This window comes from Miscanthus floridulus, chromosome 17 (assembly GCF_019320115.1).
Source record: "Miscanthus floridulus cultivar M001 chromosome 17, ASM1932011v1, whole genome shotgun sequence".
Lineage (NCBI taxonomy): Eukaryota > Viridiplantae > Streptophyta > Magnoliopsida > Poales > Poaceae > Miscanthus > Miscanthus floridulus.
Window position 1 is genome coordinate 83053730 of NC_089596.1, and position 72089 is coordinate 83125818.

The 72089-nt window shown below is 43.2% G+C and overlaps 3 protein-coding genes and 1 pseudogene across 4 annotated transcripts; 1 reads left to right on the forward strand and 3 right to left on the reverse strand.

Annotated features, from left to right (window-relative positions):
* Nucleotides 1–10677: 10677 nt before the first annotated feature.
* On the reverse strand, nucleotides 10678–13609 carry LOC136518282 (protein IQ-DOMAIN 3-like). 2 transcript variants are annotated; one of them, XM_066511918.1, is made up of 6 exons: nucleotides 13469–13609; nucleotides 13116–13238; nucleotides 12634–13023; nucleotides 12318–12533; nucleotides 11982–12101; nucleotides 10678–11894 (listed from the first exon to the last, which is right to left on the reverse strand). In XM_066511918.1, exons 2-6 carry the CDS (start codon nucleotides 13203–13205, stop codon nucleotides 10908–10910), a joined length of 1803 nt encoding a protein of 600 aa, XP_066368015.1. In that variant the 5' UTR covers nucleotides 13206–13238; nucleotides 13469–13609; the 3' UTR covers nucleotides 10678–10907. The 2 variants fall into 2 exon arrangements, with proteins under 2 accessions (XP_066368015.1, XP_066368017.1); XM_066511920.1 differs by lacking the exon at nucleotides 13469–13609 and having other exon boundaries at nucleotides 13116–13449.
* A 14191-nt stretch (nucleotides 13610–27800) lies between these two features.
* Nucleotides 27801–33305, forward strand: LOC136516323 (PWWP domain-containing protein 1-like; annotated as a pseudogene).
* A 495-nt stretch (nucleotides 33306–33800) lies between these two features.
* Nucleotides 33801–37122, reverse strand: LOC136516476 (nuclear transcription factor Y subunit B). Its single transcript, XM_066509877.1, has 8 exons — nucleotides 36950–37122; nucleotides 36595–36844; nucleotides 36320–36449; nucleotides 35546–35551; nucleotides 34890–34982; nucleotides 34766–34816; nucleotides 34297–34365; nucleotides 33801–34215 (listed from the first exon to the last, which is right to left on the reverse strand). Exons 2-7 carry the CDS (start codon nucleotides 36828–36830, stop codon nucleotides 34339–34341), a joined length of 543 nt encoding a protein of 180 aa, XP_066365974.1. The 5' UTR covers nucleotides 36831–36844; nucleotides 36950–37122; the 3' UTR covers nucleotides 33801–34215; nucleotides 34297–34338.
* A 4179-nt stretch (nucleotides 37123–41301) lies between these two features.
* On the reverse strand, nucleotides 41302–50395 carry LOC136515013 (E3 ubiquitin-protein ligase UPL4-like). Its single transcript, XM_066508710.1, is given in 18 exon segments — nucleotides 41302–41770; nucleotides 42233–42316; nucleotides 42401–42529; nucleotides 42624–42692; nucleotides 42773–42853; nucleotides 43464–43568; nucleotides 43679–43897; nucleotides 43899–43910; nucleotides 44006–45201; nucleotides 45288–45354; nucleotides 46243–47347; nucleotides 47517–47638; nucleotides 47726–47881; nucleotides 48726–48884; nucleotides 48964–49122; nucleotides 49208–49324; nucleotides 49404–49514; nucleotides 49598–50395. Coding segments are annotated over 18 exon segments (4626 nt in total). The 5' UTR covers nucleotides 50267–50395; the 3' UTR covers nucleotides 41302–41704.
* Nucleotides 50396–72089: the final 21694 nt, after the last annotated feature.

A 72089-nucleotide genomic window follows, 5' to 3' on the forward strand; every position in this document is an offset into this window, starting at 1 on the left:
ACTACCTCAGTATGATGGAGTCACGTGGTGGCCTGCCGTGCCATTATGTGATTTTTTTTTCTTTCTTTTTTCCTTCCTTTCATTTTGTCTTTCTTTCTTTTGTTCATTTGATTCTATTTCATTCTATTCCCTATTTTTTGTTTCTTTTTTATTTATTTTATTTCATGAGATGTTCATATCTTTTACTTTCATTTTTACTTCTCTTTATTTTTAATTTTACTTGAAATAATTATTTTACTATTATTTTTATGTTTAACTCTTTTGTTTTTTATTTCATGAGATGTTGCTACAGTACCTATCAGATGTTTAATCGTTTATTTTGATTTGTTCACGTAATACATATGTGATATTTAATGATGTATTTTTTTTTATTATTATTCACACAACGCCCATAAGATGCTCCATGGACCATGATGTATTGTTTTTGTTCACGTAGGATACTCCATGATGTATTTTTGTTTGTCCATGTATTACCTATGGGATCAATGCTATGTTCTTTTATTTTCTATTTCCCAATATTACGTGGTTTTTTCCTTTTTCCATTTCTTTATTTTTTTCTTATCTTTCATTAATTTTTTATATTTATATTTGTTTTTTATCTATATTTTTGTTATATATTTCATAGCATTTTTATTGAGATTTTTCTTGATGTATTCTAGAGTTTCTCCCTAGTATTCATGTCCATACATGATGTAGTATGTATGTTGCTATGTTCATATAGTATCTATAAGATGTTTATGGTATATATTAGGTTGTTCTAGTAATATTCCTATGGTGTTGTATGTTTTCTTATTATATATTATTTTCTATGCATTTGTTCTATATTATATTTTATTTATCGTTTCACTTATTTACATTTGATTATTATTATCTTTTTCATGAGTATGGCTGGCCGTCGTTGCGTCTGAAGCATCATATATTCATTAGATCTTGCGTCTAGTTTTAGCCTGAGCCTGACAGCGGCCGGCATCCACAAGATGCAGGTAATATTATAGATATGTTCTTTACTTGTCAGCGTGGCTTTTGCAGCGTAGCTGTATCTTCAGCTATTGTGCCTGGGCCGATAACAAGCTCCACTTAACAAGTGCCGACGCCAAGGCCCAATAGATCTGGCAAGCCCAACACTTGTGTCTTCGGCTCGACATGGATTAGTTGAACAGGGCGTTTAGATTGCCGAATCAAAACCATTTTAGATGGGGCGTGGCTAACGTCCGAACGGCGGACGCCCATGCCAGCCCCGCATACAACTACTGACTCATGTGCAAACTGCTACGCCTGCACACCCGCTCTCGCATGCCGCACGCAACTGCGCGCCAACACCCCCGCCCCCAACATGTTGGTGCACGTACACATGCAGCTACGCGTCCCATGCCCAGTGATGCGAATGCAAGTGGAGACCATCCACGCCAGCTTCGCTTGCTGCGAACATGGGGACAGCTATGCCCGCGGGGGACCCCCCTTTTCATGCGTCGCTGCCTACGCATGCTAATGTTACAACATTAAACACTTATGCAATACGTCTGAAAACAGTTGAAACATTACAACACACGCTTGCAACATATGTATACAGCAACTGCAACGTTTACAAACATCTAGATAAAAAACATTGCAACATACAAACTTACAACATACATCTAACATAGAATGAAACACTTTTAATAGACATTTAAAACCTATGTGTATAGCCACTGAAACATATGCAACAACCAGATAAATATTTGCAACATACGTCTGAAACATATGAAACATTTGAAACTACACTTGCAACCTATGTGTATAGCCCAATGAATATATGCAACATCCAGATAAAACATTTACAACATACGTCTAAAACAAATGAAACATTTAAAAATACACTTGCAATATATGTGTATAGCCACTGAAATATATACAACATCCAGATAAAATTATTTGCAACATACATCTAAAACAGATAAAACGTTTAAAACATACACTTGCAAACCTATGTGTATAACCATTAAAACATATGCCACATCCAGATAAAACATTTGCAACATACGTCTGAAACAGATGAAACATACACTTGTAACATACGTGTATAGCCATTGCAATATATACAACATCCAGATGAAACACATGCAACATCTAGATAAAACATACATCTAAAGCGCATAAAACATACAGAGCTCAATCCCATGAAGTGACAAAAAATTTGGGCCAATACTCAGCGCCTATGCTCCTATCATAAATAGGCAAGCGACCTGGCCAGCCTTGCAACTGGCTAAGCTCCTAAGCTAGTCGGCCAAAGCAGCAACGCGGCAGGCACCATGCGTCAGGGGAAGCTTGGCCTAGGTACAGACAACACACAGAGAGAAGATCAACATGGCAAGCAGTAGCAAGCCTAAGGCACTAGGCCGCAGAGGGAAGCGCGGTAGGGAGGCTTGCTGCCCTGGGCACGTCTGCCTAGAGACCTGGCCAACTGATCCAGCCAGCAGCGGACGCAACAGGCTACTAGTCCTCTCTTTCTATGGTCACCCGCAGCGTGGTCCCCATGCGCCACATGCACCCCGAACAAGTGGTTGCACGCGCTCCCAAACGCTGCCTGGCAGAAAGGATGGGTGCGGACCCCGCCTGACTATAAGTGCACCACCCTCTTTTTTTCTTGGGCATAATGCTCATGGGTCAGTCCGTCCGTCCGGATGCTCTCAACCAAGCATTACCGTTTTAGATGAGATGATATATCATGAGTCTATTTTTAATTTTTTTAAAAGAGAATTTTATTTTGGTCTCTGCAAGGGTTTTGCATACAACTAATTTTTATAATAGTTCTAGATTCTTGTTGTTTTTAGCCCACAAAAGCAAAACCAAACAAAGGGATGATTAACTAAATGCTAAGCCTTTTCAACGACGACCATCTATCTTGGTGAATATTTCTAAGACATGTTGCTCTTCTTCTGCAGAGTATTTTAGAAACGGGTCCAATAAGCTGTCCTAAAATAACCTGCAAATAAGAGTATAGTCGTTTTTATAAAAAATCTCATTGTTTCTAAATAGCCAAACAGACCAAAAGATTGCACTTGCCCCACACACAAATCAGAGAACGCAAGTATTAGTCTATTTGCCAACGCGCTAGTAGCGCAGTGGTGAGCGCTCCGGTCATGGAGGCCACCCACCCGTGTTCGAATCCTAGTTGTGGATCGGCCGGGTGTGGCACCGGGGTTTTTCCCTAAATATATGCAGGTCCTGGACACTCACGTGGCGCTACAATGGGACTATGGCGTGCCCATCGTCTACGAGGCTCGCGTGGCTTCGGTGATCTCCAGAAGGACGTTGAGGCGTATAGGTTGTAGCTTCTAGGGGTGTGCATGTGTGGTGCTGTGAGTGTGTTGTGTAGAGTACAAATAATACAACTTGTACACTAGGAGTCCAATCTAAAAAAAAGTATTGGTCTATTTGTATCAACCCATACCCTAAATAAGTCGGTTAAATCTTTTGGTGGTTCGAGATAAAAACCCACTTGGTAGACTCTCCAAACAAACCTAGCCACATGACAATCAAAGAACAAATACTGGATAAATTCACTTAAAAAAGGCTAGATAGGTGTCGGGTTCATAAACCCGGGGTCCCTCACGGACCGGCTTCCCAACAAAGGCTCGGCCCAGCAGACAACATTGCGAACGACGCACGGCTCCTGGGCCGGCCCAAAATACCTAAATGACAGGCCAGAAGGATGATCCAAATCTCTGACCGGAAGGCCTGGCCGAGGAGGAACGACGCCTGCTTCTAACTTTGGCCCGCCTCTCCGATCGAAGCACTCGCTTCCAACTCCGGCACACCTTCGGACATCCTCTACGACCGAAAGGCTTGGGCAAACACCACCTCTGACTCTGACCCTGCACCTCTGACTAGGGATGCGCCGAACCCCTGCTTACAGTTCTTCTCCGACTAGCGCAATCAGAGCCGACTATGGCCAACCGATCGGGGATGCCCGCTCGGTGAGGACTAGGAAACGGATGAAGAGAGTAAGGCAGGGCACTCAAGTCAACCGTAATACCAAGGACCATACCCTATACACATGCAGGACAGTACCGATAGGGCATGTCAGAACGGTACCATGCACCCTTCCTAGCATGTCAGAACTCAAGCAGTGTTGTGGGCGCCGACATTTGCCCTATAGTGTTGTGGGTGCCATCAACTCCCATGCCAAACAAACACGGTAAGGCTCCCCACATGCCTCTGGGCATCAACAGTGTTGTGGGCACCGGCATTTACCCTACCAAGCGAGCACGGTAAAAACCCTTGCATGCCTCTAGGCATCAATAGTATGGCAGGCACCGACGTCTGCCATATCAGAAGAAGACGATGCGACCTCCCACATACATCTGACATAAAACAGTGTTATGGGCGCCTATAATCATCCTGTACCCGATGGCGTGGGCAACAAGACTTAACACACGTACACTCCCTCTGTTTCTCTCTCTTGTAAGGCCATCCCCTTCATCTATAAAAGGGGATGCACTTTCTACCAAAAGGGGAGATCAGTTCACTTACGATCGATTCAAAACACCACAACAGAACCACCAGGTTCATACCTCGAGCACACACTCGAACACTTAGCGCACATAGGAGTTCCCGCCTCTCTCGTCCTTTTGGTCCCGAGTCCGACCGAACTTCTTGCACCCCCATCTTTCTCCTCTTCGTTTGTAACCCCACTGCAAACTTCGAGCACCTAGGCTTAGGAATAAGTCACCGAACGACTTAAACTGGACGTAGGGCACGTTGCCTGAACTAGTATAAACCCTATATCATTGAGTGCTAGGCCACATCCGATCACAATTTATGACAAAACTACAAATATTTATGTGTTGGTCACTTTCTGCACTGACAGTTGGCGCCGTCCGTGGGGAAGACGCTATACATTCACACTTTTGGTAATCGTATGACCCACTTTCCGCCACCTTCGCCATGGTGGACTCAAGCGATATGACTCGTTGGAGTTTCCCGCACTCCCACATGTTGGGATGTGGGTTCCACACCCGTCTATGAGCTGTCCTAGGCCTTTCTCTTTGGAAGCCTAGACTTCGTCGCCGACCGGCTCGGCGTACTACACCTCCACGAGGAGGCACTTGTTTTGGGGCCCATGTAACAGAACCGACCAATTATATGAGATTAAGTAAGAAAATCTTCCGTCGAAGCAGATAATTTAGCGAACTTAAGCCCGTATAACCTGGTAGTCCATGAAACCATGAAGGATTTCAAACCAATCGACATACAAACCAAGATCATACAAGTTTAGCAAGGACCGTCACATGTTACATAAAGTTCACAATGATAGTAGATACATCAGAGTGTAGAATATAAAGTTATTACAAACCAAGTTCAACAGAAATAGCGGAAGTAAATAGTTTTAAAGCCACACACACACTTTTAGTTCAGATACCGTGCCAGTAGGTAGTCATCTCCAACAAAAGCATCAGATAAGAGATACAGAGTGACCAATTGCCCTTGGTCCTAGTTGTCACCCATCGCCGGATATAGACAGTTAATGCAATAGCCGTAGTACATTTGACCATCTACAACAACAATGGGAACAATGCCCTGAGTACGAGAAGGTACTCAGCTAGACTTACCCGTCTTAAACCAAAATAAAGCGACACCAAGGATTATGCAAGGCTTTCTTTAGTGGACTAGCTGACTTGTTTGCAAAAAGCATAAGCTATCCTGAAAACATCATTTTAGATACTTTGCATCATCTTTATTATAACCTATTCATCTAGGTAAGCACCTGTACTATAGCAATCACATGATTAACCATTAACATCCAGTTACCAATTTAGCTTTAGCATGTCCATACCATCCAGATAACCATCATTGTTCCATAATAATTACTACGATGCCGTAGCTCGAGTCAAGTGCTCACTATCCAGGAGCGATGGCGATTCGAATCGATTCCTAACCAGCTGGTGATTTATTCCTCACACAAACCACACCCACCGATCAAGTGAGCTATAGATCACCAATGACACTTTTCAGGTAGCCACGGGACAATCTGGAGCCATAGTACCCAGAGACCGCCCGACTGCCAGGAATCAGGTCACACCTGCCCTTGGACTCACTCTTTGCGCCCCTGTCATACCCCCATCAGCACCAATACACGCACTCGTGTAGATCCTGGCCCGAAATGTGCCACTAGCTTCGCGGTCGAAAGGTACTTTATTCGGCCAGCTAAATGTGAGGCATGCGTTCAACATGACAAGAGGGACGAGCAACGATCGGTCCTTAATCGACACAGACGGAAACTAACAGCACTCCAGAACCCTGTCTGGTTGCCTCCAACTTTTCCGTCTGGTCTCTAGTTTTCCATCACCTATGGTTATAATCTAGGATATCATTCTTTCCATAGCCAATTTCTTCCAGTAACCACCTATAATGTAGGTGATCGAGTATCACCGATCGCTACCAGTCTAAGCAAGGCTAAGCAGTTATTCGATCCTGACCTAACAGGGAAAAGGTAATAAGGTAGGCAAGGATAGTAATAAATGCATCAACGGTTTCAATCAACTCCTACAACTTAATGCAGTAATATATAACTCATATATATATATATAAAGAATTGCTTTTATAAAGTAGGAGACTTATAATGCTCCGGGGCTTGCCTCGTTCGAACGAACTAGGTTGGTGATCCACACACTCCGGCAAGTCCTCTCCTTGCTCCTCTTCCTCTGGCACCTCCGGTGCCTGGACTTCTTGTGGATCGGTCCCGGTCTGCTCTTCCTGAACTGCCACTAGCAACTCCTCCTGCGATCCTGTATGATGCAGATGTATAAGTGCTAATGCAGAGGTGCATCGGAGAGATGACATGTAATGATTATGATGCATGAAATGTATAGGTCATAGCAAAGCTCTTCTACAAGGTAGTCAACATCATCCAAGAACATGTACTACTATCTACTATGACAACCATTGTACTAGCATACCGAATCACCACAGCAAACTAAGATGCTTCAAAGATACACCAAAGCGAACATTATTAGCTAAACTCGCATTAAAGAAGATTGTTTTATTTCATGTTAAATCAGGGCTACCACAACAATCTATATTTCTGGTGCTTATAAAAATCTGAGAAAATTACAGTAGCATAGTACTACTCTAAGTAGACTACCATCAAATTTTCATGTCATTTAGATAAGTAAAATAGCTTACACAAAAATAACAAGCTATGGCACAAATATGAGCATGAAAATACTTTGCACTATGAAAAGTGTCAAACAACAGGTTTAGTATTTTTCCTATGATCTTCATAGCATACAATCACTGTACAAAAATTATCACATGCATGTTTTATGCAACTTTGGCTCTCTAGTAAAATAATAAAAATCAGCCATTAAAGGTACTTGAACTACACCTCAAAATTTTCCTACAGGACATGCATGACTTCTATTTTTACTGCAAAGTACATCACTCAAGAAGACTAACAAAATTAGAACCATATTTTTCTGAGGTATACTTTATTTACTAGACATTTTCTAAGAAATTAGCATTTAATCAATTTAATTAAAGCTACACAGAAAAGTATCACGAATTGGACATGCAATATTTCTAACAGATAGATCTGGTGATAAGAAACATGACCAAAATTTGTTTCATTAGATTTGGACCAAAAATGACCAAGATATGGTCTTTTTCCAAGCTTTAAACTAAATCTGAAAAATCCTTTTTCTTATAAACAAAAATCGGTTGGATCCTAAACTGCTATGTGCACCCAGATCTGCACCCAAGACTACACCAGAGAGACAGACAAGCGGGTCCTAGCGGGTCAACCGGCCCCACTGGTCAGCCGACCGGAGGCAGGGGAGATCGGTTGACCGGCCACCGCTCAACGACGGCGAGCAGTTCGGCGAAGGGGGTGGCACCAACGTGCACAGCACACTGCCTCGCATCGATGGAAGTATAAAATGGACCCCCTAGCTATAGCGGAGGAGGTCGCCGGCGGCAATGGCGGTTGCGGCGGCGCTGCGCGAGGTACGCCGGCCAACTCCGGCCATGGCGGCCCGATCTGAGCTTGGCGTGAGTATCAAGGTGACGTAGGGAAACTGAGGGAAGGGAGAGGAAGGAGGGATAGAGCTCCGATGGTGGTCGGCCACGGCGAGCACAGCCCTGACTCCGGTGGCAATGGCGATCCGCAGCGGAGAAGAAGAAGAAATGGCGCCTACCTTGACTCTCCGGCTCGGTGGCGAGGTGGAAGAGCTCCAGACGACAACAATGGAGTCGCAGACTAGCTGGAGTGAGAAGCGAGGCAATGGCGAGGGTGCACGGGCTCGGCGGAGCAATGGCACGGCGGCGGCTTTTCTCGGTGGCTCCAGCGCGCGCGAGAGAAAGAAATAGAGGGCGAGGACGAGTGGGATGGCAAGCGGGCACGGCCTTCAAGCGTTCGCCAGCGAGCAACGGCGTCAGGCCGGCCACGGCGCATGGCGGCCATGTGGCGGCCAGGAGCTGTCATCTGTCGGCACTGTGCCGAGTTCAAAATTTCAGCATTCAGTTGAAACAACGAGTTGGCTGACAGCATTACTTGATGGCGCTAGATCTCTCAAATCGTGGCGAATCAGTGCAAATCGTATACATGAAAGTTGTAAAGCTATGTTAGGGCTACAACAATGCTTTAGACTTTATCAGCTAATTCTCAAAGAATAACGAGTTGTATCAAGCCAAAGTCGAGTAGATGAAACTGGACTTTGATTTCTGACTTAGAAAATTCTAAGTGTTGAGTCAGCACCACAATCCAACTTGTGGGCCCAAATTGAACATGTTGTGCTCATTTTCATGAGTTGGTCATAAAACAACTTTTGTTCCTTATAAAATTTGCTACAACTTTGCTTTAGGTTGCTCAGACATGCAAACATTCTAAGCTATACTTTTTAAATAGTCAAACCAAAAAGTCCTAGGGTCAAAACAAGTCAAACCATGATTTGGAACCTTAATTAGGCAAAATGATCAACATGAACATTGTTCCTAATGACTTTCTAAGCATAGCTAAGATGTTTAACAATATATTTAGCCATACCACACATTGGTCATACAAGAATCAAGCACTGAATGTACTGAAATGATGAAAAACAATTGAAATGATACTTTTGTTTCATAGTCATGTTTCACATGTTTCAAGTGATATAAGCTCATGAATGGATGAATGATGCTCATGTTCATGGAATGCAAGTGCAATTATGCAAGCATAACACAAGGGGTGTTACATGACCGGACGCTCCGGTCAGGGTGGTCGAATGCTTCGGTCAGTTATACCCATCACTGTGTCAGAGAGAGCCGTTAAGTTCTGACTAGACTCTGACCAGTGTCCGGTCAGCATCAACCGGATGCGTCCAGTCAAGAAAAACACGTTCTGGAACCTTACTGGAGTCGACCAGACACAGGCACCCTAGCGTCCGGTCAGCACCTCCACTCAGCGTCCGATCAGTACCAGACGACTGCAGTTGATTGACCAGACTCTGACCAACGTCCGGTCAGCACACACCGGACGCGTTTGGTCAAGAAAAAGCCTCTCTATAACCTCTCTGGAGTTGACCGGATGCAGGCACCCCAACGTCTGGTGCTCCTCCACTCAGCGTCCAGTCAGTACCAGACAACTGCAGTTCATCAAATGAACTGACCGGACTCACCCTCCAGCGTCCGGTCATAACTAGACTAGCGTCCGATCAATACCTGACGATTGCAGTTGATCAAATGAACTGACCGGACTCACCCTCCAGCGGCCGGTCAGTCATTTGACCCTTCATTCACTTCTAACTCGAAAGCCTATGTGAATGAAGTTGACTCCTATTGATCTTAGGGCTATTCCTGAGCTACCAAGTGCTAGGTTTGGCAAGTGTGCACCACACCTAACCCACTAGACTTACCTAGGTCAAGCTACTAGTCTATACCCCCTTAATAGTACGGCTAAAAGAAAAAAAGGTTCTAAACTACTCTAAGTGTCTCTCCAACACCAAACGACACTTAGAACTAGTCCGTCCTTAACTTTGTCGTCCATCCTTTAAAAATCGAAACGAATTACATCGACGGGGGCATGAAAACCATAATTGCCCAATCAATTTTCATTACCATGACCTAACTTAACTTGTCTCTGCAAAACACACGTTAGTTATAGTAATCTCGTATCGTCATTAATCACCGAAACCCAACTAGAGGCTTAGATGCTTTCACAAACAAAAACCAAGCCAAGCTCAACTAGCCCAATACTGCCCACCAAACAGACCCATATTGCATTGCAGTTAGGGATGAAAACGGTACGGAAATATTCCGAACCGACCGCTTTCGTTTTCTATATTATGATACCGTTTTCTATATTATGATATCATTTCTGAATTTTGCCAAACATAAAAATTTGTCATTTTCAATTGGTTTCGCAACCATTTTCAACCATTTTTTGTACTCTTTAATTGCTAAAATGTAGAAATATCCCGAACCGACCGCTTTCGTTTTCTATATTGTAATACCGTTTTCGACCGTTTCCGACCGTTTTCATCCCTAATTGCAGTAAACAGGCCATACCCACCTAGGCCAAGGAAGCCCAGGCGACTAAACACACCCTACAAGTCGGAAGAGAGATTTACCAAATTGATATATTTAAAGATATTTATACGAGTCGAAGGAAAGATTAATCAAATTGTTATATTTAAAGAGTTGTTTTTACATAACTATTGGAGAGCATTTTTTCCTTTTTTTTGCTATAAAAAAAACTAGAGTTCGTCCGTCCACACTCATAATTCCCATGCACGTGACCATAGTCATCTGATTCACACCGCTTTGCTTATATCGTCACACACACACAAGCACCACCTGACTCAACTAGTCAAAAACACACACACACACAAAACAAAGTGTGGCACACTTGGTTTGTTCCATACTTCCGTCTCCCTCTTCGACTATAGCTTCACTCAGGACAGCGACATCCTGGGACTGGAAAGCTGCGAGTGCCGCCTTACCCTCTCTAGCGCCACCTTGCTCGGCGACGAGGCACTCGGCTTGTCCGCGAACGCCTGGGACAAACGCTTCTTGGCTGAAGACGGCGAGGGAGGCACTTGTAGAGGCGCTAGCGCTGGACCGCTCTCGGGAGCGTCAAACATGTCAGAAGTGGCCAATGCCGCCGACGGGCTCGGGCATCTGACGACCTTGGCCCTCACGGACTTTGTTGGCTGCATGTAGCTGGGGGTCACCGGCGCGCCCTCGTCGTCTCCCATGGACGCGGCTGCGATGGCACTTCCCAGGCTCAGCCTTCTCGGGAGCTCCGCCCGCAGGCTCGTCGTGCGCCGCAGCGGGGCGTCCTTGGCGCCCAGGCGCGGGCTGCTCATCCCGCGGTCCTGGCTGCTCCGCGGGCGACGCTCGAGTTGCATGGTCGTCGCGCCACTCGAAGTGTGGAGCGGGCTGCCGCTTCCGCTGCCCCTGGGGCTCGCCGGCACGGTGCGGCGCGGGCTGTTTACCGAGAGTTCCTGGCTGCTCCGTGGGCGGCGATCTGGCTGTAGGCTCTTGGTGTGCTGGAGGCCGCTCGTAGCGTGGAGTGGGACGCTCCCTGGGCTCGCCAGCATGGTCGTCCTCCCTGAGATCAACGGCGACGACCGTGGCGGGGGTGTCGACGGGGACGATAGCGACGACGACCAGTTCGGTGGGCGGAAGGACTTGCCCTTTGGCGTAGCAGTGGTCGTGGGTATCTGGACCGAGACGGTCACTCGAGGCAGCCGGCTGTTGGCACTCTTCGATGTGACACGGCCAGTGTCCGGCGGTGCCGTGGTCTGGTTCTCCCACGGCCTCGCAGCCGCCATCCAGCGCTCTGTCCAGCTCCAGCCCCAGTTCGGATTGCCTGGGTCCATGAACTTCGGAGCAGGCGCATGCGCAGCTCTCGCAGAAGAGGTATTCCTGTTCCTCCACTGCACAGGGATCAAAGCAGAGACGAAGTTGAGAGGTAGAACATGAAACACAACCTAGAAAAGGCTACCGTGATCGTTGATCAATACCTGTTGAGAAAATGCGTATGACAAGGCCCTTTGCCGCCTTGAAGCGGCTTCCTGCTTCATCTTCAGCACGGCTTCCATCTGCTCCTTAGACTGCAGGCTATGGTCCCAGCCGTTACCAGTCTGTCAACAAATTTAGATTCAAATATCAGAAGATTGCTAGATACATATTGCGTTACTCCTATATAACAGAATTTAGCAATCCAAAGTTTTTTAATCTGACTTCCTAGTGCTAAATCACTAGCAATTTGTGCATAATGTAACATGGAGGTCAAAGTTCACGGATTTGTCATTAGACAATGAACTGAATGGTTGCATTAAATCATGAATGCATCACACCTTTGTTTTGTCAAGGCTCTGTTTAACCTTGGTCTGACTCTTGAGAGCCTTCTTGTCTTCCTCAGTCTTCAGCCTTCTCGAGTATATCTGAGTCTGAATCCTTGTCATCATCTGCATGCAGTACAATGCTTCCTCGGTTTGGCGCTTAACGGCGAACCCCTCGTTGACCAACGACATCAACCTAGCAATTCCTCTTTCCTGGTGTGGTCTCCTTGCCTGCAAGCAAAATGTCTGCAGGTTACTGGCAGTTTGCCAGATGACACAGTTACAGACAGCAAATGGAAGGAAAACAAATGATAGATGTGAATACATATACCAGATGGCCCCTACAAGCCGCTTGGATCCTGGTGGCGGCAATGTCCTCCTTTGAGCGCGCAGACCACGTCGTCGGTGAGATGACGGTGGGTCGGGCGATCGCTGCCGCTGCCATGTGTGCGGAGGTGGAGTCGACCTTTGAAGTTGGTGACGCCTCCTCTGCCGGGCGCATGCACTCGCCTTCCTCGCATCTCGTCTCCACGAACTGCACCTCTGCCGTGATCTCCTCGAAATGTTGCTTATTATCAGGTGCTGGTGACTGTGGCAATTGACGAGGCTGATGAGCCTCCACATCCAGCGCCGGTGCCGCAGAGGTGGAAGCACTGGACGAGTTTGATTTGCCGAATTGCCATAACTTCTTGAAGCTCGGTTTGTCTCTCAGCTTCGGAGCCTTCTCATGTTGAAATTCCAGTTCTTGAGATTGGGCCCAAGCAGTAAACTTTGATGGAGAGAAGGTGAATAAAAAACAATACACATTGTTACCTTGGCATCCGTCTGCGTCTCCACGGGATCAGGTTCAGAAGTGCTCAAGATTCTCTGCACGGTGTCAAACCACCTTCCTTTTCTCCCCATTATTTCTCGAGTTCTTAGCAGTTAGTACCGCCACTTCGTGATGAAACAGGTAGAGAAAATGGCAAAGGTTCACCATGAATAGGTGTCATGTCAAAATAGAATGCACTTGCGATTACAGAGTTGCAAAAACGTTAGAGACATTGTAGCACTGACATGACATGGATGGAACCAAAGGATCATGTTGGTATGGGATCAAACACTTCTCGACGAATAGAGGAACATAAATCCCATAGCTATTCATCCAAAGCGCTCTGCTTACTCACCTATTCTGTCCTGCTATCGTGATGGCCACGGCCGATGCTCTCCACGATGGCCACTCCCCGCCTGTTGGGGCCTTGCTACCAACCACCTGGTTGGTGTTTATCGTTGTCCCTACATTTGCCCCGATATGCCCCTTGTAACCCGTCACCATGATAGCTGCGTGTATTCTTTTTTTAGAGACAAAGCTGGGAGTTTTTTTATCCATATATAGAAGATACGTGCATGTCTAATTGTCTATGAAACACGAGGGATTGAGAAGCCAAATATAGCGGCCTTTGTTAATAAGAGAATAACATGCAAACTTAGCTAACTCATGGGCATCTGCATACACCTCCCGTCTTTTATGTTGTATCTCTAGTTTTTCAACTTCGTATCTCCGTTCCTCTGTTTCTGCGATCACCGTTGACTGAATACAGTGCATTCTTTCAGTCTCTTCACAACATCCAACCACTTGGAGGCCGTTGACAACTAATTTGGGCCAAGTCTGGCGAAACCGGTTGTGACTCTGCCTAAGGTTTGCCAAAACGGTTAAGCCAGTTTTGGTAGAATCCAAAAGGAAGTTAGGATTTGGTACGGATTTTGTAGTTTGTAAATGTTTTATAACCAGGGCCTTGTTTAGTTCCTCCCAAACTCTCAACTTTGGCACTATGCAAAAAGAAGATTCCCCGTCACATCAAACTTGCGGTACATGCATAGAATACTAAAAGTAGACGAAATTAAAAACTAATTGCACACTTTGGTTGTACTTTGCGAGACGAACATTTTGAGCCTAATTAGTCAACGGTTGGACAATTATTACCAAATACAAACGAAATATTGCAGTATCGCTACAGTACATTTTGCCAACTTTGCACATCCAAAGTTTGGCACTAAACAAGGCCCAGATAAGACTACTCGACCCTATAAATATGAAGAGGGACGACTAATTGAGGTATTAAATCAATACATCTATCTTTTATGCATCTCAAACTCTAATCTCTTCCAACCCCCATATCCTACTATTCTACGCTTTTCTCGATGAGATTCGTGGACATTCTAGGTGCTCTTGTTGATCTAGAACCCTATATGTGTCTTCCTGGGAGGTGTTCCTAGGTTTTAGGGCATCCCTCTAGCCCTTTTCTAGAACCAGCTAGGCAGGTTTCGTGGGTGCACTATCGGTTACTGTGTTATGTGATCCTAGCACCCAAGACCTTTTGGTGTGGTACCTTTGCTGCATCAACACAATTTTTGGTAACTCCACTGAAGAATAAATCAATCAAACCATCTTTTGCGATGTCTGAGCCAAAGGATGATGCGACTAATCCGTTCAGTCCAAAGAACATCACTCAAGCCCGAGCAGCTCATTGTTGATTTCCTCACTGAGATCGAGAAGAAGAGGAAGAATAGAGATCTTGCATGCTAATTGTGAAGCTTGCATGCTACATGATCTATCATCATGGAGTTATACCGAAGCTCAAGGATTTTGACTTCGCCTCTGCTTCCAATGTATCTACATCAAGGTAAAAACCAATGTAGCAAGCTCTCCTAATCCTACTATAACAGATCGATATGCAGAGATGTTCATTGATTATAGAAAAACTCTATGGAAGTCCTAGATGACAAGTTCGGTGGCAATTGTTAGTCAACTCATTCAATTATTATAAGGGGTAATGGGGATATGCATCAACAAGCTAGCTCAAATTGTCTAATTCAGTTGCCAAAGCCAAAACAACTAATTTAGCGCCAGTCACTACCACGTGGTCTATTGTCACCGTTCTACCTCTTTTGGTTTCTCCAAGCCAAATCAATGAATTAGATAATCTTATACCATCATTCACTACTATGGCATATGGGTCCGGATTTGCACCTATTGGTTCTGGAGTGCGGTCCTATGACCGATGAACAATTCAATCATTACTGGAAATTTTCTTGAAACAAAACAATGGCCAATCCTCCTAAACCTCTACAAAGGGTAGTGCCACAAACAACACAATCTAGTACTTCCTACAACCAAACTAGCATTTTGGCCTAGTGGGACGAATACTTTGCTAAGTCTACAGAAGATATGACTAAGTCTATCTAGGGTAGTCTAGGCGTAGAGATCAAGCCGGGAAACATTCTTACCAATAACTGTTTACACCAAAATTTGGGAAAAGGACGCGGGAACTTGTAGGCTTCCAAGGTTGTGCCAATCAAGGAATCGATTGAATGAGGATCGATGTTAGCCAATTTAGATACGACTCTAGAATCGGATCTCTTGGGATGACGTCAGCGGATAGCGATGATGAACTAGGTTGGCGCCAGGAAACTATATATCGGACTCTGCAAGAAAGGAAAGATTAGAGTCCAAGTTATCTTAAATTAGGAATGTTTTCGTTTATGCCAAAGATTGTAACGAATTGTGCTCGAGTAGAATTCATGTTTAGACTCCGGGTATAAATATCAGACCCCGACTATTGTAAAAACAACAATTAATTCAATATATAAATTATTTACTTTTTTGGCTCCGGCCACCCCTTAGGAGTAGGAGTAGAATAGATCTCGGCGAGTTCTTCAGCAAGTACGGCTGCATCAATCCGGTCGACCTCCACTGCTTGCTGTAAGTACCGTCATGGCTTATACCTCTGTTCAGTACGGCTACATCGATCCGGTCGACCTCCACTGCGACTCTGGTATAAGTTAGTTATCGATTCTTGCCCTATTTCAAGTATAGTTGCATCGATCTGGTTGACCCCTCACTGCATGAACTAGATCAAGGTCAAGTTATCAGGCTCTACCGTAGAATGATAGTCTTTGGTAGATTCATTAAGTTACCGATATTACTTATTGCTTTCATTATTTATCTAAATTACAGCAATATCACTCTGCCCGATTGGGATTGATCTAGATCGGCCTTATATCTTGTTTAACCCATCGTTTGTTAATCTAAAACTGATCTAATCTGTATATTAAACAATGACTTATGTTTTAGCGGCTGTTTTACATCAATCTTGATCGTGCATAGCAGTGCAGTTAAAGTATGTTGTCTTGAGTAGATTTATTGGCTAGCGAAAACCATTCCATGGCCCGTTATCATGGCCTAGTGTGATTCTACCTCATACCCCACTGTTAGCACCGTGGAGTGGGGATCGTTATTCGGTAGATCTATTCTGGATAAGGCTTAACTTTAACTATGCGCTATGCCTGAATCGGCTATTTTAGTCGAATATCGAATGCTTTCACGAACAGTTCGCATCACTGAGACCGTTGAAGTAAAGATAGGTTGAAAGATGTGTTAGTCCCCATAATCTTATTATTGTATTATGGCATGCATGATTCTGCCTCATGCCCCACTGATATTAGTAATGAGTTAGGGTCATTGAGTCTATTGTTATTTCTATGGCCTATATGATTCTGCCTCATGCCCCACTAGTTATAGCGATAGATGAGATCTAACATGTTCATTAGATTTATCTTTATTAAACGGTTAAATGGTGTTGAATTATTTCTTTATATAAAAAGGGGTTCGGTTGCTTGTAATCATTGGCTCAGCATAAACCAATCATTGTTGACATCTTATTACCATTGATTAATATCTGCTCAAATAACGATATTTATCTTGAATGATAACCGATTCTTCTTATACAATCCAATGAGCTTTAATCGATGTATTCTCATGAATATGCTAGAATCGACTGTTTAGTCGATCTTGTTTCATATCGGCTCCTAGAACCGCACATTCAGGGACTATCTGACAACACTAGCAAGTTCCTGCCCTTAATTACTGATAAGCTTTCTCTCCTTGTCAATTATAGGGTCAAATTGACTGGCATGTCTCGAGAGGAGTGCGCTAGGATCGACCATCCCCAGCGCTAAAGCTAGGCGGATCTATAGATCCATCGAGCAGACCCTTCTAGCTTGCTGCGTGTGTTCTCGGCATGGGATAAAAATTCTGTGTCGACACACGTTTCTGGCACGCCCGGTGGGACCCCACAATCATCATGGCGTTTCACAATAACAACGACATTCTTATGCTGCATTATAAAGATCTACCTAATGGGGATAAGGGTATCATCAGCAAAGCTATAGAAGAGTTTCAGAATAAATGTTTGTTGTCCTACACCAAAACACGTAGCAACACAATTGTTCAGAAATTTTCACTACTAAGAGTTCTGTTACACAGGGCAGACAGACACAACTGAAGCTGAAGATATGCGTTTCTTTAAGGAAATTATAGATAAATATGTTCATGATGCCATATCAAGCCATAACGAAGCTTTCGTGGACATATTCCACAACGCCATGAGAGAGGTGATTCATGGATTTCCAGTTGGTCAGGGTGAACCAGCTTATTATAACATTCTAGATCCGTCGACCCAAGGGACCAATCAAGTCGGTAACAGCCATCAAAAAGCAGCACTAGCTGGTAGTTGTGATGTCTAGACAGTTTAGGGTTCATCTGAACAGGCTTAAGGAACTACTACAAATTAGACATAGCACAATCCTAGACCGTCAGTACAGCATGTGCAACAGCCGGTGGGGCAAAGTCAAAACTAGGTGATCAATTTTGGCACATCAGGACACATACCGTCGTCGGTTCAAAAAATAGCACCATCGATCCAAAGGATTCGTAGAGATATAGATCCTTATGTCTACAATCAGAGACTTCAAGCAACAAATCAGCAAAGGGACCTAGCAGATTGAGATTCCACAAGGGTGTCACTATGGCACAGATTATAACACCCTCCACATGATGCTAATTTCAGGATATCAAGGCACGCGGGGTTTCAATCCATAGATTGGTCAGCAGGTGCAGAGAAATCTAAATCTGCAAGCTGATGAATTATTGCTAAGGGTGACCAAGATGATGAAGAATCAGTTCGGTCTAAAGCCAAAAGGGCTGACCTTTTTGTACAAACGCCCATATCTAGACTGGTATGATTTGGTCACCCTTCCTCACGAATTACAGGCTCCCAGAATTCGCTAAATTCACTGGACCAAGACAGTACAAGCATGATAGAACATATCAGTCGGTATCTTACACAATTGGGCGAAGCGTTAGTTGAGGATGCCCATTGAGTTCGTTTCTTCTCTCTGTCCTTATCAGGGCCAGCCTTCACTTGATTTTCATCATTGCCAGTCAATTCCGTTGCTAATTGGGCTCACCTAGAGAAGAAGTTTCATACATATTTTTACACTGGGATTGGAGAAAAGAAGATTACCGATCTGACAACTATAATATAGAAGACTAATGAATCGGACACTAAATTTCTTCAAAGGTTCCGAGAGACCAGAAACTTGTGCTTCTCCTTAAACTTGGCCTAATGATCAACTAGCTGCTTTAGTTATTCAAGGAATGCTACCAATATGAAAAGAAAAACTGCTGAGACAAGAATCTGATAACTTAGGACAATTGGCTCAACGAGTAGCAAGTGCTCAATAGCCAATTCCAGAGTATGCGCAGAGATATCCGGTTTTAGAAAAGTACCACAGTAGCCAAAGCTTATGATCCATACTCAGTCGTTGACGGCTATGAAGATGATGAAGAAGAGGTTGCTGCAGCTGAATGGAATTGGGGCAAGAAGACAGTAATGGTGCCAAATCCTTGGGGAAGAGGAGTTGAGGAGAGCTATGACTTTGATGTCACCAAATCAGATAAGCTCTTCGATTTCTTACTTGAAAAAGGGCAGATCAAGTTGCTCGATGGTCATATCATGTTGCCCCTGATCAGTTGAAGAATAAGAAGTTCTGCAAGTTCCATAATGCTACTTCTCATTCCACTAATGAATGCAGAATCTTTAGGCAGCATATACAGAGAGCTATTCAGCAGAGAAGGCTCAAATTTGATACGCCTCGAAAAATAAAAGTTGATGATAATCCTTTCCTAGGAGATCAAAACATGGTTGATGCTAGGTTATTCAAAGGAAAAACTAAGGTCCTAACATCGACCAAATCAAAAGAAGCTAGAACAGTCGATCCCAAGATGCAAATATCGACTGACTAGTACAGAGAGATTAGAAGACGTCGTGCCGAGCAAAAGAGCCAATACGAGTAGGGGGAGATGTCAAAAGTAGGGACGACAAAGCCATGGGTCACATCTCGGATTCTGTTGAATAAATGGTAGTGGCAAAAGGAAAAGGATTATCAGCGTTGGTTAAAAGATCAAGCGTACTAGCATCAACTGAAAGAAGAGAGGTATGAAAGGAAATAAGCCGAATTACATTAGAATTATCCTTTCTTCAGACATTGCTGGAATGAAGGTTTAAAGTTGCCTACCGGACATGACTGTCCAGAATGCAGCAATCAATATCTTATGCCTTACAACAAGCAATATTTATTCGGATTTTGATAAATCGGAGTATGAGGAGATAGTTGCCAAGTTAACAGTTGTACAACAAGCAATATTTGATAAATCAGTCAAACATCGGTACTTAAAAGCTTTATATATAAAAGGTCTTGTTGATGGAAAGCCGATGAATAAGATGTTGGTAGATGGAGGTGCTTTTGTCAATCTTATGCCTTACACTACTTTTTGTAAACTTGGCAAAGGACCAGAAGATCTGATGGAGACTGACATGATGCTTAAGGATTTTGGAGGTAATACATCTAAGACCCAACAGGCAATAAATATCGAACTAACAATCAAAAGCAAGACTTTGCTCACCACGTTCTTCATCATCTATGGAAAAGGGTCGTATAGTTTGCTCCTAGGCTGTGATTGGATTCATGCGAATTGCTGTATACCATCAACCATGCATCAGTGTTTGATTCAATGGCATGGAGATGACGTCAAACTGGTTCACGCTGATGAGTCCGTGAGCATCGCAGCAGCCGATCTAGTCTTTTAGGAACTAGGAGAATTCGAATGTTTTTCTGGCAAGTCATGGGAAGGGGGCTTCATTAAGATCAGTAATGAAAGCCAACAGCTGATGCAAACGATCGGCTCTGAGAGTTTGTAGAAAAAATCAAGGCTTCACATTTGTCATTGGATTAAAGGAAAAATAAGTGTTGAGTCTTGGAGATGGGTTTAGGCTGATGTATGTGGATGCTGAGTCAAAGTGTAAGTGCAATTCAGAGTTAGTGGATTCCTTGAAGGAGTTCTGTTTCGCCTAATAGGATGCTTGACTTGGGCTGATTAATCATTCAAATTTTGATATGAAAAGTTATGTGGTATGTTATCCTAACACCTAGTCAACATTTGATAGTCGATTCGTTCTTGGCTCTAATAGCCGGTACCAGAAAGGTATCGCCTCTAGTTCAAAAAATGAAAAATCTTCCAAGACAATAAAAGCCGATGCGATGTGTATCGCCTATAGAGCAAAAAATAAAAGATAAAAATAGTCATACATAAGAGCATTGTATTGAGGTACATTCATGGAAAGAATAGGAGTCTTTCTTCATCGGATGACCCTAGATACAATCTAACCAAAGATCTTGTTCACCACATCCTTGGCGGATGTGATGTCTACTATGGCCTCCGCTGCCATGACAAATTCTTTGAGCAGATCCTCATGCTCTTTAGGGCTATCACCCATTGGAAAACCAGTCTCCATGGCGTGGAGCTCGTACCTAGTCTGGACTTGTGCCTGTGGTCAGCGCCACCGCCGCACCATGATGAACACCGTGGAGGGCGATCTCCTGAACGCGGACCGGAACGTCTTAGAGACGAACATCAATAGGGGAACCCCGGACATTGATGGCGTCTATAACCATGTTCGTTGTCAGTTGGAGAGATTCCAACTGCGCTATCAGGGCTAATAATCACAAAAACAAAAAGACTATCAAGATGAAGATAATGGAAAGTCAAAGTAAAAAGCCTTCATGGAGTTCATCTTACCCACCACCGCGGCGTCGGATTCAGTCAACCGCGCTCGGACGGCGCTGGCTTCTTCCTCGGCTGCATGAAGAGCGACCTGAGAAGCCCCAAGGCGGATCTCAAGCTGGCCATTCTCTTGAGTCACCTCAGAGTAGCGGTTTTGAGCCGCCCTCCACTCCTGAAGGAAGCACTGGGCGTAGTCATCGTTGTACGAGTCGGAGGAGTCTGATGACAATGCTGGAGCAGAAGATACAACATCAAAGGGCTCGCCGGCCCTAGGAAGAGGACAAAGGCTATCATTCATGACTGAACCTAGAAACAAAGTAGAAGAGTTCATCGCTATGAATAGAAGATTTGTAGATCGTCGCCATGAACAAAAGCCATAAATCTCACTTTATACATTGGAGGCGCTAACTCACTAGGCACGTTCTCCTCTAGGATCTCCTCCACCACTCGCTTGCCGCTGGTTATCCTGGCCTGACCATGGATTTGATTGGATCTACGAGAAGGGAAGGGAACCACTATAGGGTTTTAGGAAGGCGGAGAAGTACAAAGGAACAGTTATGAGTGGAGATGTGTTCGAGGCCGAAACCATTGGTTGGTATTTGAAGCTACGAAGCGAAGAGGTGAACGCCTCGGGAAGTGCAGTGGACAACCATAATTAATAGAAGGCTGAATCGTCTCCTTACTAATGCTGAAGAGAATACGGCGTTGGGCGACTAAAGGCAAAAAATTGAAGGGTTCTCTTAATGAAAGCTATGTTTTCAGACTCAATTGGATTGAGATCAGAAGTCTAGGATCGGCTATTTTAAATCGGCTCTTTAGCCAAAACAAGAGATACAACGAGACAATAGGAAAGTATGGTTATCGTCAATTTTATGCAAGAAACATGTGTTAACCTATGGATTACAAGTTCAAAACATCCTGAATGACTTTCAATATTTCAAGCCGAACCGCATCAGCTTCTGCAATCTTTTGCTCGTATTCTTCGGCTATTCCAGGGGCATTCTCAAGGCTACTACGGATGGCTCTGCTTTCTTTTTACTTTGGCCAACAGTTCTTGTTTCTTCTATTTGATAGCGTTAGGTATTTGGGCTAGAATGGACTTGCGATGATCAATGACAGCCTTCACATTTTTAGCTCCATCTCAAGTTCTGCATGCTTGACTTCCAGTTGGGATAACTCTGGATTGGTCTCGAAGGAAGAGTTCTTCAAAGCATCAATCGACTGCAGTTAGTTCTTTAACCTCTTGCCTGTTGGAGTCCCCTTTGGCTAGCAGGGCTTCACTGATTGGACAAGTTCCTCTAGATCAGTTTTCACCTTCAAGGCCTGATCTTCAAAAATAGACAAAGATAACAAGACTCTAGAGAGAGCTAGGGATAGATCACCTTTAATGGCCAAAAAGACACTCTGCATTGAATTAGTATCTTGGATCAAATCGGCTATGTTCTTCTCAAATATAGGCAATATATTTCTTAGCCAATTTCTAGTCTCCTCTAGCAAGGCTTCATTAGAGGAAGTGGCTGACGATCTAATTTCATCTTCATCAAAATACTCCTCAAGATTGAAAGAACTAGCTTCGGGCTGGAAGATCGAGCGCCTGTGTGTAAGGGAAATCTTGATTAGGAGGTTTGAATCGGTTTATCGCAAAGTGGATGGCGAAAAAGATATAGTACTTTCTCTATAATAGCCTCTATCAGAAGAGGAGGAACAATTGATGATGCATCGATGACATCTGGTTGAATCAGCTCTGAGCTTCCAGCATTGGTGTCTATAATAACAAGGATGGATTTTTAATTCACGTTTGTTGTAGAGAAACGAATGGAGCAAGTAACTCCCTCACCATCGGTTGTTTGCTAGGCTAGGGAATTAACAGCCTGAGTATGGACTGACAACAAGACCATCTTCAGCGCCGACAAGGTCGCTAAGTGGACTATCAGGTGTTTCCTCGAGAAGTATCTAGCATAAGTAAAAAGTCAGGTGAAGGGCAAAAGACTAAGTAAGTCAAAAAGTTAAAGAAAATACTTCAACAAGCATCAAGGAAAAATTCACATTTTCTGTCGTTATGTAAGCATCGGTTACTTCCACCAAAATCGGCTCCTGTTGAGGATCGGCCGATGAAGGTTTGGTTGGTGTTGAATCAAGCGCCTAAGATAGTAGTCCTACACCCAAAGCAGACTAGGATGCAATGCTTGATAACTGTGAGAAAATGGGATCAGAAAGTTGAACATCAGTTTGAGGAAAGTATGAATCGTTCACCTGAGCAGCTGATGGCCTTGTCCTACGGAGTCTTTTTCTAGTAGTGGCCTTCTGAGTTACCCCTAAAACTGCCTTATGCATTGGGGATTGACGTGTCACGATCATGGGAGCGGTAGGGGTTCTCATCAACTTCTTCAAAGAAGGTGCGGTTGATTCCATCCTTAAAACTGGGCATGATGGCTGGTAATCTATAAGATGCCCTCTCCTATCCAGGCTTGGAGGATCGAATTCAATGTCCTAAAAAGATTGGTAAGAACAGTTGGCAAGAGAATTCACCAAGTAATCTCTCTGAAAAGGGAATAAAAGATTACCTCACTGTCAGAAACAAATTCCTCATCCAGAGCTATACACAGAGGGTGGACTGACCCACAGAAAAGATGGGAACACCATTCTTGCCACCAGGAGTCAAAGAGGTTGGAAGAAAAACTGGCTCTGACCCAGTCATGCAAGGAAAAGGAAGAAAGGTCTAATCCCAATTGAAAGGCTCTACAAGCTTCTAGCACATCACTAATATCTTCTCTCGGCTTTAGGATGTTCTTGAAGAATAGACGAGGGGGAAGTTGACCGAGGCCAAACTGACGGGCCACAAAAGAAGGGTTGTAAAACTCATAGGTTGGAGGATTGCCTAGGATAGAGGAACCTTTAACCATTTTGCCATGACCATGACGAAATTCGGCTGGGAGAACACATGGCTTAATAAAGGAATTAAAGATCGCAACCGCTGTCTCGTCCGAATAGCCGGATTCAAATTAGGAATTTGAATGGAAAAGTCAGTTCATCATCCTCATTATAAGGTAGCCAAGTTAAGACTGGCCGCATCAAACCCTCTGTAAAGCTTTTTGAAGAGGTGGCCAACATCAAAGTCAATTATTATGGCCGATGCAGCCTCGCCATAGCTCGTACACTGTCGAGTTCTTCCTTCTTCATCTCTATATTCCTCATCAAAATTAGAAGAAGGAAAGCTCGGGTCTCTGAGATCAGGCCTTACAATCTTGTGCATGTACAAATTCAGTCATAATTGTATCAGCCCCCAAAGGCTGCTGATAGTCTACATTGGTTCATTCTTCAGTAATTAGGCAGCCACCTGGTATATCAGATGATAAGCAGCTCCTAGCAGATATTTTTCAAGAGGGATGTCCTTGCCTAATGCTAGGTGCTCCGCCATGAGTTTGTGACTATAAGTCGGACCATAAGACGACCCACAAAAGATGAATCTCTCCAACCACATATTTAGAAAAGCCACATATTCTCGTTCGCTGACAGATGATTCAGTCTCCAACATGATTCAGAATATAACTTGCCCATTCGGTGTTGTCTGCTATCTTGGCCAATCTTTTGGAGCTAACATTCAAGTACTCATAGGGTTGCACTGGTCCAGTAATTCTAAGGCCGAATCAACATATACACATCGGTCCAAAGTGATGGTCATTAGGCTGTGGCAAAAAATAAAAGCATTCAGAGCATTAGACCAGAAATAAAAAGCGGAGATCAAGAGTGAATTATTCCTCTCTATTTCGGACAATGAAAGTGGCAAACACTGGTTTCAGATCATAAAGCTCCCAGTCTCTGCCCTTTTTCGCAGATACCCTACGAAACCAATCTCTCCATCCCTTAGACGTTTTAGGCCAGTTTCTGAAGGGAGTTTTGTTCTAGGAAGATAAATCCACTATAGACTGTTTAAAGGGGATCTAGGTTGGTTTTTTGGACGGATAAAGTCAGATGGATCAGGATCGCCCATAGGTCCAAGAAAATAAACATTAGGGATGGCGGCTGATGGAATCAAGATCTCGTTCCTCATTTCCTAGAAATCGGATAAAATAAATTCAAGAAGAGAAGAAATACAGGGTAACGGCCGACGCTTGGAGAGGGGAAACTTGGAAACATACCTCAGGAACATAATCGTTGGTCGCCATTACGGTCGGAACATGTTCAAATCTAATGAAAATAGCTTGAATTAACAGCTCGATGGAACGGCGGATTTGCTAGGGTTTGAGGCCTCGGCGATAACAGCGCTGGCTGTTGGAGTTGGCTCAAGAAAAGAGGGAAAAGCAAAAAGGCCGAGTACGTCGAAAGAGGTACTATTGGGATGTTGTATAAGACTCGGACCGGAAAGTCAGGAGTTATGCGTATATCTCGGGATAGAGCGGTTACGGCGTGATAGACCAATGAACTAGAATTTTAGAATAAAACCATTTTATCTTAAAATTGGGGGGGCATTTGTTTACACCAAAATTTAGGAAAAGGACGCGGGAACTCGCAGGCTTCCAAGGTTGTGCCAATCAAGGAATCGATTGAATGAGGATCGATGTCAGCTAATTCAGATACGACTCTGGAATCGGATCTCTTGGAATGACGTCAGTGGATAGCGATGATGAACTACGGTTGGCATTAGGAAATTATATATCGGACTCAGCAAGAAGGGAAAGATTAGAGTCCAAGTTATCTTATATTAGAAATATTTTCGTTTATGCCAAAGATTGTAACGAATCGTGCTCGAGTAGAATTCATATTTAGACTCCGGGTATAAATATCAGACCTCGACAATTGTAAAAACAACAATCGATCTAATATACAAATTATTTACTTTTTTGGCTCCGGCCACCCCTTAGGAGTAGGAGTAGAATAGATCTCGGCGAGTTCTTTAGCAGGTACGGCTGCATCGATCCGGTCGACCTTCACTGCTTGTTGTAAGTACCGTCATGGCTTATACCTCTATTCATACGGCTGTATCGATCCGATCGGCCTCCACTGCGACTCTGGTATAAGTTAGTTATCGATTCTTGCCTAGTTCAAGTATGGCTGCATCGATCCAGTCGACCCCCACTGCATGAACTAGATCAAGATCAAGTTATCGGCTCTACCATAGAATGACAGTATTTGGTAGATTCATTAAGTTACCGATATTACTTATTGCTTGCATTATTTATCTGAATTATAGTAATATCACTCTGTCCGATTGGGATTGATCTAGATCGGCCTTATATCTTGTTTAACCCATCGTTTGTTAATCTAAAACTGATCTAATCTGTATATTAAACGATGAGTTACGTTTTATCTACTGTTTTACATCAATCTTGATCGTGCATAGCATGCGGTTAAAGCATGTTATGTCTTGAATAGATTTATTAGCTAGCGAAAACCGTTTCATGGTCCGTTATCACAGCCTGTGTGATTCTACCTCATACCCCACTATTAGCACCGTGGAGTGGGGATCATTATTCGATAGATCTATTCCTGATAAGGCATGACTTTAACTGTGCGCTATGCCTGAATCGACTGTTTTAGCCGATATCGAATGCTTTCGCGAATAGTTCGCATCATGAGACCGTTGAAGTAAAGATATGTTGAAAGATGTGTTATCCCCATGATCTTATTATTGTATTACGGCTGCATGATTCCGCCTTATCCCACTGATATTAGTAATAAGTTAGGGTCAGTCGATTCTATTGTTATTTCTATGGCCTGTATGATTCTGCCTCGTGCCCCACTGGTTATAGCGATATATGAGATCTAACATGTTTATTAGATTTATCTTTATTAAACGGTTAAATAGTGTTGAATTGTTAATCATTGACTTCAGCATAAACCAATCATTGTTGACATCTTATTGCCATTGATTAATATCTGCTCAAATAACGATATTTATCTTGAATGATAACCGATTCTTTTTATACAACCCAATGAGCTTTAATCGATGTATTCTAATGAATATGCTGGAATCGACTTTTAATCGATCTCCTTTCATATCGGCTCCTAGAGCCGCACATTCGGGACTGTTTGACAACACCGGCAAGTTCCGCCCTTAATTACTGATAAGCTTTCTCTCCTTATCAATTACAGTGTCAAATTGACTGGCACGTCTCGGGAGAAGTGCGCAGGATCGACCATTCCTGCACTGAAGCTAGGCGGATCTACAGCTCTATCGAGCAGATCCTTCTAGCTTGCTGCGTGTGTCATCAGCACGGAACAAAAATTCTGTGTCGACAATAACCATACCCACTTTACTTTGATATAATTGCAGGGTGGAGAGCTCCTAATTTTGTCAAATTTAATATAAGAGATAACAAGGCTACCATGGAACACATTAGTCTATATGCTAATAAATCTTGTATTTGAGAATTTATACCACATAAAGAATAAATCAACTTCTAATTATAGCGATAAAGTACTTGTCTAGATACCTTCCGATTTATTATTTAAATATATATATTCATCTCAATCTACGTATATCAAAATAGATTAAAATATAATTAAACTAAATTCCATTACACTCTACTCCAACGCATATGTATTGAAAACTTCTACCCGCTTCCGAGCTCGGACCAGGGAGCGCCGATACACGACACGGAAACCGAGTACCAGTACACTCTTCCACCTCCCAGTTCGGCCCCGGCTCCGCATCTCTCTCTCTCGCCCTGCCGTGTGCCGTCTCCGGAGCTGCTCTCACCTCCCCACGCGCGCGCCCTCCCCGTCTCCGTCCCCCACCCGCTCGGCGCTCGCGCAGGTAATTTCCGTGCTCCCCCGCGCTGATCCGCTCCTAGGGTTTCGGCGCCTCGCTGGATCGAGGAGAATTCCGAGGTCCCCCCTCGCTGACTCCCTACCCCCCGCTGTTCCAGTCCTTCCAGATTCCCTCGTCCGGGGAGCGGCGCTAGCGCTGAGGCCTCGCACCGATGAGCTCGGGGGCCGTCGCGGCCTCGGATCCTGGGGGTGGCGAGACGAAGCTGGTGGCGGGCGCTGACGTCACGATGTCGGAAGCTGAGAGCGAGGTGCCTGCTTTCGCCGCCGATGTGAAAGTGGAAGGGAAGGCTCCGTTGGCGATGGATGTGGCTCATGAAGGGGGAGATGTGGCGGTGACCGACCCGCTCTACGCGACCGAGTCGGCTGGTATGGTTGGTGCCGAAGGGCCCGGAGATGAGCCCGTGGAGGGCGTGGAGGCGGTGAACGGAGAGGACGGTGGCGAGGAGGGGACGCTAGAAGCGGGAGCTGGTGGTCTGCTGACTGAGACGGAGAGGAAGCCGGTTCTGGTGGTAGATGTGGCTGCTGCTGCTGATTCTGCGACTCCTGAACATGCTGAAGCCGGTAAGGAGACCGCTCAGAGCCCTGTGCTTGTAGGTGTGCTGCCTACTGATGGCACCGTTTTAACTAAACATCTTGAATTGTATTCACCTATTCCATTTCAGAATCCAACGAACTTGAAGAAAATCTTGTAAATGCAGAGCCTGGGAGAAAGAATAATGAAAGCGATAATGGCGTAGCACATTCTGATACGGAAATACAGAACAATGTGCCTGGTGACATAGAGGGAAGCTCCAAGGAACATGAAGGTGATGGAGCACCTGCAGTTGACCAGCCGGATAACGCATCTGAAATGCTCCCACAGACAAGTGAGCAGCTTACTGACAGCGGAAATGGCCCGGACAGCAACTTAGAGGCTGCTAGTCTGGGGAATGTTCATCAGGGTGCTAGATACTGCTTGCCTCTTCTTGATAAAGGCGGGTTTCAAGTTACTGATCTTGTCTGGGGTAAAGTGAAAAGTCATCCTTGGTGGCCTGGTGAAATTTTTGATCCATCGGATGCATCTGAATTGGCGCTGAAGCATCAGAAAAAGGGCAGCCACTTGGTAGCTTATTTTGGTGACAATACTTTTGCATGGTGCGATGAATCCCAGTTGAAGCCTTTTGTAACAAATTATTCACAAATGGAGAAACAGAGCACTTCAGATGCCTTTGTTGGGTCAGTTAATAATGCACTTGAAGAACTCTCAAGGCGGATACTGTCAGGTATGAGCTGCTCTTGTTTGCCAGAAGAGCTTGCTGATAATGGCATGTCCTACACGGTTGATAATGCTGGGCTCAAGGATGGAGTTACTTGCTCTGCAGTTAATCGGCCCGAGATCTTAAACTGTTTCAGTCCACAAAACCTTCTTCATTATATTAAGGAGTTAGCTCTATTTCCTGGCCAAGGAGGTGATCTGTTGGAGTTAGTGATAGCGTGTTCTCAACTTACTTCTTTCTATCGATCTAAGGGATGTCCTGAACTTGCATCATTTCAAACTGGCGATGCGTGGGTTGAGGATGGTGATGGTCTGGATGGTACAGACACTTTATCCACCCAGAATGTAATGGTCGAGGAGCCTGTGATTAATGAAGTGCGTCCTACTCAAGAGAAGCCCAAAAGGGGCAGGGGGAGACCTCGGAAACAAAAACCTGGTGATGGCCAGGTGGTGATGGAGAAAAGAAGCACATCTAATCAGATCAATGATACTAGCTACAATGAGAAACAAGTGGGTATGGACTTTGATGACTATGACAACTTACAGAACAAGAAGAAAAGAAACTTCGACTCATTTGAAGATTCAGAGAAGTCATCAGCTCCAACTGGTGGTAGTTCCTTCAAGATCGGTGAGTGTATTCGGCGAGCCGCAAGCCAGCTGACAGGATCTTCATCCATTATGAAGGCTCAGAATGAACCAACAGCCTATAAGAATGCTGCTGAAGGAGAGAATGGGGAATTTGATATCTCTAGTGACTGATGCTGGTGATGAACTTACTGTGGAGAAACGAGCGAAAAGGAGACGTCTGCACAGAAATCACACTGCAGATCCCAAGGAATTACTATCACAGTTATGCATGGTTGCAACAGAGCCAATGAATGGATATAGTTTCTCACCAATGATAATCAGTTACTTCAATGATTACAGAAACTATATTGTTTCTACAACTACTGAAGCTAACATTGTTGATAAAGGTACATCTAGGAGAGGGAGGAAGAGAAAAGAAGTTTTACCTTCTCCTGAGGTAGAGACAACGGACCATATGCAGGACTCGTACTGGTCCGGATTGAGCTTGCATAATCATCCAATTGATGACCTCAGAAAAGAGAGTCCCAATACAAGGCCAAGACGTAGGCGGAGATCCTCAAGACATGCATATGTACCTTTGTCGGAACTTGGGGATCCGGTTCCTAAAAAACAGATACAAGTGATGGAAAGATCCATCATCCATGTTGATGAGAAGATGGTTGATGAGTTGAAGCCCACTGCACTTGTTTTGAGCTTTGGCAGATCAGCTGCTATTCCTTCAGAACCTGGATCTTGTTAAGATGTTCAGTCGCTATGGACCACTGAAAGAAAGGGAGACAGAAGTACACAAGGAAACAAAAACTGTTAAAGTTGTCTTTAAAAAGCGTGCCGATGCTGAAAGGGCTTTTAGTGTTGCTGGCAAGTATGGCACTTTTGGACCTTCGCTTCGAAGTTATCGTCTTGTCAATATGCCATTTTCTCTAGAGACACTATCAGCAAATAATCCTGTGAAAAACCCTGAAGATCGTGACATGGAGATTCCAGGTAAACATTCTTTCAATTTACATGTCTATATTCTGTTTCAAAATATGGGGCATTATATTAGTTGTTTATTTGTTAGGATTTAAAAAGTCAAACCTCATAATTCTTTTACCAATATTACTCAAATTATATGCATGCTTAGGACATAAAAGTTGTATCAACGGATTCACATTCCACATATAGTTCAACACAAGTTGGTTTTGCAGCAATTGATGGTATATTATAAGAGTAGTTGATAGTCAAAGTATACTTCTAATTGCTTTTTTTAAAATCCTAATATGCCTTAGAAAAAGAAATGGAGGCAGTATTTAACAAAGTTACTCTGCAGCTTCCATAAAATTAAATGCTTAATTCTGCCATGTGATCATGCCTTTTCTCTAGGTTTGACTAAGTCCGAAGTTCCTAAGGATTCCATGGAAGTTGACCTGATGCAGAAAACAGATAAAGTAGAAGTTGCAGGAGAGCTGTCGTCTGAAGAAGTTGAGACTGTGAGGCAAACTTCTCAAGTGGAAGCTGCAGACAGTGCATTTGTCAGTCAAGTTGACAGGCTTGAGAAAGCTGGAAAGATTGACGCCGAGCTAATTGGCCATGTTAATCAAATTGGGAAAGGTACGCAAGCTGCATCTGTACCTGAAGCGTCGTCTCAGCAAGTTGGCGATGTTGAGCAAGCTTACATTCAAAAGGAAGTTTCAATCAGTGATCTACCCACAGAGACAGAAACCTTACATTCTGATGCTATAATAAAAGAGTTGCCTCAGAATGCTCCAGATAATATGCAAACGGATGTTGTAGTCGAAGCTCCAAAACAGAGTCACATTTCAGGAGATAATGCCGTATTTGAAGCAGACACTGAAGCACCAAGTACTGCACAAGATCATACTGTGGATGATACTGGGAATGAAGTTCTAGAAGAGCATATGGTATCTCCTGAGTTATTACAAAGTCAAACCTCTGGTGAGAAACTAGTGGGACAGACAGTAACTGAACAAAAAGTGGGACCTGAAGATCCAAAGTCACAATCTGAAAAATTTGCTGCTGAACCTTTCGTACAAGGTGCAGTTGAGCAAGTAGAAGTTGAAGTGGAATCCAAAACTACTGTTGAAGTATCAGGCGAACAAGGCTATAGTATTGAGCAGACTGTTCAAGTGGAAGCTGTAATTGAAGCATCAGGTGGACAACTTGAGGTGGGAAGACAAATTTCTGAAGATGAATCTATGGCTGATGCAACTACTGAGCACTCTACGGTCATGGTTGATGAAACTGTGGAGGCAGAAGTAGTACCAGTCCAGGAGAATATAGAGAATGCTGCTGCTGCTGCTGTAGGAGTAGTTGAGGAGACTGCTGAAGGTGAAACTAAGGAGGAAGCGCCAGACGAGAAGGGGAAAATAGAACATAAAGAATATGCTGACAAATTAGCTAAGGAGACCAGGGCAGGTGAAGTTACACTTGAGGCACCAGATGAGAAAACAGAAAATAAAGCAGATGCTGACACACTAGCTGGGGAGACCAAAGAAGTTGAAATTACAGTAGGGGCACCAGATGAGAAAATAGCAAATAAAGATATTGGGGAGACAACCGAAGGTCAAACTACAGCTGGAGCACCAGTTGAAGAAGCTATAACAGCTGACGAAATGGTAGAGGATGTTAAGGTGCTAGATGATAAATCTACAGCAGCTGAGAAACCTGTAGAGAATGCCACAGTTGTGACACATGAGAATTCAACTACAGTTGAGAAGACTCTGCAGGATGCCATTGTAGCCAGCAGATACAAATACCACCAACTCTGAAAAAACTGCTGTGGGTGCCACAGCTAAAGCACTAGATGAGGATGCTCCAGCGGTGGTGAAGACTATAGAGGATACCACGGTTGAGGCACCAGATGTACAAGCAGGTGCAAGTGAGTAAACCAGCTTAGCAAACCTTGCGCTCCTGTCAGTGTCTGTTGATATCAACGTAGTCTGCTCAACTGATTCTCTCGTCTAGATGATGCAGTCTGTATAGAAAAACGGAAATCACTTTAGCATCATAAGGCTATTAGGTATTAGTAACCAGGGCGTCTACATCTCTGTCCCTTTTTTCCTATATAAACTTCATCTAGTTGTATTGGACGCGCACGTGTTGGTTTGTCATAAACACAATTTCCTCCTGTCAGTTCAGTGCTCAGGCGATCAGTAACTGAGTGAAGGCCTTAAATATACGGAGTATCAGATAGGGGGAAGGCATGTTCATTCCTACATTTAACGGTTAGGCTTGGGAGTCTTTGGGCTATGTACTGGGGTCAGATGATTTTTGTACCATTTGTCATTTTTAACGTGTTCTGGAATCCTTTATAATATCACGTAGAATATTTTAGACAATTCTGTCTGCTCACTGATCATCGAAGTTTGGTGACTATTTAGCAGTATTTTTGGGGGTGTATGCATGTTTCATTCGATCATGCTTGGAAGCAATGGAATTTATTACTCTTTTGAATAATTTTGTCCCAAAGAGACTAGGCCTTCGTGCTCTGGTAGTGACGGTAAATGCTACTCTCTATGTTTTCTTGCTCGCTGGTCTCTTGCTACTGCATATTGTGCTCTGGCGGTGAATGTAATGGAACTGTGATGCTACTATGTGCTACAGTAATATACTATATGTTTTCTTGCTCGCTGGCTGCTGCATATTTGAAATGCACATTCGAAAGTACATGGCCGGTAGTTAGTCATGGTCGATCTGGGCCCTAGTCTATGCTGCCGAGTCTCTATACGACTATACCTGTATGGCTATATAATATGACTCAGAACAATAGTCATCTTCACACTATTGGCGGTGTCGAGTGGACGGATGAAGCCCGCCTTCACACGACTGGCGGTGTCGAGTGGGGTGGCTCACAAAGGATTTTGTTTTTCGGCTTTGGAAGTACGTTCCTTCAGGATTTCAAATGGTGGTACGGTAAAATGGAATGATGGGACCACGAAAATACGGCAATACGCGTAATTATTACGGCCTACAGTAAATATGTTTGTGCACGCCCACAATCTTTTTTTTTCCCTATTACACGAGCATCCAAAGTTGGTTACAAGGGCATCCAAAGTTGGTTACGACTAAAGCATCTCTTCTCAAAGTTCAATACACAAGTCTTGACACAATTACACAATATTTATGCCTCCCAATAGAAATACATGTAACCAAATGACAGCTGAAAGACCAATCATTAAGTTATTCTTAATAATATACATACAACAACGGCGCTAGCTCACAACCGAAACTACTTTCAGGGAAGCGATTTACACCTAGCAAGCTGCCTCGTCAGTTCTTGCAGATAAAAACGGACCTATCGGGGGTGATTGGTTACTCTTTAATGGTCGCCGCAGGTGTCTTAGTAAATAACCCACCTGTGTCGTAAATGTAGCAACACATGAGATACTGTGTATCATGGCAACATATAGCAATTGGATGAAAGCATGAGCTTGTACCTCGGGGAAGAGCAGCTGTAGCAGAAAAGGTCCAGATCTTCATTAGTTTGAGATATCCCCGTTATGGTACTGGAGAAGGGAAAGAGGGGGACTATCAGCAATCATATGCCAACCGCAGCATGACCCAAAAAAAAACATTGATAGATGAACAAAAAAACCATAACATATGTAGATATCATTATGTGTGGAACAAATACTGAAAATTGTTAGTGGGGGGCACCTCAAGAGTCATTACAGATAAGCAGATGGAGCAATTTGTTGTGGGGGCACCTTGTTAGTCATTACTCATTACAGCTAGGCAAATGGAACATGTGAACTGATTTGCACATCTGCGATAAAATTAAGGGTGCTAATCTGCCAATCCAACATGTTCAAGTTTTCAACCCAGTAAATAAACAATTCTAGCACAGACCCAAGCTATACATTGTCAAGAAAACAGCAACTGTCAAGAAAATTTAATGTCAATCACCTGAGGTTGCATATAACCCATTCCTTGGTTGTATGCTCCTTGTTGGCCCATCTAAAAAGAGCAGAAACAGTTAGCTTCGCAGTGTGATCAAAAGAATGAAAACGAAAAGGCCAAGAAAACTAACCCCTTGTGCAGCTGAGCTACTTCCTCCCACATGACCAAGGGCATCCTTTTTAATTGAGCCATCGCCGGGTTTTGCAGTTAACTTGCTATCACCCTGTTGGTTGTCAAAGAATCAAGAGCAGAGTAATGTTCATTATATTATATCTCAGATTCTATAAGCTTGGTAGCTAAATCAAGGATAATAAGAAAAGCTACTCCTATACCCTCTAGAAAGGAAAAAAAATCAGATCCCTGTACCAAGCATTGTACAGGAGTGGAAACTCGCTAAACAGTCAGTGAAACCAAATTCATATCTGTATCAGAATCAGGTGGAGGTCAAATCTATTAGGCAACCATACAGTAGTTTGTTTCACTCAATTTTTATTGACCTGCCAGTAAGGAATCAATACATGAACTAGCCGAACTAGATTCGTTTACAAAAAGATATCTTCAGTACTCCATGACATTCAGAACCAATTCAACTGTGCACATGTGCTTCGAGTCAGGGTGAAAACAGGATCAGCTAGCTAAAATTACCAAGGCCAATTCTAACAACAAAATTCCACGGTATAAAACATTTACAGACCAGTGTCTTAAAATATGAAAAACAATAGAGTAATTCACCATCAGACAAAATTATATTATGAAATACAACTCAAAGTGCTTAATACCACATACCTCCATCTGCAATCCGTGATGCCATCCACCAGACAGAAGACCAAAAGAGAAACCTCATTAGACACATGATTCAACCAATAAAATAGGGCATATAAAAAAATAAACTACATAAACTCTGGACCCTAAGCAAGATCGTATATGACCTAGAGTGGAATAGTTTCGGGTATCTTTAGCAGTAAAAGTATGTTTTTCAAGTAACTAAAAGCTTGCACTACAGGATGTTCTAATTATACTATTACAGGACCTCTTATGAATTCCATTTGCATTACATCTAAACTTTCATCGTAGAACAGACACAGAGGGTTGTGAGTAGATATACTATCTTCCCCCAGTACGAGTGTTACTCAGCCCCATGTAAGAACAGTAAAGAGAGGTTTCGATCACTGTTCAGTGTTCAATGGATAAAAGTGCTTTCGAATTGGCTCACCTTATAAACCTAAGACAAAACTACTTGGGGGAAAGCAGCTCTTTCTGAATATGTTTACTAGCAGTATTTACTACATAGGAACAGGGGTCTCTTTATATCCTCAACTAATGTTTACTAGCAGTATTTACTACATAGGAACATGGGGTCTCTTTATAAAGCAGTACAAATATGTACCAGAAGCATCGGGAGGGAAGTGGGTAGCTCATTTATCACTTATCATGCTCATGCCCAATAAGATTATTTAAGTTTCAATCAGAGGTACAGTCGAGGTGACAGATTGGTGATTGCACAACATGACCCCCAAATCCGATTAACCCAAAGTACCCAACACCTTCATAAGTACGCACCTCTCTGTACTTCTGCAGGTACACCTTGAGGGGTTCAATGTAGTCCTCAAACCCCAACGTGGCCATGGCCCACAGCAGGTCGTCGCCGTTGATGGTCTTCCGCTTCTCCCTCTGGCACTTGTCACTCGCTCTGCAAAGAGCAGACCCAAAACGTGGACGTGGACAAGTCAACACAAAACCGCCACCCAAGCTAAAGCCCGAAACGCCACTCCAAATTCGCAACAAGCCAAGCAAACAGAGGATTAGTCGGAGTCAGCCGCGGCTGAGGCACTTACTCGCTAGTGATGAAGGAGATGAACTCGGAGACGCACTCCTGCACGGTCTCCTTGGCGTCCTTGGCGATCTTCCCGTTAGCCGGGATGGCCTTCTTCATGATGCGACTGATGTTGGCGATGGGCAGGAACCTGTCCTGCTCCCTGACGCTGCCACCACCCCCACCTCCGCCGCCCCTGGGGCTCCCGCTCTCGTGGCTCCCGCCGCCGCCCCCGGGGCTCGCCGGAGCGTCCGCCATGAGCTCCTGTTGCACTGCAGGACCACCACCGAAACCGAAACCCTAGATCCATCAGCTCCATCTCAGCGCGCCGGACCCTAGGCCCTCGCGGAGGGGTTTGGAGAGGGGAGGAGGCGTACCTTATATAAGCGAGGGCGCGAGCGACGTGGAGGGAGGGGAGAGCGAGGTGGTGAGCGCGCGCGCAGGGGAGGGCGGAGGGGGGAAGCGACCGAGCAGAGAGAGCTGCGGTGAGGGAGGCGAGTGGGAGATCGGACGCTGGAGAAGAGAAGTCGGCCCGGGAGGGTGCGATGCGAGGGTGGAGGTATCCGGGCCGTTCGTGGACTATTTATAGCACGCCGTGGGTGCTGCCGCGTGGGTGCGAGAGGGAGAACCCGGTGCACCCTGGACCCGGCGCAGGGTAGTTGGTGTTCAGCAGGGGGGTAGTTGGTGTTCACTGTTCAGGGGGGAGAGAGAGAGAGAGTCTTCTGAGTTTTTGCCTTTTTGGCATGTGTTTTCGGTGGTTTGTCCTGTTCGCCAATAGGACCGGAGGAAGCTTTCGCAAGACTATTCCCCTGCTCTTTAATTTCCGATGCGCTGAGGCTAAAAAATGCCAAAAAAAAAAGAGAAGAAGAAGAAGAAAACCTCAAACTATATTTTTTTTTAAAGAAAGCTATTATTAAACCTCAAAAGCAGGCAAGGAGCCAGCGGTGGGGGTAGGGGGCTCCAGCCCCCTACCGCTCGCGAGCAAGCGAAGCCCCGTAGAGCCGCCGTCTGAAATTTCAGTTGTAGATGTACAGGTAGGAGGAGCTGAGATTTGATGAACCTCTTTTTTTGCTAATTACCGTTGTTTAGCCCCTCCTAAATTTTTTCTCAGCTTCGTCCCTGCTCAAAAGCAATCATTCGAGATGATAAAAAGCCTCAAAGAGCAACTTACGACTTCTGCCTAACATGAGACACACAACCAACAAAAGAGTTGAAACCTAACACAATCTTTGTGATATCAATTCGTAAGCTAGACCGCCACCCATGTATCTGGGAGAAAAAAAATCCTTAGCCATCCACATCAACTGTTATAGTACCGCTACAACTATATCCTACAAATTTGGCTTGTGTGACAAAAATATCTTCTTATTTTTCTAAATGGATTGAAGACATTTATCAATCAAAATAGATGATATTGAGGACAAGGCAAGAACTGAAATTTGTCATTCTGAATCTGATTTGTGCTTCTTTAGTTGTGTAAGGTAAATTATGTATATATATGTTCTTCTTTAAGATGACACGAACAATCCTTGTAAGAGTGTACCAGGATGATAGTGACATTGGTCATCACTCATGAGGTTTGCATTTGAGAGATAAGGCAAACTTATGAGCAAGTATGTCTTCAACGGATGTGAGCAATCGTGTCCAGAGGTAGTGTGATGTGTAGTTTGTTGTCACACTAGAGACCTAACATAGTATGCCAATCGTTCTTTATGAACGACCTGAATCTCTCTCATCAACCTTATCTCCTAGAGCGTGAAATTTTTTCCCCACACCACCTCACTCCCTTACGTCTTTTTTTTGTCTCGACTCTCTCCCATGCCACCGCCCTATTCCACTCCCTTGGTGTGGCTGCCTCAGCGTGACAAAAGCCCTTCAGCCTAGCGTTCGCCCCCTTCCTTTCTCTTGGCGAGGCCCATTCAATGCATCTCATTCCCTCTCGACGAGGCACTCGTCCCCGCAGCGGCTCCCCTCCTCGTGTCGTTTTCAATGCTCCTCGCTCTCCTCTCATGCCCCCCATAACTCAGTAGGTTAGAAAGATGGTGGATATGACCAAATGACGAGTGGGTCTCATATGCCAGTGTCTGCACCTCCCATAGCTTAGTCGATTGGAACGATGGTGGATATGTCCGAATGATGAGCAAGTCCCAACTACCATTGTCTATTAGAACAGATTTGGAAGCCTGATTTAAGGTATCATGGTAGAATAGATAAAAAAACAGACTAAAAAGTAAGAGGAGCCCTTAAATAAAAAATAGAGACCTTGATTTAATGGCTCCTAATACAAGTTGGGTTGTCAAATTGTTTGTTGTTACATAGAATGGACATTTGCCTTGATACATTTAGCAATACTAACACCTGTCTATGAACAAATTCGAGCGCCGAATTCGTTGTCACGTCAGAGAGTGAAACGTCCGTGGCATTTCAATGGATACATTTAGCAATACTAACACTTGCTTTATGACTTGTTGGCCCCGTTCATTTGGAGGAATCTGGAAGAATTTATGAGAGAAAAACACTGTTTTTGATGAAAAAAAAACGGATCAAGCCGGATTTAAGGACGCGCGAACAGAGCCGTTAGCAAATTGAACCTCCGTGACTATGTTTGTCGGTACATACAGTACTTTTTATGGGATATAGCCGGTGTTCGGCTGGCTGGCTGGTGCTGGCCAGCCCACTCACGCGGCCACTGTTCGCATAAACAGTTTCTTTCAGCTAGAACAATATTTTTCTCTCACAACAAATCAGCTTGAACAATATTTTGACTTTTTTTATCAGCCTCATAATCATTACTTGTAAGCGTGTGGACGTTTCCGCATTACCTGTTTTTCCTAAGTTCGTCTTATACTCTTATAGCTACCTTTATCACAACTTAAATAAAAAAGATTACTCACTTAGCATGATATAGTATTTCTTTACCTCCCCCACATCCAAGTCCGAATTTACGGAGTACACCGTATCACAAATTCATGCCTAATACATGTAAAAACATCGAACAGTGAACCACACAATAGATGTACACAGTTTGACAGGTGTTCACTTTTCCTATTTGCTAGTGACGCGTCGCTAGCTCTTCCATTAATCACAAGGTACGACGACAACAGCCTATGAGCTCCACAGCTTTCCTAGACATTTTCTTACTCATTTCTTGCGAAGCTTTTAGACAACCAATGAACGGGTTTACTTACCCGAAAGATCAAGTCATAAAGCTGAAAAGGGCTATAAAAAATCACACCCAAGCAATGATTTCTGATAAGATATCAATCAAGGACGCTTTTGAAGGCAAGGAGTTGCGACATCTGCAAACAAGCGTATTATCCTCGGACAGAATACAGTTAAACTATAGCTTCTTTTGTTCCTGAAATCAGACTGTATTGCTAACTCCTTTTGTTTGAAAAAGTGATTGTGGCCAGAGCCATTTATCTGCACGAAAAGGCTTCTGGGCGAAGCAACAGCGTATATTAAACTATATCGCCTTGAGGGATACGGCTGTACAGAATACTCGTGGCTTTTATCTCGCTTGACTCGTGGCCGGCTCAGCTCGGCTTGACTCGACTCGGCTCGTTTTAACGTTTTCATGAGTTAAGTTGGAAGTCTAGCTTGCTATTTTAACGAGCCAGCTCGCGAGCTACTTATGAGCGGAAATGAGCCGAGGCCTATAAGCCCACGACCATGAATCCAGAAGATGATAATGCTGACCTAGAAGTGTACACCTATTCTATTGATATGTAATTATTATTTTCAGCTGTTTGATATGAATTTTAATTTTATAATTGTTGTGGTACTTAAACGTTGATTTTATGGATGGTTTTTCAGAAAGAAGATGATGATGCTGACATTGAATCTATAGACTTTTCTAAATTTATGGTGACAAGCAACTAGTTAGTATATTGGAACTGTAAAATCATGGATGAACAAGGTATGTTGTATGGTTGATACTTTTGATAAACCTAATATGTATTAATCATGTATAGTTGCATAATAATGAACGTCATCTTCTAAAATTAATATAACATAAATATTATAAATATATATGTCCTATTTTTTTTTATCCCGTAAACTGAAGGAGTTCGTTCGAAGTCAATCGGTCTGTTCGTTGGTTGATTTCTGGGCTGATTTGGGCTGACTAATGCTAGTTTGTTGTGAGAGAGAAACACTATTGGCTGACTAATTTGGACTGGCCGAAACCAACCAGCGAACATGGTGAATAACGAACAAGCCAAGCGGCCGCTCTGACTTAATATTAATAAGCCGAGTCGAGGCTCGTTAGTCTAACGAATCGGCTCGAGCTGGACCGATATCCATACACTCGACCAGCGTATAGCCGTATGATTGCCAACGGTTACAGTGCCGGCACGGACGCAGGACTTGGCTGCATCTGGAAGCGACCCGACTCACCCTTTCTCTGGTGACTTCGGGTGCCACCTCTCGCATCCACAAGAAACTTTTGAGAATCAAAGATAACAACAGGAACAGAGCACGTGCCAGCAAAACATGTCCGATATTTACGATCGACAAGCCTGTTCGTTTGGCTATGGCTTATCGTAAATGATCATAAATTTTTAGTTGAAACAGTATTTTTCTCTCACACAAACCAGTCAGTAGTACTTCTTCATGAACCAGCAACGATACGAAAAAGCCAACCGAACAGACATGGCACTATAGGAACCGAAGCAGAAGGCACAGTCCAATTTCCATGGCATAAATTCCTCACGCTCGGATCAGATAATGTTCATATGAAATCCACCAATAATTCACATATATTTTGCCACAAGTCACACAACGACGCTTCAGAAGGCAAACACCGAAGAACAATGGAGTTTTCATAGAAAGATAGCACTGGCACTTTCTACCAGGCAGCCAGGCAGGCACGCATATGTACAAGAAGTTTGGACAAAAGAGTAGCGAACTGCGAACTAGGCACACTAGTGGTCTGCTTGACCACACCTAAAACCTAGTACTAGTATGTACAAAGAAGGGTAGCGTTTTTTTTCTCTCCTAAAATCAGTTCCACCAGATCGTGCCGTCAGCTAGCAGTGAACCGCCCACATTTACACCGTGCTTTCCTTTCCTACGAGATACTTACAAAGTGAAACTCCTATTGCATGTGGCATATCATTATCGCTTATCGGTTAAGATAGGTGGAAGGACCCCTGGCCCTCTGTAATTGCATAGAGAAGTTTCTCCCTCATCTTTTCCTGCAGGAAAATAAGGAAACTTTCATGGATCAAAAATTGTTTCAAAAAAAGAAGGATCAAAACAAACAAAGCATAGCTAAAAAATCAAATGCACCGAAAATTGCTGTGAGAAATTCAGCGCTCACAACACATTTTTTTTACTATCAATTAACACAAAAAGTAAAGAACCTTGACTTGCTTAATGTTTTAGCTTTTTGGGTAGTTATGTTGGCTACTTAATGTTTTATATGTTATGTTGGCTGCGGGGACCTTGACCTTGAGGAGACAACCTCAGAACATGGACGCTTAATTTCAATCTATTTCGCTTGATTTGTTAGAATTTCAATCTCCCAAATGATATAAGTTCAATCACAATCTATTTCACTTGATCTGTTATAAGTTCAATCTCTCAAATGAATAAGAGTACTGAAAATAATTAACCTAGTAAACTTCACTAAATTAGGATATGCAGAAAGGTCAAACCTTTGAAGAGTACGGAGGTAACTTAAGATAGTTGGCACAAGTCATCACGCTAGGCAGGTCATCGTCAGCGTCATTGCTGTTATGCTGTTTATTATTACATCACACTGTTAGCAAAAGATGGATCAAGTGAATTGAAACAGAAAGGAGAGCTTTATAAAAAAAACAGACCTTTCGGACAACTGTGAACTTTGGATTTAGTGCAGCCAAGCCGCCTGGTGGAAGCCGAGGTGAACCCGTTATAAATTGCAAGAAAGCTCTGCGTTCAAGGGATCCAAACTCTTGTATGATTTCCAGCAACTGCAATACATTTTGGATTCAAATAACAGACCTCCATTAATGGTTCACAACAGTATGTTGCCAATTCAAAATATCTTGGCTAGAGAAAACTTACATTAATGACAGGAGGGCTGCTGGAAGTGTAACCATGATCAAATTTGATGTGATCCACAAGTTTCGCAAACTGTTCAAACCAAGAAATCAGCAACCAGAATAAAATAATAACAAAACATGAAAAGATGCCAACAGAAGATAGATGCATACATCCCATGTATCTTGTTCACCACAGAGTAATCTCTCTAGCTCATCCTCTGAGAAAACCTGGAGTTTTTTTAGTGGAAATACCTGCAGTAGACAGTGTCAGCATGTCAAAGCAATATTCTAGGTGAAAAAATTACCATCGAAGTGTTATTAGGTTCCATGTAAGGTTTCCTAACTACAACCAGAAGCACAAGGAGCAGTACTAACCCCTAAATAAACCTGGACCCAGCAAACAAGAATTAAGACCAATGCAGTAGTCATCACCATTTTGGGATGCCAGCTATTGTTTTATATGTAGTCTAAAACTCACAGTACAGAATATGCCAGATAAGATGCTTGTACGCCGGTAAAAAGGTGGAAGGGTGAGCAAATAGACAGAGCACAAAATCAGGACAAGAAATAATTGAAGTTCACTCATACTACTAGGTTAATATATATTGCTTATGAAACACAGAGGATCACATAGTTGGTACTTGGTAACCAAATGGAAGGTTTTCAAATCACATGATTGGTAATATCTGAACTTCCAAAGTGTGCCAAAAAGTAACAACATTGACACATGGCATTTTTTATGCTCCAGAATCAGCACATTTCCAGAATAGAGCCAAACTAGACAATCATAGTGTAAGTGAAAACCACCACCAGTTACAAGCATCAATAGAGAACTGCAGAATTGTAGAGCTAGAGCAAATACCTCATTAAATCCCGACTTAAAAGCCTCCATCTGTCTTGCAATTCCACTTTTAACCGTTGCGTCAACAACATGACGAACATATTCTTCCAAATTCTCAGCATTCAACTGAAAAATAGAAGTAGCAATCAATTTGGTGTGTGTGTGTGTGTGTGTGTGTGGGTGGGTGGGGGGGGGGGGGGGGGGGGGGGGGGGGGGGTAGTATTTAGTCTACTTACACTGTCAGAGCGACTTCCCGATGAGAGCACATATTCTGGATACCCTGGGAGAGCAAACTCAATAGCAAGATCCTCAATTCTACAACCTCGATAAGTCAAATCTGATATAATCTGGCAGTCCCTTGTCAAATTTGACTCTGCATATTTTCTCCGACAAGCAAGCGCTTGAAACTCCACAAGGGATATGGCCAGTTCAGAATCAAATGACTGGATATCATACTATATTAAGCTCCTATAACAAAGAAAAAAGATTGCTTACATTTAGATAGACACGCAAAGTAAGAATAGCAACAGTCATTCATATTGAAGATGCAGAGCCAAAGATACCTGTCCAAGGATAAGCTTGTAGAATGCTTTAGAAAATGGAATGTCTAGAATTCTGTTGTCTTTAATTGCTTTTGCAACAACCAGACCAAGTAAGTGGAATCGCTCGCTCACTTCTTGAAAGGAAGCAGAATCTGCAGAGGCAGACCAAGGTCTAGGGAAAAGCCCATTAGGGGCAACCACGAATCCAGAAACATGAGCATCATTGGTACCAGATTCACAAGGAAGCTCCCCTCTCCACATGCCTAGACCAGACTTCTGAAATTCATGACTTATCAATGTATAGAATTCCATTGTAGGACCCAAACCAGTGCCCACTTCCTCTTTATATTCTACTTCTAGTAGAGCATTGCTCTTAGCATGCGACTTCATCATTTTTGCAGCTGAAACCAGTATATCATCGCGATCAACTTTGAACTTTTTCCGTGAGTGGGAAGACGCCCTTTCTGCAACACGGTTAACACTTGCATCCATCATATGGCCATGATGATTTTTCAGAGAACCAAATGCTGTCAGCTGGAAATACTTCCATCTCGCCTCAAATGAAAATAAGAAAGGGCATGCAGACATCAGTTCAGTGCACCATAAAGGCAGGCAGCAAGACCTTGAAACTAATGGATCATGCATTTGTTGCTCCAATTTATCTGTCAATCTGGCACTGACAAACTCTTGCTGAGGAATCGAGAAAACTTCAGCTTTCAGATCATCGAGGTTAGTTATCCTTCCATGGGCAAAAGAACGGTTTCTCTCATCAGACACGAGGTGAAAATAATACCTGTTTAATCCCTCTAAAATGTGTAACATAAACAATATGTCATACGAAGGACCTGATCTGTCGAGTTTGCACGGAAGTTTACCAAGCAACATACTAGAAAAGAATGGGAGCATCTGCCATGTAAACCCAGTTATGTTCTCATTTATTGATGACATTGCAGTAGAGGAATGTCTAGGAGAATCATTTGCTTCTGGGTTGACAGCTGTTCTATTTGCTTCTGGGTTAGCAGCTCTGAAAGTTATGTCATGAACACTGCGCCAAAACTGCATGTCCAGAATTATGTCAGACCCTGCATTGATCTGATCCTGCAGGATTGACTGATACAGAGTAACAGACCGGTCAAGCTCTTTCCCATTTAAGCTAAATACCAATTTCTGTTGTACGGTATTATCGCTCAAGATTGTTGTGTTTCTTTCTGCTTGACCTGCAGTTGCACATTTATAAGAGTTTTCAGGTTGCTGAGATGAAAAGATGGACTGCAAACAGACACTTTAGGCTACACATGCTCACCAGAAGATGAAGTTCCTTGCTTTGGACTTGTTTCTACAGGTGGATTCTGATTTTCACAAGTCAGGCCCTGAAAAAAAGTCAATTTAATTTAAAGACAACTAAAATTGCTATCAAAATACTTTGAAGGACATGCTTTGTAAGAAATATACATTGCGAACAATTTCTCTTGATATGCATTTCTAAGCAGTTATAAATTCCCAATTAGCTGTGAACTCATTCCATGGAACAACCAACATACTACAAAACCATTTCCAGCACAAGGAACCTTTTATTCTCTCTGTTTAATTTCAAAATTAAAACCTATAGAAGAGCTGACTGCAGACAATGAACTTATCCATTCCATTTAACTACCAGCATACAAACCACCTGCGGAACAAAGGTTCCTTCTATCCTCTCTGTTTAATTAGCATATAGGAGATATGGGAAATGCAGTGGAGTTCAAGAATATATAACATCCTTTGAGATTGGAAATAGAAACCTAAGAAAGCATGTAAATTCATGAAAATGACCATGGAGTTCCAAGAATATATAGAAGAGCAGTTCCAGAAACACACACTGGTTGCTTGGGAGATATGGAAGCATCGAAAGCCATGTGTGTTTGAGGGTGTAAGCCCAAATTTGCAGGTGGTTCTACCAGAGGTGAGTACTGAGAGCAGGATCTGATGCTGTGCAGGAGCTTCTTCTCTCCAGGAGTTGCTCCTTCGGTTGCTCCCGCAGATTAGGTTTCGAGTTTGTTGGTCGCGGTCATTTGTATTTTTTTAGGACAAGTCTGCAACCGGTGTGTGTTTCTGGGAGTAGGTTCTATGCCCTCTACCTTGTTGTTTTTTCCTCCTAACTTAATGAAGACACACAGCTCTCCCGCATCGTTGGAGAAAAAGAAAATAATCATATCATAATTAAGAAATACCAATTAGTCACACTTCATAAAGTATTAATAGCATGGGCAGAATAACACCTCTGATGGTGAATCAGCCTTCTGACTAGGTGTGGAATCTCGTTCCTGGGAGTCATCATCAGCATATTTGCTTTCCAAAGCAGTGCCACTAGGTGGTGATTCAGCCTTCTGACTATTGACATCTATACTAACTTTGGGCCATAAAAATTCTTCAATGGTATGCAAGGATGACGATATTTCCACATTCACAGCACTATCATAGCTTGACAAGTTAGTTTCATCTTCGTCTTTCTTGAATCTTACTCGGATACATGGAGTAATTGTTGAGTGCCTCGTAGGGATATCAGAAATACTGCTCCTTGGCTTGAAGTTGTGGCTCATTATAACTGGAAAGTTGTCAAGAGAAGTAAGAGCATTCTGCAGCTTCCTTACTAAAAGTGTCAAGAGCATGTCACCCCAACCTTGGCCCATTCTTGAGAAAGACATCCGAGCAAATGACTGAAATCTTTTCACCACAGCCAAAAAATGGTCAGAACTGCAATTCATATTGTTCTCCGCCTGGAGGTACTTGCCATTTGAGAGGTAATTTGATAAAGATTTGACCAATCCACTCTCAAGGAATTCAAAGGTTGTCATTGTTTCTCCCCCATGAAGCTCCATCATCACCTCGCTTAAAATGGTAGATAAGTATTCTTCATTCTGAAGATTGCATTGTTCTGATGACTTGTCTGTGGTCTCATTCAAAACTGCACAGCAAGTTTTGAGTTTCTGCAAAATCTCAGTTAACCCCATCTCAGAACTCACTACATCCTTAGTAAAGTAGGTTGTTTTCACATGCCTGGCAAAAGTAAAAAGACTGTCCTTCCCAATCCTACAAGTCCTTTTTTCGGCAGCTTCAGATCTACGGGCATCAAATGCATAGCAGAAACATGTAGTCTTATTTCTTATGACAGGTTGAGTCTCTGGTTGTTGCATGTCATCAGGCAGATGAGTGGATTTTGAGCAATCCTCTTGATTAAGAAGCGCCTCAACTGCATTGACAACACCTTCCTTGATAAAGAAGCCAAGGTATGCATCAGGAAGCTTTTGCATGAGAATCTCGATTATCTTTAGTGATGAGGTCAGCACATGATGATCCTTTCTAGACAATAAACCAGCCAAGAAGCTGCCACGGGTAATAACAAAAACATATGTCCATTCAGAATAAACAGTTTTGGAATTATTTAAATGAAAGATTTATCTTGCCAATGACTGCATTCAAGAAATGTAATAACGCAATTTACCTAAAAAAAAAGAAATGTAATAATGCAATCCTTTCACAGGTTATTTTATACCTCGGTATGTTTGTTTCCTTGAGCAACTCTTGAAGTATTTCTGGTTTACTGAAGTAACAAATATTGTTAACGATTGAAGCACATCCATAGCAAATGTATGAATTGGCACCAGAGTTCACCGCCTGCACAACTTGTACAGTAAGCTCACTTCCATATTTCATAACACAAACATTGTTATGAACTGTTAGTTTGTAGTGCTATTAAGATACCTTGATCAAGACAGGAAGAATATCCCTGGAGAATTGACACAAGAACCTTGGTTCGTCCGTAATAATTTTTTCTTTCGCTAGTATGATCTGGGTGTCTTCAACGTCCCTTGCTGCTGAAGGAATCAACTGGTTTGCTAGTTTCAGAGCTTCATTGACCTAATAATTACAACATTAGATTATCAAAATCTTTGTATAACATATCAGAGTCCGCACTTTAAGAATGATAATTGCACAGAAAGGGTAATCCAAGGATACAGTAGGTGAAAAAGCCAAACCACCTGTAGTTACTTATTTACAATAACATGATGCCATAATCAGCTCAATAAGTAAAGATACTATTCCATCAGTTGAGTAGGGAGAGGCAGAATTTCAAAGTTTCAGGGCCCAAAACTGCCAGCAGGGATGTTCCAACAAAACAGCAAGTTTCTAGGATTTCTATATACTCGTTTCTTCTTTTCTATTATTTTTGTTTCAAATTTATAATAAAAAAATGCTGTGCAATGGAAACGATCTTGTATACCTGCGATGTACCTACTATCAAGCGGAAAACCAGAGTACTAGGAAAAAAGTGCCCATTTTCAAATAAATTGCTAACGGACTAAAAAAGAGTAGATTAATAAGAGAAGCAATGCATTTGGTGAAATTGTAAGAAGTTGTAAATGTAGTTTGCGCTCTAAAAATATGGCATGCCAAATACACAGTGTTGGCATGCACTCTGGCATAACCACTAGGGAAAATCTCTGACATTATCTTCATTTCACCAAACTTCATCAGTTCATATAAATATACTAGTAAATCAATATCACATGCAAAAGAAAAACTATTGAATGCACATGAGTCAAGGGAAGAGCACACGCGTAATCTTTTGCTTTGCTTATAAAAAGAAAAGTATACATCATGATAGCTATAAAAAAATTATTGTTAGCAGCGAGCAACAGAACACATCCGCTATGCACATCTTGTACTACTTGGCTAGAAGTAAAGATGAGAAAAGGCCAACCTGATTGTTTTGTTTTTCCAGAGGCAAGTATGGCATGCCATGGGAGATGTCTGAAGTGATCAAAATCCCCTTTATTGTGCTACTAACACCCAGCTCAAATAGAGACTTCACTGCCACAAGTGAAGTACAGGCTAGCTTAGCAAGAAGCCCAATCAGATTCTGCAACCACGAGACACAATAGTCAGCTGCCTCAACACATATCGAGCACACGCAACAAATTGTTGTAGAGAAAACATACACTGCATGTCGATGGGCTAAGGGCCGTGAGTCCACCAGTGTGGATCAAAGGTAGGACCTTCTCTATAACACCCTGGTGACAGAGCTGGTCCACAAGATCAACTGAAGTGCTAAAGGAGTCCACGATGCTTATCAAGCAAGCTGCAACCTTCTCCACTATCTGGAAATTGACATCACTTAGAAACAAAAGCAGAGCACTCTTTACATGCCAAAATGATCTCAGTTATATGGGGGAACAACAGTACCATTTTGTCCTCAGATTGCAGAAGATTACAGAGAGTTGGGACCGAATCCAGAACAAACTGGGAGCAATCTGCCGGGACCTTCTTGCAGGCATTTGCGACAGCTGACACTGCAACCCTCTGAACCATGGAAGTGGGCATCAAATTAGCAAATGTACTCAATTCTCAGTTTCAGAGGTGATTTCTTTAAGATTCTAACCTTAATGCTTGCAGCGAAGAAGTCAATGTATGCCAGCACAGCGTTGATCATGCCCGCCTGCAAGCACTGGGTAGGCTGCCGCCGTGATATCTTCTCAAAAGCTTGCAAGCACTGCATACGCAACAGAATGGTCGGATAAAACGCATCAGGGTAAATGTGATCATCCGATCAGGCCGTGAGAGCTTTTGGGTTACCTGCTCAGCTACATCGAGGTACTCGATGGCTAGCAGCCGGGAGCAGAGCACGGGGAGGAGGCCGTGGCGGACAACGGCGTCCCCGGCGCGCGGCATGGCGTCGCAGAGGTACGTGATGGCGCGCACGGACAGCAGAATCACGTCCGGGGTAGCCCCCGTGCCATCGCCGCCGCCGCCGGCCCGCCGCACCAGCGCCCGCGCGGCTGCCTCCGTGGGGAAGTACCCACCGGCGTCCTCCGCGCAGAACGACAGCGCCTCGCAGAGCTCCATGAGCGCCGCCACCACCGCGTCCTGGCTCGCGCCCTCGTCTGCCACCGCGTCCACCATCCGCTGGAACCTCCCGCCCCCACTGCCGCGAGGCCTCGGGCTCCCGTCCCCATCCGACTCGCACGACGACCCCCCATCTCCATCCCCATCCCCATCGCCATCGCCATCACCGTCCCCGTCATCCGCGTCGACATCAGCATCGCCGGGGTGGCCGGACGACGAGGTGTCCATATCCGAGCCGCCCTGCTCAGCCTGGCGCGCGCCGGGCGGAGGAGCAGCGGCAGCCGCGGCCGCGGCGGCGGAAGTCGAGGGTTCCGCCGTGCACGGGCGCTTATCGGCGGGGGGCTCGGGCTCGCTGTAGCCGTCGGGATCGGAGTCGGGCCGCTTCCGGCAGCGATCCATCGGCGCGCTCCCGCTCGCCGTCGCAGCCCCAGAGCCCTCGCCGATGACGGAGGCCAGCGCGCTCCCTTCTCGCCTGACCGCTTTTTGGCACGGCACGGGGCACCGGTCGATCGGGTCCCCAATTGGGGGCGCGTGGATATATACAGGAGGCGTGCGGGGGTTGGTTAGAGCATCTGCGAGAGTTTTCTCAACATCTTCCTGATCTTGTTTTAAAAAAGATGAAAAAAAAACCTCTCCAATAATTCATAATATTTACTCCTAATTTTTTAGAACTTAGAAAATTCCTCCCCCTTCCGCAGAAAATTCATCCCCCTTCCGCGTAACTTTACATGGACGAAGCCACGCGCGGAGGGCGGCGGCGTCACAGGGGCGGGGGCCGAGCCAGCGCGGGACGTCGACGTCGCTGGTGGCGTAGAGGAAGGCGGTGGCAACGTAGCCGTGGCCCGTGAGGCCCAGCATCGGGAGCAGGCGGCGGAGGCCGTGGACGCAGGTGCCGCAGTGCGGGGACCAGTGCCGGCGGTCGAACGCGTCGTAGGTGGCCTGCACGAGGTCGCCGTACTTGAGGAGCTCGTCGCGGAGGCCGGTGTTGAGCGGGTCGAGAAGCGCTGACCAGTCGCGGCGCCGGGGGAAGGCTTCGGCACCGGCACGACCATCGGTGATGATCGGATGCGACTCAGACTTAGCAGCGTCGCCACCGGTGAGGTGGAGGAGAGCGGCGAAGGCGGGAATCATGAGCCATTGGCCTGCGGCAGCAGCAACACACTCCCACTGCGTCCCCGCGCGGGCGCATCATGGGTGTTCAACGACAAGCAGCGTGATCGGCTGGGGCTGGCTGGTCAGCCCCCTCACATGGACACTATTCACATGAACCAGCCAGCAGTACTTCTCTCTCACATAAACGAACCAGCAACGATACGAACCTGCCAACCGAACAGGCTGAAGCTCGGAAGAGCTGGGCGGCGTGCCTGCTCTCTCTGTCTCAGCAGCAGCTGCTGGAGGAGCACTCGTACTCTGTTTGGTGCTGTGTGTGCAACTAGCGAAGAAGTACTGGTGCGGCGACGATGACGACGACGCGCGGCGATGAGGAGGTTCGCGTGGAAAAAAAAAAGACGGTAGAAAAAAAGTCAAATATTAGGAACTATTGGAGATGAACTTCTTTTTTTTCTAAAACCTTTTTAGGAATTGGTAAACATAGACTTTTTAAGAGAAATATTTAGGGAATTCTTGGAGCTCTTAGTCCCAGTTTGTTTTGGTTTCTCCGCGATCGGGGCAAAGTCGCGAGATTTTCATGCAAATTCCGGGGGAAGCGGGTTTCGACGGCGCCGGGGTTGTTTGGGAGCTGATTTGGCTCCACCGCCGCCATACTGTGGGGGCGGCGCGGCCCGGTGGTTCAAAACCTCAGTTAGTCTGGGGCCGCGTTTAGAAGCCAAAAATTTTTGGTTTTGGGTACTGTAGCCCGTTTGTTTGTATTTGGCAATTAGTGTCTAATTATGGACTAATTAGGTTCGAAAGTTTCGTCTCGCGATTTCTCACCCAACTGTGCAATTAGTTTTTTTTCGCCTACATTTAGTACTCCATACATATGCCGCAAGATTCGATGTGACGGATACTATGCAAAAAATTTTGGGAACTAAACAGGGCCTGAGTGGATACACTGGACTCCGGAGATGGAGTGGAGCCGCTGCTCTCTACTCGCTTCGGCAGGGGGTCTGGGTTGTTTGGACTTTTGGGAGCGTGCACTGGGTTTGTGGGGTGGCTGCGTCGTGTTACTCGTGTGCAGTGTGCTCGTGGGTTTAGCTTTGTTCGATTGACTGTCTGGGCCACGATTGGGTACTTTAGGAAGTTGATTGCCTCCTGATTGGCCTAAACTGTGCTGTTTCATAGGTTAGTTGGAACTTTGTGCTTCGGATCAAGACAGTAGTTGATGCCTGGTACTAATGCACTAGTGGAGGTAGCATTTATGGATGTTGAAAACATAATTCATTTTTTTCGTTTCTAACTCATTATGAAATAAAGGGAAACAGAACACTTTAAATGGAAATTATAAGCAAACTCTGTTTTTTTTTCATCATCCATTCGTGGTGACCATATCTAGAATAACAACCTCTATATCTCCCTAAGGTCATCACACTGCAAAAACACTCAAAATCGCAGCTGATACATTACCCTAAAAGTAGCCTAAAATGGAAATATATTTTTTCCAGAAACAAGATCATTTTTGTCAAATACCAAATTGACCTAGCCACCAGGAAAAAAAATCAATCATCCTTCCCTAAACTCGTTAACCAGTTCCCCATCTTATGATATAAGGATAACCTAATAGCTATCACCCTGTTCGTTTGGACTTGTTTGGCTTATAAGCGATGGCTGAAAGTACTGTTGGTTGGTTTTGTGTGAGAAAAAAATATTGTTCGTTGGCTGATAAGCCATGGCTTATAAGTCAAATACGACCAAGCGAACAGGTTGTATATGAGCTATTTTTCATATATATTGTAAACAAGAGATGTTTAATTATTTCACTGAAATCGCATAAACAACAGTTTATTTAGCCACTTATCCGATTCCTTTTTGCCAAGTTATTCTCTGTTGAAACACACCTTGAACTGAAGGAAATTATTTTCAACCTCTAAATAACTTTCTTGGTAGGAGAGGTTTCCTGGTTTACTAGAAACGAGTACATCGACCTGGAAATAGATCATTCATCATTTTATAAGCAGCGTCGTTGCTTACTTTGCAAGTCATGGAAGACTCTTCTTTGTCAAGGAAGAGTGGGAGTTGATTGCGTCATAGTTTTCTCAACATGGTTTGTGACGCAGCTTCTAATATGTAAAGGGAAATTGACATGACAAATGGAACCATAAGGCTAATATAAAAGCTCGTGGACCGTGAGCTGTACCACAAAAGTCACAATTTCCTCTTCCTATCTTCGAACACGTACATTGACTGGTTCGTATCGTTGCTGGTTCATAAAAAAAGTACTACTAGCTGGTTTGTGTGAGAGAAAAATACTATTTCGACTGGAAATTTACAATCGTTTACGACAAGCCACAGCCAAACGAACAGGCTCGTAGTGCATATTGTTCCTCGTGTAAATAAGCATCAATTTTATTGAAAACTAATTAGACGTTTTATCACGAGCGTGCACGACTTAGGTAATCCAGGATGAGGTGTGACGGGATGGGATGGAGCCATTTTTGCAGGCGTTTGATTGGAAGACAATCAGAGTGAATATCCCACATGAATTATCCAGTAGAATGTAGGAGTGAGCTCGTCCTTGAAACAAAGCTAGACTCGCTTGTCCCTCTTTTCACACCGTGTTGTTCCCATGAGCGTCGCTCCACCTCACTCACAGCCACCAACGCCGACGTTGGCTTGCCCGGCCCCCAGCCCTAGAGCCTTGGCATGCACTTTGCAGACGGGGAATTAACGCAAAATACCAGTCCGACCCGAAAAAAAATGTTCTTTGGACTCGTGTGGACAAGCTATGAATGTTTTGGCGTCCTTGTCTATGAAAATCGCAAAAGGCCTATTCTCGTGAACCATATATAGTACCAGTTTAGCTTTTTTCGCACCATGTCTGTCTGCTATCGCCCTTTGACTTTTCTGTCTGTGTAGTTTTCTAGTTGCGCTCCTAATTGAAGTCAAACTTGTTCCGTTGGACTCCTTACTGCTGAAACTATTTTGATAATTCGATTGACAAAACAAAAATATGCTCACCCAGAATTCCTTGTAGGGCCCACCAAATCGTGTGGGAGCTAGGAGAAGCTACTCTTCTATCCACCTCTTGTGAGAGCACGTTTCAAAAAGCTACTTCAGTTAAATTATTTTATTTTATCCGGTTTGGTATAAAATAGCTCTAAACATCTGCTGGAGCTGGTGAAGGAGCAGTGTGAAATATGACTTCAGGTCCAGATCGAGGCACACCGTCCCCATATCCCATTGGCAATCAAGCAAAGCATGCTGTCATAGGTTCTCACTTCTTAGGTCCTATTTGATCCTCTAATTTTTAAGAATTTGGTTTTTTAAAATTGGGTGGGATTCAAACATGCTAGTTTTTATCCAATTTCTTGTGTTAGTTTTTGTCATATTCTTAAAAACCAAGAAGCAGTTGATATCCAACTTTTGCCAGTTTCTTGTGACCTCGTGAGCAATAAATGAAACCAAGTTCTTAAAAAATGGGGATCCAAACACCCCCACCAATTTTTCTCAGAATCCAGATTTTAGAAACTAGAGGCAAAAACTGGTTTTTAAGTGGAAACTCATCAAACAAGGCCCTTAGCTACGCAGCCCATGGAGCGTTTTTTGTGTGACTTAGAGCATCTCTGGTAGTTCCCCAATACCTCCCCTATCCCCCGTAAAACTGTCATATTGGAAACAACTATGCTTTTTTTACTCCAGCAGTTTCCCAATACCTCTCCCTTTTTTTGGTGGCCACCAATATTTTTCTCATCTTCCCTAAAAAAAAGGGGGATACAACTCCCCCAATACCATGTGGACCATCCCAACTATCACTTTTTAGCCATGTTTTCTCTTACACTGCTATGGAACCCACCTTTCATATGAGTATTGGGGGAGATATATTGGGGTATTGCTGCAGCATCTCCCCCAATAAATCTAGAAGTAATATTGGGTTGCCCCAATACCATCTTATTAGGGGAGTTATATTGGGGGACTACTGGAGATGCTCTTACACGGGTTTTGTTGTTGCTCTTTCTTTCTTTTTGGCTACACAAAAGCACATCAGTACTGTTAAGAATCGGCCTATTTGCGGATTGGCAGATCCGTTTTCCCGTTCCTGATCCCAAGAAAAAGGCGCATAGAAGTTGTAAATAGATCACATCTCCCTCTCCCATCCTCAAGAACAACCCACAAGAACACACAGGAGACAAGTATATGAGGGGAGCCATCTCTTCATTAGTCCATTATAGATGTACATGTAATCCCTTTATATAGATGTCTTTAGGATATATATGGTATGAGCTCATTAGGGCATATATGGTATGAGCCCATCAATCCTCTAATTGAGGAATTCTTAACACTCCCCCTTAGACGAATACCATCACAAATACATGTCTCATTAAAACTCCAAAAAACCCAATGAGAAAAAATGGTGAAAGAGTGCATTATTGTCGTTTAATGCATTTGCACATTGTTGCCTCATTAAAAACCTTACATGAGAAACTTTAGGAAAATTCATCAAGGAAAAAGAGTACAACATATGTCTTCAAGACAAATTGTGACCTTCTGGATCATATCATTTTGAATTCTCTAGAATTATGATCAAAGGTTAATATTCTAGTAAAGTTCTCCCCCCGATGACAACATCCGATGAAGTCATTCATTTCCATGGTATTAACCATTATTTGAAAATAAACATAGACATGGATAATGCTAGTGAGATTACACAATTTCCACAACATTTAGGATTCATGACATTTGACTCTAAAGTTGCAATGACACGCATCTTTGAGATGTGACTAATAATCATTATTCTTTATATCATTATAATTTTCTCTATTCATAATAGTGGTGACTCCTTCTGGGATTGATTCTAGATTCTTCAAGAATCTTTATCTTTAATACATAGTAAGACATCACAAAGTCTGTATTTCTAGCATAATGGGGAAAGTATTGCTAGTAACACCAAAATATATATCATATCATATCGATTTTCAGAGGATGCTTCAATTCCAAATTTTTAGGTGGAGAATGCATTATATCAAAAGTATATATACACTCATAGTAAAAGCTCATGAAATGCACATGTGCTTATATGGTATACCTTTGTTCCTTTCCGTTCCTCTTTTCATTCTTTCCTCTTAGGTCTTATATAGGTCTTTATTCCTTCAAAGGAATTCACTTATTTTGGTGCATCCAGACTTATAACCATATATTCCTTCAAGAAAAATCCTTCAGGGAGTTGTTATATTTATGGGCTGATCATTTCACATAAAATACAATGTTGCTACGAGATTTTGATGTTGCTCTTCATGGATTTTCAGAATCCCATAACTGCATATTTTAATTCATGCCATTAGCCATTATATAATGGAACATATTTGTAAAACTTATGTCAGAACTGGTCTCTATTCTGACCTTTTGAACTATCGCTTTTCACCATCCATTATTCAATGATGATCCATAATTATCCGAACATTAGGTTCAAGATATTCACTTAGCGATTTTTGGTTCAGCCTTGTAACACCCTGGTGTTACGAGCTTGCTTAGCACCAAGATTTAGGTTCGAGAAGATTAGCCTAATAAGTTTCTAGGTTTAAAAAATTTATAACGCACGTGAGGCGAAAAACAATTTCTAGGAACAAGGATCAAATATAACTTGTATTTAGTACTTAAATAAAAATTGAAATACAAGTTTAGTAAAGGGTAATGTGACTTTAATTTTTGAAAAATAGATGTTGTTAACTAGTGTTTTGGGAGCTCAAAAATCAAATTTGACGTTAAGATAAGCTCTTTTCGTTAAGTCGGCAAATACTTGAACTATTGTTAAAATCAGTGGCGAATCTAGAATTTTGTCTCAGGGTATGCCGCCAAAAAAATTTCATATATAATTCGGTAAATTCATTTAAGCAATTCGGTAATAATTATAAAATTGACAACATGATTTGGTATATATGCACTAAATAACATAATAAGGCTTAAATTCATGGATTAAGTTCAAACCATCCATTAAGTATAGTATAAATAGTTCAAAAGCCATATCAATAATTAAAATAAGGCATAAAAGAGAACTAGAGACTTACAATGCTATTTTTGTGACTATTTTATTCGACGCTTTCGAACGGACATAAATGTATTGATTATATCATCTTCATCAACTTCAAAGAAAATATCCCGCTCAATGAAAGTGACTAGACAATCATCCAGAAGACTATCTCCCATCTTATTTCTTAACTTTGTTTCCAAAAAAACCATTGCAGAAAATACCCTTTCAACACTTGCCGTTGCCACCGATAGAAGCAATACCAATTTGAGGAGCTCATAAACCATATCGTACACTTTGTGCATCTTTGTTTCAACAAGCTTAACTGAGAGATCAACAATATTGTCTAGACCTTTAAAGCTATTATCATGTCTCATGTCATCAATATAATTATCTAGCTGCAACTCAAGTTTGAGCAAATTATTATTTGAGAACTCCTTTGGGTAGAACTCAGCTAGTCTACATACCTTCTGTGCATCAAAAGAAGCAAATGACTTGGAAGGACTGAAGGCCGACATACAAGACAACAACTCTATATTAATCTCATCAAACCGATTATCAAGTTCTTGACTTATTTGATCAATGACACCAATATATACTTCTCTTCTAAAGTGGTCATCATTGGTTTGCTTTTGGGCACGAGCTTTCCTTGCTGATTTTCCATAAGGAACATAATCACCATCCATAGCAGGAACTTTAACACCATGTTTATCACAAAATGAAGTGACCTTCTCAAGAAAATTATCCCAACCATCAGACCTCAATTCTTGCATTATTTTCTTTGCCACATTAACAAGTGATATTGCATTAAGAATATCTTGATCCCTTCTTTACAAATACTCAGATAACTTATTTGTATATCCAAGAATAATATACATTAAGTGTGCAAAGAAAACAAACTCAAAGTTCTCAAACACTCCGGTCACAAAATGTATTTTTGGTCCAATCATCCTTATATGCAGGATCATCCCCAAGATCAACCAGTACATCATGGATTGCTTCATACATAGTAATGATGTTGTATATAGTTTTGTAATAAGATCCCCATCGAGTATCTCCAGGCCTAGGCAAACCTATCTCTTGATGTAATCCAGTTCCAGATTCAATTTCACCACAGTCAAGTGCTTTCTTCACAATCTCAAGCCTAGCATTTCTAAGCATGTCATGACGCTTATAGGAAACTCCAACAATATTCATCAAGATAGATATTTGATCAAAAAAAAGTCTTGCAATCAGTATTTCCTTTGGCAACAACAACAAGAACCAATTGGAGTTGATGAGCAAAACAATGAATATAATAAGCAGAAGGTGATTCTTGCATGATCAATGTTTTCAACCCTTTAATATCTCCTTTCATGTTGCTAGCCCCATCATATCCTTGACCACGGATTTGAGTCATAGTCAAGCCATGACTAACAAGTAAAGCTTCAATTGCATCCTTAAGTGATAAAGAGGTAGTATCATCTATATGAACAACTCCAATAAAATGCTCACATGGCCTTCCCAATTTATCAACATAACGCAAGCAAAGAGCTAGTTGTTCTTTATGTGATATATCACTAGACTCATCAGCTAAAATTGCATAGGGCTCATCATCAAGTTCTTCAATTATTTTCTTTCTAGTTTCTAGGGCACAACAGTGAATAATTTGCTTTTGTATGTCTGGGCTAGTTAAGGTACAGTTATCTAGAGCATTGTCCAAAACATACTTCTTCACTTCTTCACTATTTTCGGCAAGAAATTTCAAAAGTTCAATGAAGTTCCCTCTATTGCTAGATTCTTTACTTTCATCATGTCCATGAAACGCCAACCCTTGATGCAAAAAAACTTGATACACCTAAGTGAATAAGTCAACCTTTTCTTATAAAGATGAAGATCCTCATCACTCCACTTCTCAATATTATAATCAATTGCTACCTTGGGATTTGTAAAGCCAATGTATCTCTCTTGAGCTGCAATATGTGCCTTAGAACCCATATGTTTGCAAAGTACTTTCTCTCCAATATTCTAATTCTTCTAGCCATCGACAGTAAATATGTCTGACCCAGTACCCTTCTTGAACAAATAGCATATGAAGCAAAACACAACATCCTTCTTAATACTATACTCAAGCCAATCATTATTATACATCCAATAATAGTTGAATCCCCGATCCCTATCTGAAATCTTTCTTTTTGGAAAATCATGTGCAAAAGGTTTAAATGGACCTTTAATAATATATGCTCTTCGAATTACATCTTGATCATTAACAGGATATTTTAGAATAGGATGTCTTTCACCTGGATCATGTGGAAGGTGATTAGTGTCATAAACTCGTGGCAGTGAAGACGGTTGTGGCGGTGGCATAGGATTTACAATTTCCTCAACCACTCTATCATGAATCTGCTCTTCCACCACAGGTTCAATCGGATCAGGATTAGAAGTAGCAGCAGCTGCCGCAGCCTTCTTTTTTGCTGCATGCTTCTAAAAAAGAGATGCAATGTCCCCGTTTCTCTTCATAACTGCATAAATATTACAAAGAATACAATGTCAAATAATTAAATAAATTGTGCTTGCACGATTGAACTCTCACATGCGATTATGGATCACTCACATGATATGAGTACTGAACAAAAGATCAATCAAGATCGACTCTGATGTTAAGAAAAATCCTCCACCTCGCTGCGTGATAGATGATTCTATAATTTTAGCGCTAAGCAATTAGCAATTAAAGTACACATGAATTTTTTTAAAAAGCCTAAGAACAAAGATTGAATCTCACCAGAACAATTGTGATCACAAATTCGCCTAGATGCCGCCGGTGGCCGGTGCCACCGTAGCCCGTAGGGCAGCGCATAGGCCAAATAGGACATGAGGTCGAAGGTCACGAGGACAACAATGACGACACTGGGCACTGGCCGTGGGCGACAACCGATGCGTGAAGATCCGTATGACCGTATTACGGTATTAGCATCGGCGTACTGGCATAGGGCAAGGCAAAGACATGAAGTCGAACCACCTCGATCCGTAATTCCGTATTGGCCTTGTCCTAGGATCCGTCTCCGTCGCTGGGCCGCCTGGGCGCCTGGGCCTAACGCTCGCTCGCGATCTCACGGAGACGCGGAGTCACGGCCTGCCTCTCGCTCGTGGCCGCTAGCACGCTCGGGCTCGGCTGTTAGGGACTCAGGTATGCAGCAAATACGTATATATACTTGCTCTCATGCAGGAATTGCAGGGTATGCCGGTGCATACCCGACATACCCTGTAGCTCTGCCACTGGTTAAAATACCATTTTTGACGAATTATATTGAGCAAAATAGTTAAATGGTTCTTAAATATTTTGCTCCTACAGGTTAGTATAAGGTATGGACTATTGCATGAAGTATTTGTTGGTTGAAGTTAACAAGGTTTAGCTCTATTAAAAATTGTGACAAAAGAGTTAATGGTTACTTAGCCTCAATTGAAATCCTTAACTTTCCTAAGTATGAAAAACTAGTAAGACAATGCTATCTTGATATTTAAATTCTAGCTAAAATGTTTAAACACTAGTTGCATGTTTTGGTATCGTTGATTGCATCAAAGTGAGTACATGAGCATGGTGTTGGTCGAAGTTATGTTGGATGTCATGTTGCTCTCGTAAAAATTGTCCAACCCTCCTTAGAATGCGTTGTTGGCGCTCTGTTCGCGAACCGGCACTCCAGTGACGAACCCAAGTTGGCATCCTTGTATCTCCCTCTCTAGTTGCTCTCGGATCATGGTGATTGCTCTGCTAGATAGTTGGTATGGTTGGATTTAGGTTAGTAGAACTGGTTGAACCATAGTTGAGTTAATTAGCAGCTTTTGCTTCGCTTTAAAATCCGTGCACATCACCGCTCGTCGTTGCGTGACCCGTGTCTGCAGTCACCACGCGTGCTGCCGCTACCTAGCCATTATTAGCCATGGTCGTGTCCGTGCCTGGCCTTGCGGGCCGCCGATCGCGTGTCGGGTTGAGTTTGGCCTCGGCCGCCCCACGAGCCCAGTCTACGTCGCAGGGCTGCTGCTGCGTGGCCATCACGTGCGCGCTACCGTCTAGGCCATGCGTGGGCCAAGCCGATGCCGCGACAGTCGCTGCATGACTAACATGGCGTCCGCCTCACCCCTCATTTCACCTACTATGTCGAGGTTCTAGGCAGGTGTCAATGCCACCGTGTTTGGGCCAATGACCTCGATCGCTGGAGCGATGGTGATGTCCCTTTGTTGTGTTTGCCCCCGCTAGCCAATGCCGAGGTGCCCGCTCGGGTCTAGTCATGCCATTTCGAGTGCTTCATGCTAAGCCTTGAGGTCTCGTCGTCCGTACGCATAGGCTCGTACTATTGCCACCATCGAGCGGAGCCATCCATCTTAACTTGCCTGGGTTCGCTCGTGTGCTCTCTCCATGACCGCATGATGTGCTGAACCACCGCTCCCTCCTTCCTCCTAGCACCAGTGGCTTCGCCGTTCAATTCCTCACTCTAGTGAGTAGCTTAGGAAGTAGGCTAGCCTTATACTTGCCCTCAAGCTCAGTCATGCCCTACCGACCAACAATTTGATGTTTTGCTCGCCACTGGCCGTGGGCGCCGCCGAATCGGTTGGTTGGGAGGTAAGGCATATAGGAGTGATAGTGGTTCAATTGCTCGTAACCTTGAGCTTGGCTTGACTCCCTCTATCCGGTGCTCGCACTATTTTGGCTAGGGTGCTCGTCGTTGGTGGGGTGACATGCCGGTGTCCATCGCAGAGCGCCGTCGCCCCGCTCGGTCACACATGGCTAGATCATTGCAGTGCTCCCCTACTTCAACTGTAAGTAGGGCATACACTACGGTGAGCCACTGATGCTTATCCACCACTTCTACTCTACCGAGCATACATAGGCTCGCTAGAACAGTCGCGTCGCCACTGCGGATAGCCGCTCATCGCTGTAGCCCACGACAGTTCACCTTCGAGTCCCTAACCGCTACCCATCCTTACGTGTTTAGCCATAGATGGTGGTTGGCCCCTTACTTCCGTCGTAGAACGCCTAGGTTGCCCAACGTAAAATATATGTTTAAGTAATAAAATATTGAAACACCTTGGGATTTTAAAACTAGAACATTTTCTGAGAAACAACGCATTATTCGACAACGTGGATATGTAGACTAGTACGTTAGTCATTAAAGCTAGCCCGTTAGCTTGCGGAGCATAATCATATTTAGAGTTATAGTTGTCGTTGATTATTTATGTCTCTACGTTGCATCCACGTATATCATAATAGGAACAATGATGGATTATGAAGTCGACCGAAGTAGAAGAAAAGATGGTGCCTTGATGATCATGTCACCATGATGGAATGCTAACTTTTGGTTATATCTTACCTAGGCAAGCCCTGGTGCATAACACCTATTATTCTACACTTTATCTTATGCTTGTGCATTAAGTTTTAAGGAGTTGAATGAAAACCACTTGCATACATATACCCTTATCCTATGAGTCCTACTAATATGCCAGGATCGTGTAGATTGCTATGCTATAGGACCTGGTAGAAGTCGAGTGATTACCTGTCACTCGCGAGAGATAGGAAAGATATTGTTGTTGTTATTATATTACTATCACATGGAATATATATGAATGATAATTAGAGACTGGGCGGAATGGTACTTTGGATCTAGACTTGGTTAGGCATTCCAGCGAGGCTCGGATTGCACTTGTTCCGCCTGTGTCGATTGAGGACCGTTCGTTGCTGTGGATGGTAGTCAGGTCATAGACTTATTATCCTGAGCACATACTTGCTTATGGGAGCTGGAAGGCTCATTGCTCTCTTATCATGGGTTCTAGCTCTTTCTAGACCGACCGATTGGAGACGAGGATGGTGGAGGTCTAAGCATCACACTGAGTCTAGGACTCAGGAGTGGGGGCTTGGAGTCCAAGTTTGGATGGGGACCTGGACCCCTTGATAGGAGAGTGGTGAGTTGGTCTTGCTTGTGCCTAGGGTACAAGCGGGCGTGTGTTTTGGGGTACCTAGCTAGGATACATCGATTCACGAATCGCCGTGTGATGCGGTACGACTTGGCTATGGTCTAGCACCATAGTAAGAACTAAAACTTGAAAGGTGATAAAATGATTCTGATTGCTTACCACCTGCTTGAAAGTAGCATAGGTGCTTACATATAATGGTTAATTAATGAACTAATGATGACTACTAATAAAATTGAATATAAGGATGCATGTTTAGTAATGCTTCCATAGATACAATAACCCACAAGCCAAATAAGTCTTGCATATCCTTGGAGTCTTTTATTTTTCTCCTGTCGGGTAAGTCTTTCTGAGTACAATCGAGTACCTAGGGTTTTATTCCCCTGTTATAGGTGGTCGAAGGATACTTAGAGCTGACTCTTGTGTGGGGAAACCTTTTGGTGGGCTCAGCGAGGATTCCTTTTGCTCTACGACCGTAGTGTTTATTTATAACCCTCATGAAAGATTTTTATAAGAAAAGATGTAAAATCTGCTAGCATCTCTTGTATATAAATGTCCGCTATGTTAATACTCCACCATGTCATTAAATTAATCTTGCTTCCTCTGTAACTCTGATAACATTGTTATATTCCGCTGTTATAATAAATTGAGGTAATATTCTATTACTGTAATAAAGTGATGTAAGAAATGACTTAAGAATGTTGTAAGCTTTATTCTCTCATTTATGATCCTGATGGAAAAATATGGATTTTTGAGTTCTCCCTTGGGGTGTGCTCAATGGAACTACGTAGTTTAGTGCCCTCTCTTGGGTACTTAGTGTCTAATTGAAAACAAGTACTCCCGGGAGACATTAGATTAGGCAGTTCTACCTTAGGACACCCCTGGTGTTACAAGCCTCAACTGCATGTTTCATTTGACCCGATATGAGAGCTTCAAGCACTCTTGCCATGGACTTTGTTTTGGATCCGTGTTCTCATAAAGAGACTCATTTAGCAATTATAGAGGCAAACAAGTGTTAACACATATTTCTGACTTTAAACATCTTAATAATGATCTTCGTTATTTTCCAAAATGATAGATCCATTGTTGTTCCATTTTCCTAGCTTCATAGTACGCACGCATTGCTAGGTTTTTTTATCTCCAGGATGAACCTCATCATGAGGTAGCTCACCAGCAGGGTGATTTCTCTACAGGAGTAAGAGAGGAGTTTTATCACGCATGATGTGAGTTTGCTTCATGAGCATATGCTTTTGACTTAGGCCTCTAGATCTTATTTACCGGTGTCCCCACATAATTTGATCAAAATGCCCATGTCAAATAAGGAGTTGCTATGGCACTATGGCTTTGTGCTTTGCATTCGCCTGTGGTTCACGCCGGCCATGGCCCACATCTCCCCATACTCTTTTCTACATCCTTGTTGGACCCTTGTCCTATAGCCGTATTAGTCATTAATGGCCTTAAACATTGCTCGCCTTGAATGCATGAAAAAGTCGGTCGATTCATGTGTAGTGGCCCCACGCTTGGACCACTAACCGCTCTACCATTATAAGCAGGGCCTGGCCTAGCCATTGGTACCACCACTCAGTGCACTCTAGCTCACCTAGCCCTTCCTTTTGAGCAAGCTTTTCGCTCAATCCTTCCTTGCAACCACCCACTAGGAATGGCAAGAGCTTGGGTTAGCAGTTACTGCCTGAACACTGAGGGTTTTCCCAAAATCCTATATGCCACTCTACAAAAGCTCATAGTTAAAGATCATCTTGGGTATGAGGGCTATGAGTATGCAAAGCATGTCACTGAGCGATGTGAAGTTATCATCTACACTGGGAAGAGTGAGGAGTTCCCTGACGTCATTGAGGCCAAGAATGTGACCGCAACCAGGTTTTGCTTTGTCGACACCTACCAAGTTGTGGCTAGCAAAGCTTTGCGGTATCTTTGCCAGATCAATGAAGATCATGTTGCTCATACCCCTATGAGATTCTTTCCACCTTTGGAAAAGAATCGACGGGCATAGAGAGCTCATATGGAGGCTTTACAGGGGCGGGATGCGCAAGGAGACAATTCAACCATGGTGCACTTGACCACGTACCTGCTTGCTCTGGATGAGCAGTATGACCGATAAGCCTCGGAGTTGAGGAAGTGCCTCTGGTGAGCCGAGGAAGCCGAGATCTTTTCTAGGATGCTGGTAGGGTCTAGATGGTGAACTAGAGGGGGGTGAATAGTCCTTTCTAAAACTTTAATCACGCCGGCTAACCGAAACAAATGCGAAATTAAAACAAACCTATGCCACTAATATTTTAAGCAACGAGAGAGCTCCTACACATGCTAGTAAGCAAAAGCACAAAGCTATCTAAGCTCACTAGCAATGCTCAATAACAAGGTAACCAATGCCAAATTAGAGAGCGCAAATACTTAGCTATACAAACTAAGTAATATGACTAACAAGGTTACACAAACCAAATTAGCCACGCAAGGGAGCTACTTCTATGCTACACAAAGCAAAAAGGTAACTAGTGAGCTACACAAGCAAACTAATTACAAGAGCAACTACACAAGCACAATGTATATGAAAGTAATCACTTGTGTAAGGGGATTGCAAACCAATGGGAAGAACAATGTTGACACGGTGATTTTTCTCCCGAGGTTCACATGCTTACCAACATGATACGTCCCCATTGTGTCGATCGCTCACTTGGTGGTTCGGTGGCTAATTGGCATCACTCGCTAAGCCCGCACGTCGGGCACCACAAGAACCTACCCTAAAAGTGAGGGTAGCTCAATGACATGCTCAACTAGAGTTGCTCTTCATGGCTCCCACGGGGCAAGCACAATGCCCCTCACAAAGCTCTTCTCCGAAGCACCGCACAAGCTTCTTGTGGGCTTTGACGGAGACCACCACTAAGCCGTCTAGGAGGTGGCAACCTCCAAGAGTGACAAGCACCACCGGCTTACAACTCAATTGAAAGGTCCTAATATGGCTAGAGGGGGGTGAATAGCCTATTTAAAAATCTACAAATCAGCTAGAGCAATTTGATTAGTATGACAAAAGCGTAATGCAAACTTGCTCTAGCTCTACAAGGGTTGCAAGCCACCTATCCAACAATTCTAGTTGCAGTGATTACTTAGGCATGCAAACTTGCTACTCTAAAGAGCTCAACTAGATGAATGTAAATAATAAAGCAAGCTCTCAATTCTAATTACACTAAAGAGCTTGTATCAACTAGTTTGCAAGAATGTAAATAAGTGAGTAGGGTGATTATACCGCCGTGTAGGGGATGAACCAATCACAAGATGAATATATAGCCAATCACCAGGAGAATGCCAAAGACAAGAGACAATCGATTTTCTCCCGAGGTTCACGTGCTTGCCAACACGCTACATCCCCATTGTGTCGACCAACACTTGGTGGTTCGACGGCTAAGAGGTGTTTCACAAACCTCGTCCACATGATAGGACACCGCAAGAACCGACCCACAAGTGAGGTAACTCAATGACACGAGCAACTTACTAGAGTTACCTTTCGGCACTTCGCCGAGGAAGGTACAACTCCCCTCACAATGACTGGAGACGGCCACGAACAATCACCAACTCATGCCGATCCTCCACCGCTGCACCGAGCCGTCTAGGTGGTGGCAACCACCAAGAGTAACAAGCGAAATCCACAGCGCAACATGAATACCAAGTGCCACTAGATGCAATCACTCAAGCAATGCACTTGGATTCTCTCCCAATCTCACAAAGATGATGGATCAATGATGGAGATGAGTGAGAGGGCTTTGGCTAAGCTCACAAGGTTGCTATGTTAATGAAAATGTGCAAGAGTTGGAGCTTGAGCTGGCCATGGGGCTTTAAATAGAAGCCCCCATCAAATAGAGCCGTTATACCCCTTCACTGGGTATAATGCAGGCTGACCGGACGCTCCGGTCAGACTGACCGGACTCTAGACCCAGCGTCCGGTCAACCGATGTAAGCCACGTGTCATTGTCCATTCAACAGGAACCACCCGATCGCAATGGCTAAGTAGCGACCGGACGCTCCGGCATAAGTGACCGGACGCTAGACCCCTAGCGTCCGGTCATTTATAGTAAGGTTCCAAACTAGGTTTTCTTTGATCGGACGCATCCGGTCCACCTCGACCAGACACACCTCAGCGTCCGGTGCAAAACCTTGGATACTGTGCTGACCCATCAGTTTGACTGGACTCGGACTTACTGCGTCCGGTCAATTCAGACCTAGCGTCCGGTCATAGTGAAAATAGTGAGACTGAGTTCCTTTCTCCTCTATCTTCTTCACCCTTGCTCAAATGTGCTAACCACCAAGTGTATCAACTTGTGCACATGTGTTAGCATATTTTCACAAACATTTTCAAGGGTGTTAGTACTCCACTAGATTCTAAATGCATATGCAATGAATTAGAGCATCTAGTGGCACTTTGATAACTGCATTTTGATACGAGTTTCACTCCTCTTAATAGTACGGCTATCTATCCTAAATGTGATCACACTCGCTAAGTGTCTTGATCACCGAAACAAAATGGCTCCTACAATTTTACCTTTGCCTTGAGGCTTTTGTTTTTCTCTTTCTTCTTTTCTAAGTTTAAGCATTTGATCATCACCATGCCATCACCATTGTCATGATCTTTGTCATTGCTTCATCACTTGGAGTAGTGCTACCTATCTCATAATCACTTTGATAAACTAGGTTAGCACTTAGGGTTTCATCAATTAATCAAAACCAAACTAGAGCTTTCATCAATCACCTAGTGCCACTTGATGCAACCTCATGATGTAATCGAACTAGAATCGCTCACTCACTCGATCGGATGAACACTATCAAGCTCAAGTGAGTTAGAGGGCTCCCAAGCACTACCACATAAGCCACCAAGGCTCTAGTGTGCTTAGCTCTACTAAGCTACTGGCCAAAGGCTGACCACCACTTCTATTTATAGCCCCATGAACTAAAATAGTCGTTATCCCTTCACTGGGCATTTTTCGGGATGACCGGATGCGCCGGTCAGATCGACTGGACATACCCTACCAGTGTCCGATCATGCTACGCAGTCCACGTGTCGCCCTACGTTCAACGGGAGTCGCTCGATCTCAACGGTTAAGTTGTGACTAGACACACACCGTGAGGATGACTAGACGTTGCTACGCCTAAGTGCGGTCATTTCTAGAGAGCTCCTTGAGCCTCTATTTTATGATCAGACACGTCTGCTCCTACATGACCGGACGCAGACCAGCCAGAGTCCGGTCATTTCTAGAGAGCTCCTAGAGCCTCTATTTTGTGACCGGACGCGTCCACTCCTGCATGACCGGATGTAGACTAGCTAGAGTCTGGTCGTTTCCAAAGAGCTCCCCGAGCCTCTATTTTGTGACCAGACACATCAGGTCAGTCACGATCGGACATAGAACCCGAGTTTGATCGTTCTCTGACTACCATGCATCACTGCTATTCCTCACGCCACCACATCAACATATGTCAGCACTGACCGAACGCTGCTCCTGCACGTCAGGTCACTTCTTCACCTAGTGTTTGATCGAAGACCGATGCCTGCGCACTCTCTGCTGCCACTGACCAAACACGTCGGTCCAGTCGAGGCCAGCATCCGGTCACTCACAGTGACACCTTCTTGCCTCTGTTTCTTCACTGAGTTGATCCTCGTCAACTCCAACTTCTTCTCCTTTGCAAATGTGCCAACACCACCAAGTGTACATCACCATGTGTATGTGTGTTAGCTTTTCACAAACATTTTCCAAAGGAGTTAACCACTCAACTTGTCGTGCCACTCGATCCTAGCAATGATGTAAAGTTAGATAACTCGAGTGACACTAGATGACCAATATGCAAACAAGTTTCCCCTCTTAATAGTATGGCCATCTATCCTAAACCCGGTCATAAACTTCTCTACACACCTATGATCGGTGAAATGAAATGCCCTAGGTTATACCTTTGCCTTGTGCATTCCATTCCATCTCCTCCATTATTGAAGCAACACATGCACCAACCAATCACCAAATGATATGATCCACTTCATATCATCACGTGACTATATTGGTTCATCGATCTTGACTTCACTTGCTTTTCACCGTTGCCTTTGTCCATCGGTGCCAAGTCTTGCTCAAGCTTCACCGCCACGTGATCCATCACTCTAAAGCCTCCAACTTGCCCTTCACGCTTGCAACCAGTCCATCAAGCCAAGTCATGTCTTGATCTTCTCGACCTTGATCAAATGACTCCATGTCATGTCTCATGTGCAATAAGCTCCTTCATCATCACATGTGTGAGCTTTGCAACATCTTTGAGCCATCATCACCGTCATGGCATATGTTGCTCACACACATGTACTTGTGGACTAATCACCTATGTATCTCACTTAAACACATTAGTCCACCTAAGGTTGTCACTCAATTACCAAAACCAAACAAGGACCTTTTAATCTCTCCCTTTTTGGTAATTGATGACAACGCTACAAAGATATAGAAATTAAGCTCATTTCAAGCTAGCACTTCACATAAGTGTAAATTGCCAACTTGATTTGGATTTTATGCCACTTATCCAACATTTAAGCTCTATGTTAAGATTTGGATAAGCATCATAAAACCTGACTTGGTAGTGATAGCTCCCCCTACATGTGTGCTCAAATGATTTGGTTTCAAGTTTGCACACATGCATAAATATGGAATTTGTGGGAGTGTTATCACTACTAAGTGATGCTAAGGTGTATAGAATAACCTTTGAAGCATGATACCAATCAGAGTTGCACTTTTAACACCATCCTTAGCATCATGAGTAGCTAGACAACAAAAACACTAGAAACCCCATGAGATCAACATTATAAGCAAGATTCTAGTACCATGTGTAAAAATATGAGTCTAGCTACCATTCTATGTATGCTACTTATCAAATCATCATTCAAATTCTACAACTAGCATACACCACACAAGCATGCATATTGAATTTAAAAGCTAATGCAAGCAAGCACATGAATATGCACATATCAAATGCAATCAATCAAAGTTTATGAGCTTGCTCCACCTACTTGTGTGCTTCTGTTGTCCAAGAATTTTGATCCTTTCACATCCTTCAATATTGCTCCCTCTTTGTCCATGTCCATGCCCAACTTCTACTTCTTTGTCTCAATTTCTCCCAAAGCTTTCCTATCTTCTCAATCTATCCCCCAAAGCTTTCACAATCTAATCTCTCCCAAAGCAAAGCTTTCATATCTTTGTACAATATCTCCCCCTTTGTCATTAATTTCTATAAAAGGTGTGCTTCTCATTGATACAAAGATTTGTATTTGGGGTAGATGGTTGAGGCTTGAATCTTGCATTTTTTATGGACATCACTTGATTGTTGGAATGACACCACTTGTATAGCTTCTTGAGATACCACACATAGGATCTTTGACCTTGATACCAATTTATGGGACACCTCCCCCTATGTGATAGCATGGGTCATCCATTTGATAAACTTGAGCTCTTGTAGGTGAGGGATGCATTCTTCATTTGGTTATCACTTAAAGTTGAGGATCACTTGTGGAACCATCGTTTTGCATGATTGATACCACGTGTAGATGTGATACCACTTGAAAGAATTTTTTAGTATGGAACCACTTGTTGGATTTATCAATAAAAACCATTTCTTGAACCTTTGTTATCTCCATGAGTACCACTTATAGGATATCACTTGTGAGTTGATCTAGACATTACTTATGAATTCTTGATGAAATACATGAGTCTAGATACCACTTGAAACAAATAAACTAGATATCTATTTGCATTGTTGTTTTATGCTTATACTCTTGTTATTTATCATGAGCTTCTAAGTTGACTTGAACTAAATTGATTTGCCTAAGCTTCCAAGTCTGGTTTAAACCAATGACAAGCTTTTTCACACCTCTTACAAGGGTTATCTTGCCAATGTTGTACTTGTCACTTGTTGGAAATCTAAATTAAATCAAGTACTTGGGTTTATTAGCTTATGAACAAATTCATACACTAACCACTAGATCAACTAATCGTTTCAAGCAATAGTGGTAGCCTATGAATTTAAACATTTAATTTGTTATTCATGATCCTATGAAACATGTACTATATACACTAATCGCATACTAGTAAGGGATGAAATGATCATGCACATTACAATGATATCTTTGCTATGTTGGAGTAGAGGATAGTCACATAGATTCCAATTCATTACTCCAATAGCAATGTGAAGTCCAATTATAAGCTTGGTGAAGACCAATAGATATCATTTTGAATTTCATTATTCACCCATATGAAATGAATACCACTTATGATCAAATGCACTATCTTATTGTGGTTAGCTTGCTTCATCTTTTGATCAATGCTTGCATGAGAGAACTATTTGGAGTACCACTTAAATTGCCATGACTAGTTCTCTTTTGGGTGTTGTTTGCTTTTCTTGATCAACCCTTTTGATGCTTCAACTAAGCATCTCAAATGTCCCTCGGATCACCACTTTCATGTTAGTCTTCCAAGTACCATACTTGGTTTACCTACACATAGGCAGCAAGCCCCTACACTAGGGAGAAGTGACCTCTCTCTAAGAACCATTCTTTACACTTACTTGAAATAACTTGATTGATTGATCCAAGTGATGGACTTAACTTGATGAGTAACCTTGATTCCTTCTTTAAGTCCTTTTCTTTCTACTTATTTAAGTCTTATATTCTTTCTACCAAATGATTTCCAATAGTCATTATAACTTAAACTTCATCTTCATCTTGAATTTGATCTTGATCTTCCAATTTGAGTACCAAATGTGTGCAAAGTATACTCCACAATCAAATTGTCTTGTACTCTTTGCTTGTTATACTTCTAGATCATCTCAAAACCAAACTTAGGTGCCTCAATCACTTATAAAAACATGTTTTCAACTTGAGGACCTTTCAATTAAAGTGACTCAAAATAGATCCAATAATTTCCACTTTTCTGGCAGATTCTGTACTCTTCAAAGAAAAATCCATATCTCCCAAAGTATAGATCCAAATACCACGAAATTTGGTGCAGATGTGCTTCACTAAGTTATATAGCATCTGTAAAAAATTGAGCTTCATTTGACTTCTAGATTACTACCAGATTTCAATTTTTCTACACTGCTACATGCTGAAAACTGATGCACTATAACTAACAAGAT

What these genes read in the sequence shown, in the direction of transcription:
- LOC136518282 (XM_066511918.1), bottom strand. Translation starts at nt 13,205, where the DNA reads ATGGGGAGAAAAGGAAGGTGGTTTGACACCGTGCAGAGAATCTTGAGC. An exon ending in CGGCTTGTAGGGGCCATCTG is followed by an intron (nt 12,534 to 12,633) that starts GTATATGTATTC and finishes TTTTGCTTGCAG; the next exon opens with GCAAGGAGACCACACCAGGA. An exon ending in CATACGCATTTTCTCAACAG is followed by an intron (nt 11,895 to 11,981) that starts GTATTGATCAAC and finishes ATCCCTGTGCAG; the next exon opens with TGGAGGAACAGGAATACCTC.
- LOC136516476 (XM_066509877.1), bottom strand. Translation starts at nt 36,830, where the DNA reads ATGGCGGACGCTCCGGCGAGCCCCGGGGGCGGCGGCGGGAGCCACGAG. An exon ending in GTAGCTCAGCTGCACAAGGG is followed by an intron (nt 34,817 to 34,889) that starts GTTAGTTTTCTT and finishes TGCTCTTTTTAG; the next exon opens with ATGGGCCAACAAGGAGCATA. An exon ending in TGGGTTATATGCAACCTCAG is followed by an intron (nt 34,366 to 34,765) that starts GTGATTGACATT and finishes TCCCTTCTCCAG; the next exon opens with TACCATAACGGGGATATCTC.